Genomic DNA, 72,089 nt, shown 5'->3' on the forward strand with positions numbered 1-72,089 from the left:
AAATTAAAGATTATTTGCTTGCTAAGGAGGAAAAAAAAAAGAAAGAAAAGGAAAAGAAAAAAAAAAAAAGCAGCTTATGTAGCTGATGTTCCAGTAACTGAAGCCCACCATCCTTCCATTCTTTTATTAACAGCTAATCAGAAACACTGGGACTCCTTGACATCAATTACTACAGCTATAATCTAACTGACACAAATTTAAAATAACTTTCAGTGGGCCCTAAATTAATGCTTCTTGAGATGCTCCACAAAAAATATCTGTTTCATAATTCATATTTAACTCACGAGAAAGACATGTTTTAAATCCTTCTTCTACCTGATCTACAGAAGAGTGATAAGTAGTTTTGCTGAGAAGTCATTAGACTTGCTTAGTCCTGAATTTTCTAATTTAATTTCCAGTGTGTTGTCCGTGACTGCTGCTATCACTGAAAGGCATGATAAAACTTCATTTAGAGAGTCTTTATTTTGGGAGATTCTATTTTTGGGACGTAGTGGAGGTCTATAAAATTCTAAATGGCAGGAGAAGGGTGAATAGGAATAAGCAAAAATTAGTGAAAAATCTGTGGGGCATCAGTTGAAGCCATGAGGTCACAGGAGATTGTGCTTTACACACACATGGTGGGAATGCTAAACATCATGTGGGTGCAAGGGGAGTTCATGCACATCACTCTCTTTGACCCCTTCTCACTACATGCACACACACATTACTCCAGTGTACTGATTTTGGCTGTGATAGAGTTAATTTTCTTTATAGTAGCTGGTATTATGTCATTTTTGGGGTTTATGTTTAAAATAGTGCTGATAACTCAGGTGTTATGGTTTTAACTAAGATAGAACTAATTTTCTTTGTAGAGATTCAAACAATGCTCCATTTTGGACTTTGTATGAAAATAGTCATGATAACACACCGATGGTTTTAGTTCTTGCAGAGCAGAGCTTGCACAGAGCTAACGACATTTTTGTTCCTGAGGCTGCCCTGCCAGCAAGGAGCCCAGGGGTGCACGTGAAGCTGGGAGGGGACACAGCCAGGACAGCATACCCAAAGGGATATTGCCATGCCATATGAGGTCACGCTCAGCAATAAAGCTAGGGAAAAAGGAGAAAGAGGGGGGAAACACTTGGAATGATGGCATAACCTAAGTAACCATTATACATCATGAGTCCTGCTTTCCTGAAAATGTCTGAATATCTGTCTGCCAAATGGAAGTAATGAATGGATTCCTTATCTCGCTTTGCTTGAGCATGCAGCTTTTGCTTTACCTATTACACTGTCTTTATTTCAGCCCATGAGTTCCCTCACTTTTACCTTTCAGATTTTCTTCCCTACGTCACTGTCTAGGGAGTGAGTGAGCACTCACTCACTTTCCTTTCAATGTGATGGTTAGATGCCTACCAAAGTTAAACCACAATGTTCTTCCTTCTGGGAAATAGCTGCTACAATTTCAGACAGCTCTGTTTTGCATACTGCTATAAAATGAAGCGTGGAATCCATGTTTATGATAGAATAGTCTCACAGCATAAAAGTACTCATTGCAAAATACATGGATGAGCTCTGTTTCTAATAAAATCAGCCAAACTTCCAACAACAACTTTTTTACCTGCATTAAAAGGTTTCTTTGAAGTTTAGGGTTTCTTTTGGTGCATGTTAAAGTTGCACTAAGTGGAAATGAATAAGGAATAATACACTCTCAGTAGCTAAGGTTTGGTTTTGTATTTTATTGGGAAAATATTTAAAGTAATCTGCTGTGAATATCTTTTTATTATCCTTTATAAACTTACATCTCAGTTCTTCTCCTTCCAGGTGCCTCTCACGCTGCACACCCAAAAAAACTCATGAAGATGTAAAATCATTACTTCTTAGGAGGTCCATTATTAGCTTACAGGAGGGGTGAAAAGAAAGAACGTGTCTTGACAAACTGATTAAAAATGACCATATGACGGGCTCATTGCTCCTGTCCTCTGATGACTACCCAGCTGCCACTATCTTCGTCTCCAAAATAAAATCCAAACTACAGCAGCACCTTCATTTCTAATCAGCATGATAATTCAACATCCTCCACATATCCCCCAGGACCAATTAAGGAAAACATCAAAAAGTGCAGTGACTTTAATTAGGCAGTTATTCTGCACGTTTTCATCATTAGCCTACTTTGTAACCACCATCATCATCACAACTATACTGACAGAATAAATTAAGCTATAGATACTGACCATATTTAATAAGGAACACCAAGAAAACTGAATTTAACCAGAATCCAGTGAATCAATGGGTATGTCTGCAGATCACTACAGATTTAAGGCATTCCAAGCTTACCTTCTTTGAAACCATAGGTATGAATTTGAAACTCTCTCTGTGAATTAAAACACCATACTGAATTCTTAGGGAGTCATCAAAAAAAGTCAAGATTTATTTAATAAAATCTATTAGTAAAGGTAGAAATGCAAGATGAAAAAAAAGTGTTTTTGTTTGTTATTGTTTGTTTGTTATCTTTCAATGTATAGGATAGAATAGTTAATTTGGAAGGCTACTACAAAGATCAAGTCCAACTGCCTGACCAATTCAGGGCTAAACAAAAGATAAAGCATGTTATTGAGGGCATTATCCAAATGCCTCTTGAACACTGACAGGCATGGGGAATCAACCACCTCTCTAGGAAGCCTGCTCTAGAGTTTGACCCTCAACATAATGAAGAAATTTTTCCTAATATCCAGTCTGAACCCCCCCAACACAATATTTTGCAATTCTTTTGTGTCCTCTTATTAGTCATGAGGGAGAGGAGACCAGCACCGCATTCTCCATTTCCCTTCTTCAGTTACTGTTGACTCATATTGACCTTCCCTTCCCTTCCCTTCCCTTCCCTTCCCTTCCCTTCCCTTCCCTTCCCTTCCCTTCCCTTCCCTTCCCTTCCCTTCCCTTCCCTTCCCTTCCCTTCCCTTCCCTTCCCTTCCCTTCCCTTCCCTTCCCTTCCCTTCCCTTCCCTTCCCTTCCCTTCCCTTCCCTTCCCTTCCCTTCCCTTCCCTTCCCTTCCCTTCCCTTCCCTTCCCTTCCCTTCCCCTCCCCTCCCCTCCCCTCCCTTCCCCTCCTCCTCCTCCCTTCCCCTCCCTCCCCCTCCCCCTCCCCTTCCCCTTCCCCTTCCCCTTCCATTAGGCCTGCATTTTACTTTGTCTTATGTCCTGTATGTCACACTCAGAGGTGACTAAGCATAATAAATTTATTTCAGAACTAAACCAACATATTAACCTTTAGTGCCAAAACTAATGCTATCAGGCCGGAAGAAGAGTATTTGAACTCCTACATATACAACAAAGATGGTAGTTCAAGGCTGTTAAGGCTAGACTCGCTACAGGAATGCTCTGTCCAAATTTCAGTTTACAGTGGGGTACTAAGACTCATGGTTCTTCCAACCGTGGATTCTTCTCTTCAATGTCTTAAGCCATGACAAATGAATACAATGACCGCTGGATATGCACAGATGTTTACACCCAGCTCATGAGGTTCAGGATAGACCATTCCTCCAGTGCCCAGTTCATGCTAAGGAGTATTAACATTTGGGAATTTCAGGAGACATAGAGCTTTGAGCAGGATCTTACCAAATATTGTGTAATAACAGTGGAGTCCAAAGTGAGTGCTGAGACACCATAATCACTCCTACTCAAACTAATGAATTCTTTTTTCCTAAGTCATTTAAGGCCAAGGGAAGGGTTAATTTTCCCATTTTTTACTTTGCCAAGGTATAAAAAATCTAGATAAAGTATATCAGACATATTCAGTGCTATGTTATTTCAGAACAAGATTCCACTATACAGATCTGGATGGTAGACAGTAGAAGAAAAGTGAATGGGAAAAAAAAAATCTTCATAAAATACAATTTATATAGAAAAACCATTTATAAACGAAAACCACATTAAAAACCAGTAATGTGTATAGACACCTAGTAGTCCCACTGACACACATGGATATATAAAGAGGGTGGTGCAAGAGAAGTGCCATGATCTAAATGATTCCGTAATTAGAGACTCTGAAAAAGAAAGAAACTGGGAAATAGGGAAATGCTCCACATCCTGCATGCCAACTAATATGGAGTACCAACTGATTTAAAATGTTTTTCTCTCTGCTCCATTACTTTATTTGGACTTGAACCAGCAAAGAATGTGGATAAGTTACTTCTCCCTTTGTAATCCCTAAGTGTAAAGAAACTTCCATAATATCTAAGGATCAGTGAATATTTATCAGTAATGCTAATACTTTAGAGAAAGCTTTTCCTGTTTAGTTTGCTAGGACGGTATCTGCCTGCCCCAAATCTACTTCAATTTATTCATTACTTTTGGCAAAAATATGTTTGCATGTCAAAACTACAACCTGACATTTAAATGTGTGTTTCTCATGTTCAGACATACTAATAATAAAGTGTTACTTAATTAAGGTGATGCAGTAATGTGAACTACTAATTTAAGAAGATAATTTATGGGGTAAAAGTAAGCTTTTGCTTATTTCAGTAATTACAGTGAAGTCATCAGATTACCTCTAAAGTCAATTATATTTTCTTCAGTAAAAAATATTTTAATAGCATTATGAAACCTTATTACAGCACTTTCTGGTTGTTCTCAAGGCCAAAAAAAAATGGAAAGAAAAATAATATCTATCTACAACATATTTCATCCAGTTTACTCCAGGCCAAAGTCAGACACAAAACACATTGCTAGGAAGGACATTCAGATGTTCCTACTAGAATTTGCCGTTCAGAGTTACCCATTTTGTAAAACTGAAAATACATTGTTCATGTTATAAATACTGTTTTATTATTAGCAGGTGAGTACCTTGAAGTATGAAGTACCTTGAAGTATGAAGTATGGTACCTTGAAGATCCTACAGTCTTGAACATGTTGTTACAAAGATATTTTTCCCTTATGGAGTTCTGGCTCCTCTCATTCCATATGATCATCACTGATTTTGAACATGAATCTTCTATTAAAAAACACATACATATATATTTTTATATGCACAAATTGTACAGCTGATAAAAATCTGCCAGTAACAAATTACATGCAACTTGAAAAAAAAAAAAAATTTGAAAAAAAACATACCATGTAAAAAAAAAAAAGTTCTGCATTATGTTCTGATTCTGTACTAAAAATAAATAAATAAATAGTTGACTTTAATCCATGAATGAGAGAAAACTCACAGATAGAGTTAAAGACAGTTTAATAGGTGAAGTACAGCTGCATGAGTAAAGCAAAAAGAGAAATTATTTCACTACTTCCCAACAAAATACATTTCCCATTTCCTGGAAAGTTGGGCCTCGGAACACATAAAGGTTACTTAGGAAGCAAAGTGCCATAACTATGAATGTTTACCCACTTTTTTCTCCATTCCTTGAATTCTTATTTCTGAGCATGGCAACATGTAGTATGGAATGTCCGTTTGGTCAGCTGGGGTCAGCAGTCCTGGCTATGTCCCATCCCACCTTCTTGCCCACCACAGCCTGCTTGCTGCGGAGGTAGAGTGGGAAAAAGAAAAGAAAGGAAAAAAATGTAGAAAAAATAATCAGAACTGCGCAAGGAGAGAAATGAACAAAATACTGCTGTGTTTTCAATACTACTTTAGTCACAGATGCAAAGCACAGCACAGTGTGGGCTGCTATGAAGAAAATTAACTCCATCCCTGCCAGACTCAGAACATAAATATAATACTTATTAAAACAATATAGATGGATCATAAAGATTTATTTTATTTTTCTAAACAACCCATGCATTTGCATGGATCCTGGAAGAGGTTTTCTATAAGCAATGAGAAAACTTTATTTAAGTAATATGAAGTTATTTAATTAGTTTAATTGATATGGAAAGCTTTTAACAATCTACATTCATCTAACACGAATGTAAACTCTAAATTGTTAGTGAGGGCTTATTGGTTTATTATCATGGAGCTTTGAAAAAGAGTTTACAGTATATGATACAAATTTCATGTTTCCTTTCTGAAAAAAGATCTGTTAAAAATACTTTATTAAAAGTGTTTGAGTGGTGTAGTTTAGCAATCTCCCACAACCACTGTACATTATTCTTTCTATTCCCTATTGATTTAAAACAGCAATTAGAATTTGATGAGGAATGTCCGGGGGAAAAAAAAATTAAAGATCAATTAAGAATCCATGTTGCTAGGACTAAATATTTATTAAAATAACAGAACCTTTCAAATAATAGTTCAAACTTCATTACTCAAATACTTCCTTATACTTCTATTTTCTGCCTCACTTCATTGTAATTGGAAACTGCAATAGTGACAGTAAACGTTTCAGACTAAAGTACATAAAAATCATAAAGCTTTTACATTATAGTAACAGCGGTTGAGATTTTGTAAACAGATTTGAGCGGACTTTTTTTTTTATTATTATTTTCTTGTATATTTTGAAAGTTCTTTTCTGGTGTACAGTGACAAAAATCTTCCATTTAGCTAAATTAAACTGGAACATGTAGTAGCCATATCTAATTACAGAAACCCTTTAGACTACCCTTTACAGTCAGATGGACAAATGACCATAGTCGTGATGTTCCTTTTCAGTAGCAGAACTGGAGGAGAAGAGAAATTCAGAAGCTGGGCTTGAGCAGAGAAATCTTTTTGCAGCGAAACATGGCTTCCTTTAGGATTTTTATTTATTTATTTATTTATTTATTTGTTTGGGGGGGGGGGGGAGGAGGAGGATTTAACAAAAACCAAGAAGGGTTTCTGTAATTAGATATGGCTACTACATGTTAAAGTGAAAATGCCATATAATAAGAGCAGCAGCTATGGTTTCTGTCCATTCCTGTCTCAGTGTCTTTGAACTGTTGTCAAAGTAAAAATTTGGTATGCAAGAGGTGTACAACCCAGTGTTGCTCAAATGCATAATGCAAAGGCCTGCTCTGGCTCATTTAAAATGGTAACCTAAACCAAAACCTGATGGAATTAGTGGCCAACACATACAAACGTTGGCTTCACAAAAGGTAAAAATATAACTCATAGAATCACAGAATTGTTGAGGTTGGAAGAAACCTCTGGCAATCATCTGGTTCCACCACAAACACTAGGTTTAGGCTACTGATTGCATTGTAATTAGGCTGCCTAGTACTAAATAAAATAGTTAATTTGGTGGTGCAAAGTGGATAATCAGATTATATTCACTGAAAGAAGCCTTCAGCATGCACCCAGAGGAACATCTCAAACTCATGGCCCTAGAGCTGAAGTGAGGCACACTGGGACAGCAACAGTAAGCACATCTAGTTTGTGCTTGGCATGTTGACATGGATATACAAAATGGCATTTTTTTTCTTAACACTACACTCTACATATACATTGTGAAGAGATCATAGAATCATAGAATCATAGAATATACCGAGTTGGAAGGGACCCATAAGGATCATCAAGACCAACTCCTGGCACCACACAGGTCTGCCCAAAAGTTTAGACCATGTGACTAAGTGCACAGTCCAAATGCTTCTTAAATTCAGACAGGCTTGGTGCAGTGACTACTTCACTGGGGAGCCGTTCCAGTGTGCGACCACCTTCTCAGTGAAGAACCTCTTCCTGATGTCTAGCCTAAACTTCCCCTGCCTCAGCTTCACACCATTCCCATGGGTCCTGTCACCGGTGATAACAGAGAATAGGTCATCTGCCTCTCCTCTCCCTCTCACGAGGAAGTTGTAGACTGCGATGAGGTCTCCCCTCAGCCTCCTCTTCTCCAGGTTGAACAGGCCAAGTGACCTCAGCCGCTCCTCATACGTCTTCCACCCTAGGCCCTTCACCATCTTCGTCGCCCTCCTCTGGACACTCTCCCAACAGTTTAATGTCCTTTTTATACTGTGGTGCCCCAAACTGCACACAGTACTTGAGGTGAGGCTGCACCAGCGCAGAGTAGAGTGGGACAATCACTTCCCTTGACTGACTAGCAATGCCGTGCTTGATGCACCCCAGGATACGGTTGGCCCTCCTGGCTGCCAGGGCACACTGCTGACTCATATTCAACTTGCTGTCAACCACAACCCCCAGATCCCTCTCTGCAGGGCTGCTCTCCAGTGTCTCATCACCCAGTCTGTACGTATAGCCAGGGTTGCCCCGTCCCAGGTGCAGGACCCGGCACTTGCTTTTATTAAACTTCATGTGGTTGGTGATTGCCCAGCTCTCCAATCTGTCCAGATCTCTCTGCAAGGCCTTTCCAGCCTCATCTGAGTCCACAACTCCTCCAAGTTTAGTGTCGTCGGCAAATTTGCTCAGAACACCTTCTAGTCCTACATCCAAATCGTTTATAAAAACATTGCAGAGGACTGGTCCTAAAATGGAGCCTTGAGGGACCCCACTAGTGACCACCCGCCAGCCAGATGTGGCCCCATTTACCACAACCCTTTGAGCCCTGCCTGTCAGCCAATTGCTCACCCATCGTATGATGTTTTTGTTTAGCTGTATGCTGGACATTTTGTCCAGTAGGATCCTATGGGAAACCGTGTCAAAAGCTTTACTGAAATCCAAAAAGATCACATCAGCTGGTTTCCCTTGATCGACCAGATGGGTGATCTTATCATAAAAGGAAATCAAATTTGTTAGGCAGGACCTACCCCTCATGAACCCATGTTGGCTGGGACCAATGACTGCATTGTCCCCCAGGTGCGCTTCAGTAACTTCAGGGATCATCCTCTCCATAATTTTACCAGGCACTGACGTTAGACTGACAGGCCTGTAATTGTTAGGGTCTTCTTTCTTGCCCTTCTTGAAAATTGGCACAACATTTGCCAGCTTCCAGTCCAATGGGACCTCTCCAGACTCCCGGGATTGTTGAAAAATAATTGAGAGAGGTCCCATGATGACGTCTGCCAGCTCTTTAAGCACCCTGGGATGAATCCCATCCGGACCCATGGACTTGTACGGATCCAGGTGGAGCAGCAAATCCCGCACACGTTCAGGGTCGGTTGGGAGTTTGTCATTCCCACCGTCATGGTCCTCCAGCTCAGGGTACCCTGGGTCCCGAAGCCCATCATCAGCATTGAAGACAGAGGCAAAGAAGGCATTAAATGTCTCTGCTTTGCCCATGTCATTGTCTGTGAGGAGACCCCCCCCATCTAGTAGCGGACCTATGTTTTCTTTGCTTCTCCTTTTTTTGTTCACATATCTAAAAAAAACTTTTTTATTGTCTCCCACAGACTTGGCCAGCTTCAACTCTAGTTGGGCTTTGGCCACACGAATTTTCTCCCTACAAACACGAACAGCATCCCTATATTCCTTCATCGACGCCTGACCCTCCTTCCAGCAGCCGTACACTTTCTTTTTTCGCCTTAGCTCCAGTAGAAGATCCCTGGTCAGCCAGGCCGGCCTTCTGCCCCGCTTGCCTGACTTCTGATATTTTGGAATCGCCTGATCTTGAGCTTTTAGGAGGCAGTGCTTAAAGATGGATCAGCACTGATGGACACCAATGCCTTCAAAAGCAGTTTCCCAGGGGACCTTGCTGACTAATTCCCTGAGCAGCCTGAAGTCTGCTTTCCCCACATCCAGGGCTGAAGTTTTGGTGGCACTTTTCCTTCTGTCACCAAAAATTCTAAACTCAAACACTTCATGGTCACTATGACCGAGACGGCCGCCAATTGCCATGTCTCCCACAAGACCCTCTCTGTTCTCCAGCAACAGATCTAGGAGGGCACCTTTCCTAGTTGGCTCACTTAGCACCTGCACCAAGAAATTATCATCTAGGTGCTTTATGAACCTCCTGGACTTGCTCGTGTGAGCCGTGTGATGATCCCAGTTGACGTCTGGCAAGTTATAATCCCCCATTAGGACGAGGGAAGTCAATCTTGAGGCATCTCTTAGTTCTGCAAAGAATAATTCATCAGCATTGTCGTCCTGGCCAAGTGGTCTGTAATAGACTCCCACAATGACATCCCTTTTATTTGTTCGTCCCTTAATCCTTACCCAGAGGCTCTCAACTTTGCCATCGCCAACTTGAAGTTCCACACAGTCCAGCCCATTCTTCACATACATCGCCACCCCACCACCTCGCCTACCCTGCCTGTCCCTCCTGAAGAGCCTGTAACCATCTATTGCAACACACCAGCCACAGGACTCATCCCACCAGGTTTCGCTTATGCTGATGATGTCATAGCTGTGGGACTGGGCCAAGACTTCCAGCTCATCCATTTTATTCCTCATACTGCGTGCATTTGTGTAGAAGCACTTCAAATGCGCCTCCCTACACGCAGCACCTTGTGGAGCCGACCGAAGGGCCTCACTAGGACACAGTCCCTCTGATTCTAGCACACCATCCCTTAGCTCATCACCGGCGTGCCTGGTTCTATCCCCTTCCCCCTTTGACTCTAGTTTAAAGCCCTATCTATCAGCCCAGCCAACTCCTGAGCAAAAATCCTCACCCCTCTCTGAGAGAGGCGCATCCCATCTGGTGCCAGCAGGCCTGGGGTTGCATAGACCTTCCCGTGATCGAAAAACCCAAAATTCTGCCAGTTGCACCAGTCCCGAAGCCATGTGTTAATGTGACGAGTCTGCTTGTCAGCTTCGATCCCTCCTATCGGAAGGACAGAGGCAAACACAACCTGTGCCCCTGACCCTTTAAGTAGTCGCCCCAAAACCCTAAAGTCCCTTTTGATCGCTCTCGGACTTCTCGTCGCTACCTCGTCATTACCAGCCTGAAAGACCAGTAGCGGGTAGTAGTCAGTGGGCCGTACCAGGTGCTTGACTTTCCTAGTGAAGTCTCTCACCTGAGCCCCAGGGAGGCAACAGACTTCCCTGTGGGTAGGGTCCAGTCGGCATATTGGGCCCTCTGTCCCTTTCAAAAGGGAGTCCCCCATGACAAAACCCTTCTTTCTTTTTTGAGAGCTGATGTAGCAATGTGGGGGGTAGGGGACCTTGCCTTAGGCATCCTCACCAACTGGGACGGGCTTTCGCCTGCTTCGTTGTTCTGGTTGTCATGTTCTAGAGCTTCGTACCTGTTATATAAGGGTAGATGGGAAGGTGAGGTGGGCAGGGACAGGGCTCGCCTACCCCCCCGAACAGGAACCTGCCTCCATTCCCCCCCTTGGCTTAGGTCCCCTCCTGCTGCCTGGCGGGATGAGGGAACTTTTGTCTTTTGCGTAGCAGGAGACATTTGTGCTATGGCAGGCTCATGAGTCTGTCTCAGAGAGGGCAGACTACACCTCCACCAGTCAATTTCCCTCTCTGACTCCCTGATGCTTCTGAGCCTGCTCACTTCCTCCCAAAGTTCCGCTATCTGGCTGAGCAGCTCTTCAACCTGGGCACACCTCCCACAGGCATACCCCTCGCCGCTGCTGTCGGATACCGACAGAAGACTTGGGTACACCCTGCAGCCCAAGACCTGGACGGCTGTGTGTTTCCCCGAGCCCTCCGTCTGAGTAGCCACATCCATGACAGCGGCTGGAGAGGCTGCAAGAGATGCGGAGGCCATGGTTTTCTGCCTGGTTGATACCATGGCCAGGTTCCTCACAGGCAGGTTACAGGTACCGAAGGGAAAGACCGCTGCAAAAGACCGACGAGGGTCCCCCCTGCTCGCCCTGCCTGCGCGAACCTCCGCGCCGCGCCGCGCGACGCCCCGCCCCGGTCGCTCGCGCTCCCTAGGGGCTGCTTTTGAACGGCCGGGGAGGGGGCGCTGCTGGCTCCGCCTACGCCTCGTCAGCCTCCCTCACGAGGGCTGCCGGGTCCTGGCGGCTCCCTCGAGTGGCCTCGATACCGGAAAAAAGCCCTGCCTGTCCCCATCCCCCGCTCCGCTGCAGAACGCGTCTGCCCCGGAGCCGATCGCCTCGGCAAGATGTTATGATCGTGTTCATTGGCTGGTCAGGTTTGTGTCCCTGCATGTTCTTTTGAATAGCTTTCACTTTTTCTTATCACTTTTTTTTTTTACACTGAAAAAGGCCACTGGCCAGATATCCTTAAAGGAGCAGGCACTGTCCTTCCACATACCCTTACACCTGTACTTTCATGAACAGAGTCTATCAGTAGCTAGAATAGGTAATTGTGGAATAAGGACCAACTATTATATGACTGCTCTCAGCAAGGGTATAAATAGAAAAACAGATTCCACAAATTTAAGATGATGGTCTGCTAAGTGCTGAAATCTGCTTTGATGTTTGAATGTGCAAAGCTTATCCTCCAAAATTATAATAACCACTATCAATGACAGTGATATTATCTCCCATCAGAACAGAAAGTTCCATAATAATGCACTATAAACACCCTACATTTTGCTTTGGGTGCTGTCCTCTGGCTTTTACAGAAATGAAGAATTATAAAATTGACTAGTGAAATTAGTTCAAGTAGTAACACAGACACAAGGCAAGTGAGACCTAAATATTAGAAAAAAAAATCTTAAACTATAGAAATATGAAAAAGTTAGCCCCTTATTAAAGAGACACAGAAGATTTTATTCAAATATTAATTCTTCATTTTCCATGAAAGAAATTTGAAATTGAAAGAAGTAAGAAATAATTATACATTGAAAGAAGTAAGAAATAATTATAAATTATTTTAACATTTTAAATTAACATCTGTTCAAAACATTACCATTAATGTTTTTACAGCACTTCTCCGTAAGAGTTTCTTTAGAATTCTTAATGGAAACACCATCAGACCTAGCATCCACATAAGCCATGTAGCAGGGCCAGCCTGTGGTACTGTTTTTTTCCACAGCAGTTAATGACAGGAAAGAGACCTTCAGCTGATGCCCATATCTCAAAACCAAGCATAAATATGAATGAAAATGTTATAATTCCCAGGTTTTATGCATATCTCATGCACAGAATTATTGACTGTCTGCTCTGAAGCAGCTTTCTAGAGAATTTCTAATGGAAGATTTCATCCTGTTAAAATAAGCAGATTTTACACTGATAATTTGTCCTCAACTTTATATCAGTGATCCTATAAAGCCAGCTTGTCCTGCCAGATGCAGGGGACAGTGCTATTTTCAGAGTATTCAGCTTTTCTGGAATATATAGAAATTGAATGGAAATTCCTACTTTGTTCTTTGACCTAATAAGAATGTTTTCGTTTGTAAAGTACATTAGCAGAGGACGAAGACTCTTATTAATATATCAAGTGGTCGGTAATGTGCATAAACGTTTGCTCCTGTTGATTTTCATTCTTCCCAATATGTCCTTTATTCCTCAAAAAAAAAAAAAAAAGTATGCTGAATTTTAGTTTAGTAGCAAAATAATGTTCTAAAGCAACTAAATTAAGAAGCATTTGTGGGCAACTTCAGTTTGAGTCTTTTTTGACAAAAAAAATACATTCAGAAAACATGAAACTATTTATTTAAGCATAGAAATGTCTAATGGATTTTTCTGAAGCAAGTTTCATACTTCAAAGCCTTTTTCTTTTTACGCTCAAAGATTCTATCTCTAATTTTTAAAACCCACTGTATTTCTTCTGCTGCCTCTATACATTGAAGGGAAAACATGCTAATCATCCAGCTCTTTCTTTCTCATGTTCTGAACATATTTCACTCTAATGGTTCCATGCATGATTATAATTTGAGAATAAGAGAAACAATTTAAAACTTCAATTATGAAAGCATGTCTTTGTTAACTCACTCCCAGCTAAATGACTTCCTCTCACACTAGGAAGTTAAACATCTCACAGCATGACTGAGCTTCAGAAACTTCACTATTCATTCACAAAATCCTGCTTTCATAGCTACTTTTCACGGTCTTGTTGGAATTTATGCTCCCTCTTTTATTTATAGTGTCAAGGATTCACAAGATAGTCGACCTAGAGCTAATATTTGCATCTAGGTTAGACCTCTGATTCTTTGTTTTAGTTTACATTACAGTGTGTATTGGGTTTTTGTATATTGTTTAATATCTTCAACAATATAGACAGTAGGAGCAAGTGCACCCTCAGCAAATTTGCAGATGACACCAAGCTGAGTGGTGCGGCTGATACAAAAGAAGGAAGGGATGCCATCCAAAGGTATCTGGACAAGCTTGAGAAGTGGGCTCACGTGAATGTAATGAGGTTCAACAAATCTATAGGCAGGGTGCTGCACCTGGGCCAGGGAAATCCCAGAAGTGAGTACAGACTAGGAGAAGAACTCATTGAGACCTGCCCTGCAGAGAAGTACTTTGGTGTTCTGATGGATGAAAAGCTCGACATGAGTCGGCAGTGTGCGCTTGCATCCCGGAAGGCCAACTGCATCCTGGGCTGCTTTAAAAAAGCAGTGGCCAGCAGGTCGAGGGAGGTGATTGTCCCCCTCTACTCAGTCCTGATGAGGCCCCACTTGGAGCACTGCACACAGGTCTGGATCCCCCACCACAAGAAAGTTGTGGAGCTGTTAGAGTGGGTCCAGAGGAGGGCCACAAAGATGATCAAGGGGCTGGAGCACCTCTCCTATAAAGATTGGCTGAAAGAGCTGGGGCCGTTCAGCCTACAGAAGAGAAGGTGTGACCTCATCACAACCTTTCAGTACTTAAAGGAGTCATAAAAAGAATGGAGAAGGACTCTTTACTTGGGTAGGTAATGATAGGACAAGGGGGAATGGTTTTAACCTAAAAGAGGGGAGATTTAGATTGGACGTTAGAAGGAAGTTTTTCTCTCAGAGGGTAGTGCAGCACTGGGACAGGTTGCCCAGAAAGGTTGTGGATGCCCCATCCCTGGAGGTGTTCAAGACCAGGTTAGATGAAGCCCTGAGCAACCTGACATAGTGGGTGGCATTCCTGCCTATGGCAGGGGAGTTGGAACTAGATAATCCTCGAGGTCTCTTCCAAACCATGCCATTCTATGATTCTATGATAAGTGGCAAGGTTTTGTAGTGGGGGGCTGCGGGGGTGGCTTCTTTAAGGAGAATCCATAAGCTGCCCCATGTTAGCTTACAGCCTGTTTCAGCAGGCTCCAAAGGGACCTGCCACAGCCCAGAGCCAAGATGATAAGTGATGTTGTTGATGTCTCTTTGAGAGTTTATTTATGAAAGGGAAAAAAAAAAAAAAAAAAGACTGTTGAACAATGGTAGCTGGGAGAGCTAGGAGTGACAACCAGCCCTGCAGACCTCAAGGTCAGTGCAGAAGGAGGAGGGCAGGAGGTGCTCCAGGCACACAGCAGAAGTTCCCCTGCGGCCTGTGAAGAGGCCCCTGCTGGAGCAGGCTGTCCCCCTGCAGCCCATGGGTCCCACGGCAGAAGAGATCTCCACACTGCAGCCCGTGGAGGAGCCCCCAGTGGAGCAGGTGGATGTGGCCTGGAGGAGGCTGCAGCCCATGGAGAGCCCCTGCAGGAGCAGGCCCCAGGCCGGAGCTGCAGCCCATGGAGAGGAGCCCATGAAGGAGCAGGGGGTCTGGGGACAGGTGCTGCCTGTGGGGGACCCGTGCTGGTGTAGTTTGCTCCTCACAGATGGACGCCATGGTACAGACCCATGTTTGGAGCAGTTCTTGAAGAGCTGCTGCCTGTGGGAAGCCCACACAGGATCTCTTTGGGAAGGACGGCATCCCATGGGAGGGACCCCATGTTGAAGCAGGGGAAGAGTGACTGTGAAGGAGAGGCAGAGATGAAGCACCATGGACTGACCACAGCCCCCGTTACCCTGCACCGCTCGGGAGGGAGGATATAGAAGAGGGTTGGCGTGAAGGTATTTTTAGTGGGTTTTATTTTTTTTTGTTTGTTTGTTTGTTTCTCACTGCTCAAGCTTGCTAGTAACAGGCAATACATTTTATTAGACTCCCTGTGCTGAGTCTGTTTTGCCTGTGACGGTAATTGCTGAGTGATGTCCATGTCATTATCTCAACTCTTGAGCCCCTTTCATCATATTTTCTCCCCCTTTCCTCTTGAGGAGGGGGAGTGAGAGAGCAGCTGTAACGGGGCTGTGGGTGTAGTGTAGTAGCTGCCCAGATGAGTAAAACCACCACACAGTGCGTGATTTTATAATTCTGTGTATTTTGCTAATTGGGTAGGTGAAGAATATAAACCTTTTTGTGGGACATTCTTTTGGCCATCATCTAGGTGGTTCAGCTGGCAAGATGCATCAGAACAGTATAGGCCAACGCTACCAGAAGAATAAGTCAATAACAGTAGTATTTTGAGACAAAATATTGGCTATTTTGTCAATATAAAAACATTGCAATGAGAAACTCAGAAAGTAGAACATATGTAGGAATTAAACATTACATAATTGTTACCTATATGTAGGTAAAATTATGTGCTATGATTATAGTATGGTAGTACAAATACAGCAGAAAAAGTACAGGGTGTTGACTAGGTTTCAGGAGGAAGGACCATTTTTTTCTTCTTCTTCTAAGATTATGCCTAAACCAGTCATAAAAAAGAATAGAGAACACAACCCAAATGCAAGTATTAACACAATGGGAAATAAAAATGATCCTTATTTACCTACCCATCTTTATTTCACTGTTGTGAAGGGCCACTACTGTACAACTTGCAAAAACTGTAAAATGTATACACTATCTACTATGAATATGTAACTTTGATTTAAAGTAATTTGTTTAAAAGCCTAATGAGATTGACTTCTGAAGCAGATTTCTGCCATTTATGTTGTTTCTAGCTTCACTGAGATAAAATAAAATTGTGGCAGGTGACTCAGAAAATGAGTTGACCTATCAGGGAATAAAAGATACACTGAAATGTCCATGTAAAATGATGTGGGTTTTTTGAGCTTTATTGGATATGGTACCAGGTTTTTTAGCACAACCTGATTTGGGCTAAGGACAAGACAATCTGGAAGGACATGAAGTGAGGCCTCCGTGAAGAAAGGATAAGGCACAGGGAATGGAGAAGGGCCAGATCTGTCATGCAAGTGGCAGAGAGAAGACCAGCAGTGGAGAACTGGGCACAGCATAGCATACCTCTGAGAAGAGGACACAGTAGCAACCAAGAACACAATATGTTGTCAGAGATACATTATGCTTTCTGTAATGGCTGTGATACAGAATCACAGAATCACAGAATCATCTAGGTTGGAAGAGACCTCAAGATCACCTAGTCCAACCTCTGACCTAACACGAACAAGTCCTCCACTAAACCATATCACTAAGCTCTACATCTAAATGTCTTTTAAAGACCTCCAGGGATGGTGCCTGAACCACTTCCCTGGGCAGCCCATTCCAATGCCTAACAACCCTTTCAGTAAAGAAGTTCTTCCTAATATCCAACCTAAACCTCCCCTGGCGCAACTTTAGCCCATTCCCCCTCATCCTGTCACCAGGCACGTGGGAGAATAAACCAACCCCCGCCTCACTACAGCCTCCTTTAAGGTACCTATAGAGAGCAATAAGGTCGCTCCTGAGCCTCCTCTTCTCCAGGCTGAACAATCCCAGCTCCCTCAGCAGCTCCTCATAAGACTTGTTCTCCAGACCCCTCACCAGCTTCGTTGCCCTTCTCTGGACTCTCTCGAGCACTTCGATGTCCTTCTTGTAGTGAGGGGACCAAAACTGAACACAGTACTCGAGGTGCGGCCTCACCAGAGCCGTGTACAGGGGGACAATCACTTCCCTAGTCCTGCTGGCCACACTGTTTCTTATACAAGCCAGGATGCTGTTGGCCTTCTTGGCCACCTGAGCACACTGCTGGCTCATATTCAGCTGCCTATCAACCAGTACTCCCAGGTCCTTCTCGGCCAGGCAGCTTACTAACCACTCATCTCCCAGCCTGTAGCGCTGCTTGGGGTTGTTGTGCCTCAGGTGCAGGACCCAGCACTTGGCCTTGTTGAACTTCATACAGGTGGCCCATCGGCCCAGCCTATCCAGATCCTCCTGCAGAGCCTTCCTACCCTCAAGCAGATCGACACATGCACCTAACTTGGTGTCATCTGCAAACTTACTGAGGGTGCACTCGATCTCCTCATCCAGATCATCGAGAAAGATATTGAAGAGGACTGGCCCTAGTACTGAGCCCTGGGGAACTCCACTAGTGACTGGTCTCCAGCTGGATTTCACTCCATTCACCACGACTCTTTGGGCCCAGCTACCCGGCTAGTTTCTTACCCAACGAAGCGTAAGCCAGTCCAAGCCATGAGCAGACAGATTCTTGAGGAGACTGCTGTGGGAGATGGTGTCAAAAGCCTTACTGAAGTCAAGGTAGACCACATCCACAGCCTTTCCCTCATCCACCAAGGACGTCACTTTGTCATAGAAGGAGATCAGGTTCGTCAAGCAGGACCTGCCTTTCATAAACCCATGCTGACTGGGCCTGATCGCCTGGTTGCCCTGCAAGTGCCACATGATGACACACAAGGTAATCTGCTCCATGAGCTTCCCTGGCACTGAAGTCAAATGAACAGGCCTGTAGTTTCCCAGGTCTACCCTCCGGCCCTTCTTGTGGATGGGCATCACGTTTGCCCTTCTTGTAGATGGGTGTCATGTTTGCAAATGAATATGTTAACATTAAGAACCATCATATACAGTGTTATTTCTTATGTTGTTTTTTCTTTATTTGATTCATTACTATACACTTTAAAGGCAATGAGATCTGAGATAAGCAGGTCTTTTTCACGGAATCACAGAATCGTCTAGGTTGGAAGAGACCTCCAAGATCATCTAGTCCAACCTCCGTCCTAACACTAACAAGACCTCCACTAAACCATATCACTAAGGGCTACATCTAAATGTCTTTTAAAGACCTCCAGGGATGGCGACTCAACCACTTCCCTGGGCAGTCCATTCCAATGCCTAATAACCCTTTCAGTAAAGAAGTTCTTCCTAATATCCAACCTAAACCTCCCCTGGCGCAACTTTAGCCCATTCCCCCTTATCCTGTCACCAGGCACGTGGGAGAATAGACCAACCCCCACCTCTCTACAGCCTCCTTTAAGGTACCTATAGAGAGCGATGAGGTCTCCCCTGAGCCTCCTCTTCTCCAGGCTTTTGCTCATATCTGTCTCGTTTCATCTTAGAGTCTCAAAGGGTCACAACATAGGCCTTTGCTAGAAGACCTAAAGAGTTCATTTGGGCTCTTCTTATTTTTTGTCCCACAAATACCTTTAACCTTAATACCTTTATACCTTATAATACCTTATAATGACCTTTGCAAACAATGCCCTTCTCAAATCAGCACAAAGCAGAAATTCAAATAAAAATTGTTTTTCTCTATCTAAACATGTTGTGTTCCAGTTTAATCTGATTTTACCTTAAATTCATCTTCAGTCTATGTATACTGATGGGATTTATTTTTCTTATGAATAATGTCAGGGTCACCAGTCTGCACAAAATGACACTTTTAAAAAGGAGAGGATGAAAAAGCAAGTTCATTGTACAGCTCCAGAAACACTTTTTGCAGTGAAAAATAATATATATTAGAGAAAATCAACACTTAAAACACCTAACATTTAAATGTTTTTCTAACAGTATTAAAAGCAGAACACTTGACTGAGGCATGTTGGGAAGGTCTTAGTTATAAAACCTCCTTGATCCATCTCAAGAAGATAAGCATTAAGATAATGTATTACACAGATGTGTGCTGTATAAATAAATCTTTTTTCAAAGCAACAAGCTCAGAGCCACATTAAGTTTTCTCTACAGTTTGGCCCAGTCCTTAAATACCTGTATGATGACATATTGAGGTTAGAATTCCCAGTGAAGCAATGTTGTTTATCAGATGGCATTTATATTGATTTTATCACCAGATAGCTACAATGTGATAACTGATGGACTGTAGTGAACACACTTTGTTAATTCTCTATGCCTGTCTCTAGTAAGTAGCCTTTTTAATTCGTTCATTTTTTAACACCCCATTCAACATTTTCTCTCAAGAGCATGTGTGTCTGGTGTGTCCTTTACTAGTCTTTCTCGATGGGGGAAATCAATGATATTAATTCATTATGGAATAGGACCTAGATTAGGAGCTATAGATATACATATATGATTTAAAGTATTTTTGATCTAATGATATAGTATAGGAGTCTGCATTTTTTATGTTGTTAATTATTCTTCCACTTTATATAGCTCTTTAAAAATTGTATTACTTTCTTCATTATTTCAGTTTACCTGAAGAGAAGGAGAAAAAAAGAAAAGAAAACAACCCAAGGAAACACACACATATATATGTATGTATATCATGTGTGTGTATATATACATATATATGATTTACATTTAAGGATCTTGAAATCACATTCTGCATTTAAATGAATTTTGTCAGATCAGTTTTAAATAGACTTTAAAACAAAGCAATGAGTATCAGAGGTAACAATTTAATAATCCAATCAAATGGCAACATTATCATGTTTTGCCAGGCGTTGTCATCACACTGGAGAAAATGTCAAACTATAGGCACCTGGTAATGAAACAGACCTGTGCCATTTTCTGTTTCTGGTTTATATGTTTGTGGTATTTGAAACACATGCATTTAATTGCTTTGAACCGTGGGATCCAACATTGTTCTGATGACTACTGAACTGTTAAATTGATCAGAGCACTGAGAATATGTATATGTTTTTAAATCAGCCTACTGGCAAATTTCCTTTGCTGTAATGCATTCCCATTGCCCTTAATTAAATTTGTTTCTTATCCATTGCCTTCCAAATTATATCACTAAATCCTCTCTTTATCATCTTGGTAGTGCCTCCAAAGTTTACAAAAATTAATGGCTCCTCAAGCTTTTAAACACTTTGGGCAAAATGCACCACAGTTAATTTCACTGGGAATAGATGGAGCTGCACCAGGAATGAATTTGGGTGCTATGAATTACTGAGCAACCTGAGGACTAAACTATTTATGCATTCTTATTTTGCAGATCTGATTTCTCCATCAATGTCAAGAAAGATAAAGAAGTAAAAGCACAATACTAAAGACATTATGATCTGTGTGAGACACAGGCTACCCTGAATTCAGATGTTCAGAACTCAATGACTATGATGAGATGTCTGCCATGGATCAGGAATAGTCATAACCTTGTGTGTGATGATGGGCAGAAACATATATTTATCTAAATAAATTTAGAGCTGTTTCCCTATGGACATTTTTACTACGCTGTATGGCTATCAGAATTTAATTAGTACTGCCTTAGTTTAGCTTTACGTCTTTGTATTGATATTAAAAGCAACAGTTAAAGTAAAACTAGAGAAAAGTGATGTTGAATCTGGCCCAATTCATTTTTTGGTAATTGTGTATTTTAAAAAGTTGGAAATGATCTGAGTATGAAAGAATAAAACAAGTACCTTCCTTTAAAATATTTTCTTCCTTTAAAAATAAATAAATAAATAAATAATAAATAAATAAATAAATGTTAATTTTCTTTCTCCACAGTATGATGAAAAAGACTGTCTTGGAAACATTTTTAAAAATCTTATTAAAAACTCTATTTTGACAATAAAATATATGTATACAACAATTGCCGGAAAAGCAAAATGACAAAGAAACAATATATCATATTAACTTTGAAACATTTAAAGCAATCAATTGAAAGCCTTTTAAAGCAGCACCTTCTGATTGTAGAAACCCCTTTAAAACATCAAAATGGCCTGTAGATGTTTTGGCATTTTTGTTATTGTTTGTTTGCTTGTTTCAAACTGGAAAACCTGGAAAAGTTCTCAGTAAACTGCAGACAAATTGCTTTGAGATTCTGGAAATATGTTAGCTATAGTAAAGTATTCCATATTACACAGTCTGAGACAGGAGGAGGGAAAAAGTGTGACAGCTGGCTTTGTGGGTACATGAGCACATTTCCCTTCAGAAAGCTGTCAGGCAAAACCAACTTCCTTGTTATAATTAAATTACATTACATATATTGTTGAAAATTCATCTATATTGCTTCTAAAAATAATTAATTGATTCAATGGCCAAAATGCTGTCATTTTACAAAATTATGTTTTCCACTCTGTACTTCACTGTTATTTAATAAACAAACAAACAAATAAATAAATAATAATCATCGAAAGGATTCTAGATTCACTCTGTCACACACACGTAAAACTGTCATCTAAGCAAATAGCTTGCTAGGATTGATTTATAGATATTATATAATGACATAATGACATGTCACAAAATTTCATGTCCTTCTTGTAGTGAGGAACCCAAAACTGAACACAGTACTCCAGGTATGGCATCACCAGAGCTGAGTACAGAGAGACAGTCACTTCCCTAGCCCTAGTCCTTCTGGCCATACCATTTCTGATCCAAGCCAGAATGCTGTTGGCCTTCTTGGCCACCTGAGCACACCACCTGTTCATATTCAGCCAGCTATCAATCAATACCCCCAGGGCCCTTCCTGATGGGCAGCTTTCCAGACACTCTTCCCCCAGCCTGTAGCACTGCATGGGGTTGTTGTGCCCCAGCTGCAGGACCCAGCACTTGGCCTTGCTGAACTTCAGGCTGTTGGCCTCTGGCCATTGGCCCAGCCTATCCAGACCCCTCTGCAGAGCCGTCCTACCCCTGAGCAGATCAAAACTCATGCCTAATTTGGTGTCATCTGCAAACTTCCTGAGTGGGCACTTGATCTCTGTGTCCTTATTGATAAAGATACTGAAGAGACCTGGCCCCAGTTCTGAGCCCTGGGGGACACTACTAGTGTCTCTATTCACCACAACACTTTGGGCCTGACTTCATTAATTTAATGAAGCATACACCCATCCAGGCCTTGAGCAGCCAGTTTCTACAGGAGAATTCTGTGGGAAATGGTGTCAAAATCTTACAGGAAGGGAGGATAGAGAAGAGGAGGGGAGGAGAGGGGAGGGGAGGGGCAGAATGCATGTCATTCACATGCTTAAAATTGTTATTATCTAACTCCCAATTATAGAGGTCCACAGAATGAGGTTCAGAGAGGGTTGCTGGCACAAAGCAGCAGGGATGGGGGAAAGGAGGGTTTGCTAAGAGAAAAGGGATTCTGGAATAGATGTCCCCGTGAATTCCATCTCTTTCTTATAACCTATCCTGCTACTGACCTGCAGGTCTTTTTCACATAACGTACAGTTGTAAATGTGAAAGCAAGATAATAATGATTTCAGTCGGATGCTGAACAAACAAAATACAGGTTCTTAAAATACAAGGGACAGTGTGAATTATTCAAATTGATAAAGAGAAGTCAGGTGCAAAGAGATCCTGGTTGTTTCCATTACAAAATTAACATGAGGGAATATTAGAGTTGTAAAGAGAAATATTTAGTTGCAGGCTGAACCACCTAAAGATGCGTAACAATGACAGGGGCTCTACCTGCATGGATTTTATTCAAGATATTATAATTTAGAGTCTCTGCTATGTTTTAAACTAGATGTAAGAAATATATACTTACTGGAACTCAGTAGACTTTCATGATCGTAAAATTGGTTGCTACAGGCGGAAGCAGGCCCTGAAAAACTGTTAATGAATGTAACAAAGGTGACAAAAACTTTGAGATCAGGAAATAAGTTTCAGCTCTTGTCTTCTTCAACATTTCATTTTCCCTATAACTGCTTACAAAATAATCCAAACCTTACATTTCACTCTCACTACCATTTATCACACGATGAGATCAAGTCCCCATCTGTGTTAAAAGAGACGTCACTGAAAACACAGCAACACATTGCAGGGGGTAGTGAAAGCCAAGATATAATGTGAGGTCTGAAAGACAGCTTCAGCCATTGACAACTTTGTGCATTTTTTTTTCCTTCTTCTTCTTAAGAAAGTACTAACCTTTCTAAATGTGAAATATATGAGGACTTCATGCCCTTAACAAATGAATGAAAATGAGAGAGAGAAATGGAAACCAGGCCTGGGGGAAAAGTTTGGTCCCTGGTTCTTAACAGATACACAGAATGCAGTGCCAGTATAATCACACTGAGTCTGTTGGAGAAGAGAGATGTGTGGCACACCAATTACTGACAGCAGGGAAAATTGAAAGAAATTACATTCAGGGGAGTGTGAAATGTGAAAGTCAAGGAAATAAATTAGATGTTGTATGACCTCTAGTGTAATATGTGGAGAACTAATACATTTAACCTTGTTGTAATCATGTCATAGCTAGACTGCATTAGGAACTTTTTCATTTAAATTTTCCTCTCTGTGGCTCTCTGCGGCTCTCTGCTCAACTTTTCAAAATGGAAAATAACATAGCAACACAGGCAGCTGTGGAGTTGGTTCTGGAAAGAGTAGCTGCATGAAGTTTGCACTGCACAAAGAAGCTGAGCTCAGAATTTGTTAGTCAGGAACCATTCAATCTGACAACATTGAATATTAGCAATTATGGATGTTTCCTTGAAAGAGAAAAAAGATGAGATCTCTACTGCAAACTACTGTGTATTTTATTGACTGGTAAACTAGCTACAAACTGAAAACAATCTACGTGGAAATATCTTGCTAATATCAGAAAAAGGGAAGGAGTGGTTCAAATTTCTTGAAGATGTGATTGTAGAGCCTTGAGTATAATGAGACTTCTTTAAAGAAGGCATGGATTTGGCTGTCATCTGTCTCAAAGAAGGTACTAAAACTGGGAAAAGCTCTACTAGGGAGAAACAAGAGACCCTGGAATGCATCTGACGATATGATCATATTGAAGCTTTGAATGTCTCAAAGTCTGTCCGATACCTTATTTAAGTACCTCAGGACAGTTTATGTCCATCACGTTTTGTCCTTATGTCCCTTTGTCCATGTCCCATGGGCTTGGAAAACAATGCATTCCTTTTTGCAGCAGCCTTTTATTTCTTCTTGTCTTCAGGATAAACATGTGCCATTCTTTTAATTGTCACTTTGTGGTTTCTGCAAATCCTCCTCCTTGTGATCCAATTGATCTATATTCTTAATATGGTTAAGATGATGCAAGAATGGCTTTTGGTAGGTGTGAAATACAATCCTGAAATCCCATCATGTGGTCACTTCAAAGAGATTGCGGATAATCTGCCTGCCTGCCTGGAAAAAAAAAATGTAAGAACATTAATTGGTAAAGTTATGTATTAGAGGTCGTGTGTATATTAGTGGGTGGGCAGGAAAAAGTTAATAAAAATTCTCTCTTATGATGCTACGACAATGCACAAGAATAAGTCTTGTTCACAGAGATCTCCATCATAAACAGAAACATTGTTTTGCCTCTGCAGAACTGTTGTGAAGGTCACTGGGACAGCCCAATTGTCTGAGAGTTTTCTTGAATGTCACTAATTAGCTCAGTTAACAGGTTGGATACAAACACTTGAAAGACTTTATAATGTTAATGTTGGTTGTTAATTGTTATGGTTATGTCTGACTCAAAAATGAAATTTTGTGGACCTGTACCTTTCAGAAAGGTTGTTGCAGCTGATCATTATGCACCATAGTATTGATTAATTAAAGTTCCAACATTGCTAAACCAGAGATCACTAAAAGACTTTCTTGATGGTGATGAGTCTGAGCATTCTGGCTCTAGTGGCCTGTTGTATTTAACTAAACTTTGCTTGATCATGTTTAAAACAGTTTAAAAAAAAAATCAGTGTTTTAGGTTTCAGTAATTCTTGCATCAGAATGCTATCTTTTCTGACACAGGAAATACAATTTTATTAAGAATATTCTCCATAATTTTAAAAGACGTTGTATCTAAAATTGAAGCCCATACACAATATTCAAAGGAATTGTAATTACTCTTGTCTGAAAGTCTGCTTATATAATTTGACTGAATCATGACAATCAACTTAATACATATTTGCTAACTGTCTTTTTACAGATAGAAAAGTAACTTTTGTCTTGAATTTGCGAATGATGCAGATTGCCTCTCTCTGCCATTGATTAAATGCTCCCTGTTTCAGTGAAAAAGTTGGCTTTTCCAATTTAAAAGAGACCGGTCCTGTCAGCAATTATATCCACTATTACATCTCTTAAAGCCCAGTTTTCATACCAAACCATTCTCCTCTCAAAGGTCTCCTCACTAGGTTTGATGATCAGATGGTGCCTGCATGGTCTTTCCAACACCTAGCAGGATGTGTTATGTTGGTGCAGATTGCCATACCCTACCAACCCCAGGCATGTGGGATGGCTGACCTGTCACCCTGCTGCAGACCTGCTGTTAGATTCACAGACACATCAGCGTCCTACTCATCACCACAGATCCTTCTGTCTGTCTCAGGATGAGGCACAGGAATCTTGAATTCTGAAAATATGGGAAAATCCATATCACCTCTTGAACAGCTCTCACTGAAATTACAAGAAAAGGTCTAATATTTATTCTGAGATCTGTTTGCTTTTATACTGTTTATGTTGATCTCATATGGTGAGTGAACTTTGGTTTTTCTGTATAGCCATCTGTACAAACCTATCCTGTTTTGGAGAAAAAACACAATTTAACAACCTAAAAATCTAGAAATGAATGTATCTTTATATCTGTGTAACTTCTGACCTCATTTGAAGGAATTCAGCCTGTCTGTAATCTTGAATACTGATGTACCAACAGCTTCCACTCAGCTACTAAATGTTTTCAGCTTTCAAAAAACCTTTCAATAAAATCAAGAGCTTTTTCATGTGAAGAACATAATAACATTGTTTTCACTCAGGCAAAAGCAGTATTAGAGTAAAGTAAATTCACCACAGAAAATAAAAAGATGGGCATAAAGAAAAGAAAAAGAATGCAATGTAAAAGTACAGAATTACACTGAAAGAGGGCTGGAATATAAAATATGGCTGGGATAAGGGATACTATAATTTCACTGTGGCCTACAAATGGATGAAGCTATTGAGCTTTAGTAGCAAGGAGAAACCCTTAAAAAGAACATGGAAGGGAGCAGAAACACACTTAGCTCATGACAGAACTATGTACGTTTCAGGTTACTATCTGCAATAATTTAAATCAAATTCTGGTGACCACTATACTGTCAGAAAGGCAGTCTGAGAGCCTGAAATCAAGACTGTTTCCAGAACGTATGATTAAGCTGTCATTTGAGTCCAGTCTTATGTTGACAAGGCCTAGCATAAAACCTGGAATAGAGGATTTGGTTCCCACTTTTACAATTATTTAGAAGGCGAGATTTGAACCATTCTATGAGACCCAAGTTATTACTGGAAATAATCATATATTCAGAATTAAACTTGTTTATTAAGTTATTGACATTGTTATTGCATACCATAACATTGTACCAATGGCAGTTTCTAACTTTGGTCACATAACTGGGAAACTCTGCCTTTTACTTTGTTAAAGATTACTTCAATGTTGTTAATGAGTAACTGATTCCATTTTTCTGGCCATCAATTGAAACACTCAGAAAAATTGAATTTGTTTTTCATCCCATGTTTTTAAAAGAAAAAGAAAGTGGATGTTCCCTCTTCCATGATCCCTAAAACTGCTTCTTGGGAGATCCCCATGTTGCATGAGGCACATCATAGGGACTCTGGAAAGAGGCACTGGAAGAGAAATAGCTTTTTGAGGGAGTGGCAATTAATCTGACAGGTCACTTGGTATCCAGTGGTGAATGCAAACTTCACTAATTAATCAGTCTGACATCCAGAGGTTGTTTCCCAGCTATTCGTAGATCTTTACATCTCTGGACATGAAGGTGAGAAACCAGTGATGAAGTTGAATATCATGACTTCCTCCTTAGCGTTGACCTGCACTGAAACAAGCTGTTAAAAGACTGTCAGTTGCGACAGCAATTTGAACCAAAGAACAGAGAGTAGGTAGTGCTGCCTGTGTTGTCTCATTCCTCCCTATGCAGTCTATGTTCCACTGGAGAAAACTCTCAACAGATGACCATTTCAACAGAAAGCACAATCTTCTTCAGACAGTCATGGAGTTAAGTGTCTAAGCAATAGAAGTGAAATAGAAAGACCACAGAGAAAGTATCAACACCTGAGATACATCTACATTAAAATGTGGAAAAGTCATGGATACTGTGCTGCTCCTTTTTGGTTCTAGATTTGTCATGAGTCTCCCTGTAACATGGTGCTGGACTATGTGGATTTCTTTGTATCATCTAACCATAAATAATGAAGGCAGGAGTGGACCTCAGGAAGTCTCTGGTCCAACCTCCACAGGGGCAGCTCTGGGATCAGACAAGGTTGCTCAGGGTTTGACCTAGTTGACCCTGAAAAACCCCAAGGATGGAGATGGTATAACCTTGCAGTGCCCCAGAATGACCAAGCCTTGCTCCGGAAGCTTTTCCTCCCAGGGCAAATGCTCCAGCCCTGACAGCCCTGTAGCCTCATAGACCTCATTCCCTGTTTTTGAAACCTTATCTATACTTCAGGCCACGGATTTCTACGCAGTAATACAGTGATGGCCTAATGAGTGCCAGGTAAAAAGTAATAATAATTTACCTTTATCTGTGCTCTTGTGGGCACAGCCTGGCATGGTGCCAGACTTCATCACTTCTGTGGGGCATTGCTGGTTAATTTTTAATGAGGTGTTCACCAGGGCCTTTCTGCAGAGCTGCTCTGTCATCAGGCAAGAACAGCCTGCACCAGGGGACAGGTCCATCCCAGAGGTGGGTATTGTCCCTTTTCTTGTTGAATTCCATGAGGTCCCTCTCAGCACATTCCTCCAGACTGTCAAGGTATGTATAATAATTCAGCTAACTTTTTTTTTTTTTTTTTTGGCAGATTTGGTCTTAGAATCATAGAATCATGATGGTTGGAAAAGACCACCAAAATCATCAGGAATCATCAGGTCCAACCACCACCCTGTCACCAACATCATCCACTAAACCATGTCCCTAAGCACTACATCCAACCTTTCCTTGAACACCTCCAGGAATGGTGACTCCACCACATCTGTGGGCAACCCATTCCAAAGCCTGACTATTCTTTCTGAGAAGAAATGTCTCCTCATTTCCAACCTAAACTGCCCCTGACACAACTTGAGGCCATTCCCTCTAGTCCTATCACTAGTTACATGTGAGAAGAGGCCAACCCCCAGCTCCCCACGACTTCTTTTCAGGTAGTTGTAGAGAGCAATAATGTCTCCCCTGAGCCTCCTCTTCTCCAGACTAAACGACCCCAGTTCCCTTAGCTGCTCCTCATAGGACTTGTGCTCCAGGCCCTTCACCAGCTTCGTAGCCCTTCTCTGGACATGCTCCAGGGCCTCAATGTTCTTCTTGTAGTGAGGGGCCCAAAACTGAACACGGTACTCGAGATGCGGCTTCACCAGAGCTGAGTACAGGGGGACAATCACCTCCCTGGTCCTGCTGGCTACCCTATTCCTGATACAAACCAGGATGCCATTGGCGTTCTTGGCCACCTGGGCTCACTGCTGGCTCATGTTCAGGCAAGCATCAACCAGCACCCCCACATCCTTTTCCTCTGCACAGCTTTCCAGCCACTCTGCCCTAAGCCTGTAGCACTGCTGCATGGGGTTGTTGTGGTCAAAGTGCAGGACCCGGCTCTTAGCCATGTTCAACCTCATCCCATTGGCCTCTACCCATCGACCCATCCTGTCCAGGTCCCTCTGCAGAGCCTCTCTACCCTCCGGCAGATCAACACTTCCCCCCAACTTGGTGTTGTCAACCTAAGTCTGCGAACTTACTGAGGGTGCACTCAGTTCCCTCATACAAATCATCAGTAAAGATATTAAAAAGGATGGGCCTCAACACCAACCCCTGGGGAACACCACTGGTGACAGGTCACCAGCTGGATTTCACTCTGTTCACCACCACTCTCTGGGCTCAACTGTCCAGCTAGTTTTTAAACCAGCAAAGAGTATACCTGTCCAAGCCATGGGCTGCCAGCTTCTCCAGGAGAATACTGTGGGAGACTGTGTCAAAGGCCTTGCCAGAGTCTAGGTAGACTATATCCACAGACTTTCCTTCATCCCCAAAGCAGGTCACCTGGTCATAGAAAGAGATGAGGTTGGTCAGGCAAGACTTGCCTTTCATGAACCCATGCTGAATGAGCCTGATCCCCCCGTAGTCCTGCATACATTGATTGCATTCAAGATGACCTGTTCCATCACCTTCCCTGGCATCGAGGTCAGGCTGACAGGCCTTTAATTTCCTGGATCCTCCTTACGACCCTTCTTATAGATGGGCATCACATTAGGAAGTCTCCAGTCATCTGGGACTTCTCTGGGTGACCATGACCACTGATAGATGATGGAAAGTGGCCCAGCAATCACATCCAGCAACTCCCTTGACACCCCTGAGTGGATCTCATTTGGCCCTATGGACTTGTGACAGTTCAGGTGGAGCAGCAGGTCTCTAACTGTTTCCACCTAAACTGTGGGGGAGGTTCTTCTGCTCCCTGTCCCAGATTTCCAGGCTGGGAGGCTTAGTACCCCAAGGATAAGTGTTCTGGCTAGTAAAGACAGATGTAAAAAAGGCATGAAGAACCTCAGCCTTTTCTTATCCTCTGTAGTCATGTTCCCCCTCTGCGTCCAGGAAAGGATGGAGATTCTTCTTGGCCCTCCTCTTGCTGCTAATATATTTATAAAAATATTTTTTCGTTATCCTTAATCATAGTGGCCAGGTTGAGCTCGTTCTGGGCTTTGGCCTTCCTGATTTTTTCTCTGCATATGCTGGCAACTTCCTTGTACTCTCCCTGAGTTGCCTGTCCCTTCTTCCACCGGACATAAAGCCACACCACCTCCATTCCTGAGTTGCCTGTCCCTTCTGAAGAGCTTGTAGACATCCATTGCAGCACTCCAGTCATGGGAGTGGTCCCACCAAATTTCAGTGATGGTGACTAGGTCATAGTTCACCTGCTGCACAATGGCTTCCAGCTCCTCCTATTTGTTGCACATGCTGCATGCATTGGTGTAGATGCACTTCAGTTGCACTATTGTCCTCACCCCCAACCCTGGGACTGCTCCCCCAGGCCCATCTCTATTAAGCCTCATTTCCCCCGTCCCTCTTTGTACTTAGTTTAAAGCCCTCTCAATGAGCCCTGCCAGCTCCTGGGCCAGAATCCATTTTCCCCTTTGTGGCAGGTGGGACCCATTGGCAGCCATCAGGCCAGGTGCCAACTCCCCATGATCAAAAATCAACAAAATTCCTGTGACAGCACCAGCCTCTCAGCCATGTACTGATGAGCTGGGCCTTCCAGGTCTGCTCAGTATCCCTCCCCACCACTGAAGGGATAGAGGAAAACACCAACTGGACACCCACTCCATCTGGTAACTGCCCCAATCTCCTGAAGTCCCTTTTGATAGCCTTCAGGCTTCTCTCAGCAATTTCATCACTTCTAGACTGAATGATCACCAAGAAGTAATAATCAGAGGGGTGAACAAGGCCAGGAAGTTTCCTGGTAATGTCCCTGACCTGGGTCCCAGGGAGGCAGCAGACTCCCAGGCTCCAGGGAGGCAGAGACAGAGCAGGAGTTCCATCACTATTTGGTGTGTGTCGCCCTGGTGCCTTTCTCTCAGGCATGGCAGGGAGCTGCTCCAGCAGTCCAACTCCTGCTCACACTCCCTGACAGTCCTTCATCTCTCCACCCCCTCCTTGAGCTCTGCCACCAGGCTGACCAGATCGCACCTCATGCAGGCAGTATCTCTGCCACCCTCCTTTGACAGCAACAGGCTCAGGCACTCCCTGCATCCAGAGACCTGAACAGCCACATCTTTGGGAAGGCACTCGGTCTGGGTGGCCACGGTCTTTTTGTCGAGTGCTTTGGTGAGTGCATGCAGCCTGGCTGGATTTTCTGTCTGGAAGGCAGCCAGCAGGTGAGCCGGTCTCCTCAGTGGGGATGGATCCTCTGCCCTCCCCGGTTGCCCTGCATGAGCAAACTGCTCTGCCACGGCCTGACTGATGCGCCATGCCCTGTTTACCCACCCTGTTTGCCGCGCTCCTGGTCACTCTTGCTCCCTTATGGGCTGCCTTTTCACAGCAGGGAGGGGACTTTTGGCTCCGCCAAAGCCTCCTCAGCCTCCCTCATGAGGGCTGCTGGGGCCTGGTGGCTCCCTCGTCTGCCTCGAGAGGCCTCGATGCAGAAAAGCACCTGCCCACCTTGATTCCCTGCTCTGCTGCAGAACGCATCTGCCTCAGGTCTGATCACCTGGCAAGTGTTCTGAACTCTTTAGATAACATTGATCCAAAGATGTTTCTAATGAGCTGCAGACTAGAATTTTCCAAAACTTACTAGCATAGTAAATACAGGTTGTTGCTGTAAAAAAAGACACATGAATTTGGTCACAGAAATATGTGAAACAATTACAAATTTAGCTCTTTGAGACTATTATTATCACTGACTCTAGAGGGGGTGGTAACCTGTAGATGTTTATTGCTATATAAGAAGACAGCATTTTGGAAAGTGTACTTTTATGACTTTTATCTCTCTATCTGTAATATTATATATAATTACATATGTTATAATAAAATTATTTTATAATACATTATTATATTATAATCCTATATTATTATTATGTGTATTATAACATGCTTATATGTAATGTAATGATATATGTGTAATATGTAATAAACGACATATACATATTAAAAATAGTATCGCATAATAGAGCAGCACTATCTTTGGTGAAAGGGCTAGATGCCACGTGGCTTATAAGAACTAATCTTCATAGCTATATGTGAAGTTTCGTAGGGATATGAAAAAGCAACAAACACACTTCAGAACCATTACACTCTACCTTGTCCACAATAATGCTGACCAGATATAACCATACATGAAAGCCCTAAAAAAAGTTAGGAAAGACTATTTTTGTGAACAGTAGTAAGAATGGACATGAGAGTGATGAAACAAAGTGACATTAAGATTGCAAAGGACCCACACCAGCATATTCACGTTGCAGAAGTATGAAAAATATATACAAAAGTTTTTCATAGTCACTGTGCATGGATATTGGTACTTGTTTTTCTTAATTAAGGAACCTGCATTTGAAGTTAGAGGATGTAAAATATTCATTTAAAGACAGATACTGTTAATTAAATTAGATCCGAGAAGGACTTTGTATGGCCATATTCTCTTATCTTCAAAAGGACTAAAATTTTGAACTGATCTTCTTATCTGAGGGTCACTCATGTTCTTTGAAAGGGACTGGTATAATGAAAAAATGTAAACTATAGTGTTATAGATATTTATGTGAGTTTTGATGGTTATCTAAACCATGTGAAATGTAAAACGGTTTTTTAATTAGAGCTTTCTTGCTTTTTTGAAGTCTGGTAACAGGAAATAAGTATTGCTTGGAGAAGTGTAATTTCCTTTATATAAAGATGAAGGATGCTCAACAACTTAACTTTTAAGGGCATGTGGAAACAAAGATCACTTGACACAGGGATTAGAGGAGAGAGAGGACATGCTATGGGGAGCCCTAACTGTTTAAGGTATTTCAATTAAGATAGCAAACGAAAGATAATTTGAAGGAGTTTTGAAGAATTATACCTTCAAGAGAGAGAGCTCCAAAGCAAAGAATTGTTCTGCTTCACTGCAGAAGATTTACTGTAATGCAAAACAGCTATAGGGGAACTGATAAAATATTGTAGTAGGGGATTTGCACACCTTATTCCAAGCTTTTGCCAAGCTCAAATTTTTTCCATCGGAACATGGGCCATCTAGAAATCTTTATCTAACAACTTTTCTTTCCCCCAAGCAGAGTGAATAATGATGAGGAGTAATTGTTTGGGGTTTTTTATTTGTTTGTTTTTCATCATATGAGCAATAATAATAGTAACTGCCACATTAACAAAAGTGGTTTTGTCTGCCTATTACTCTGCTGATATATAGCTGCAATAAATCTAGTGTAATAATATAAATTTTGCTTCTATATGATAATATTAATTTTTATTCATCATTCTGAGATAACCACTCAGAACAAATTCTGGAAGGGATTTTTTTTTCCAGTTCGCTCCCTATTAAAATGCATATACGTTAGGGCTGAATGCAGATACAATTTCAGAGTGAACTGAATCTACACTATTAAATATATGCCAGACTTTCTGAAGTTATGGTATGTAGCCCATTTTCTGTAGACAAGATAAATATGTTTTCCAGTCTGTATAAAATAATTATGAACTTCATAGTCCACTTTACTTATGACTTCCTTCTGAATATTTCAGGAGATATAGTCTCATACTTATTTGTTGTGCTAGCCAACTAGTTCAACTTGTGTTAGGGTTTAAACTGAAGCATAAAACAAGAAATGAAACACAAGATATTCCACTTAAAAATAAAATTTCTTTACTGTGAGGGTGATCAAACACTGACACAGGTTGGACAGAGAGGTTGTGGAGTCTTCCACCATGGTGAAATTCAAAACCCAGCTGGATTCAGTCCTGGGCTTTTGCTGATCCTGCTGCAGCAGGACTGTTGGACTAGATGATCTTCAGACCTGCCTTCCCTTTTCACCTATTTTGTGGTATTGTCAGAAAAGTCAGATTTTAGAAGACATCAGTACAGGGTGTTTCTTACAAGACACACCAAAGGTCCACATTTTTCCAGCATAATTTCAGGCAGTTTAAATAAAAACACAGGTCCTTTTACAGTTAATACCAACCAATGGAGAGAGATGTAAGTCCAGATGAAAGTTCAAATATGCCTTAGTGTAAGCACTCCAAATGCAAGTACAACAAAAGCAGCAACATGATGTTACAATTTTGGAATACCTTTAAATATATATATATCTAAAAAAGTTACTTCCTGCAAGACAAGAATTTGAGGTTCTAATCTCATTTCCATGGTGTGAAACAAGACACATAAATCCCTTCTTTCTTCTATTTCCATGTGCTCTGAATGCTTTCTTGATAAGGTTCTGGAGCTGTGTTTTCAATGGGTACATGAATGCAAGCTATGTATCAAGGTAACATCATGAACATTGCATATCACAAATGCTTCTCTGCATTTGAAATTGCACCACTTAACTGACAATCCAAATCCACTTACCCCACAATCCAAAAGCCACTTAATTGACATGTAGGAAAGATTTTTTTTGTTCATATCAATATGCATCTTGACATAATTTTAAAATATCGCTTTTTTAAAATAATTTTTAAAATGTTCTTAAGGAAAGAGGTATGACTGACAGAATATGTATCCTTTTTTTTAGGCTGTTTTGTCACCATCAGATTTTATATAAGACAGGTGTGAAGGATAAAAATAATCATTTACTAGAAAATAATGAACAATGCAACGACAGCTTCCCTGTGTTATAGCCCACAGCTGCTGTTGCATATCATGAAAAATAACTGTCTCAATTATCAACTTGGCACAAAGAATAATGTTCATGAGTCATAGTTCACAGAATCACAGAATCATTTAGGTTGGAAGAAACCTCCAAGATCACCTAGTCCAACCTCTGACCTAACACGAACAAGTCCTCCACTAAACCATATCACTAAGGGCTACATCTAAACATCTTTTAAAGACCTCCAGGGATGGTGACTCAGCCATTTCCCTGGGCAGCTCATTCCAATGCCTAACAACCCTTTCAGTAAAGAAGTTCTTCCTAATATCCAACCTAAACCTCCCCTGGCGCAACTTTAGCCCATTCCCCCTTATCCTGTCACCAGGCACGTGGGAGAATAGACCAATCCCCACCTTACTACAGCCTTCTTTAAGGTACCTGTAGAGAGTGATAAGGTTGCCCCTGAGCCTCCTCTTCTTCAGGCCAAACAATCCCAGCTCCCTCAGCAGCTCCTCATAAGACTTGTTCTCCAGACCCCTCACCAGCTTCATTGCCCTTACGTTGCTAGGACCCGAAAGACGGTGAACTGTGCCTGGGCAGGGCAAAGCCAGAGGAGACTCTGGTGGAGGTCCGTAGCAGTCCTGACATGCAAATCAGTTGCCAACCCGGGTACAGGGGCGAAAGACTAATCGAATTAAAACAAGTTGTTTCAACTGATTTTGCTGTGCTTTCTGACCAGTAACCTGAAGGTGAACATGAAGTTCCACTTTTAGAACCTACTTCATAAATTAGACCAGATTAACATTTAACATACACTTCATGCTCCTTTGTGAATTTAGCAAAGACCTGGCCGTCTTGTTCTAACGAGGAAGAAAAATGCAGAGGAAAGGACCCATCAACTTCAAGGAGAATATCAAGGATAGCATGGAGATATTTTTAGAAGCCCCTCATTCTGTCATATTTATTCATGTTACATTTTTATGACATTAACAACTTTAAAAAGTCGCTTGCGCTGCTCTACTGTATTTGTTTAATTACCTGCTTTTCTGTAGTGTGTTAGTAATATAAGACATACTCCAAGCACTGGAATGGAGTCATTAATCAAATTGCAATTTAACTGTCACAGGGACCAACAAAAATTGGCAGGAATAGATTGTGGAAAATATGAAAGTGTTTTGGCAAAACTTGACTTGACTTGTGATGTTTTGCAAACAAGTCCCTACTTAATGTGATTGCTGTTCCCATCTCTTTTCTCTCAGGTATTTGGGTGGCTACCAATAGGAAAAGATTGAATCAGCTACCAGCGCTGCCCAGGCTTGCAAAGCTTATTCAGGACTAGTGGTGTTGCTTCTGCCACCCCATACAGGATTGATGGAAGCTTATGACTCCAATTAAAATTAAAACACAGCCCTCCCACCTCCAAAACAATTCACTTGTCTACAACTGACTGGAATAGCAGTAATGCTTTCCCAACTGGGAACCATAGCTTTATTTTTAACTTCTCTGACGCTGCACAAAGCTCTGCAAAAATGGATACAAATTCTTATTTCAGAAAAAGGCTTACAATGTCATTAACCTTGGGTAGACACGCACTTCTGCTTCTTTCAGGTATCTGAAGAGTCAGGACCCAAATGTAAGGATAGGTTAAAAAAAAAAAAATCTATGGCTTCCCATGGCATTGTGCAGATCATATGCTGTGTTGAGACTACAAAGCAGTATATTTTTATAAACTTTTCATTATTTGAAAACGTTTTTGGGTTGTTTGTCTTTCTGGCAAACATGAATGAAATTAGCTAGAAAAGTTAAGAGTTCTATGAGATCCAGACAAGCAAATATTTGTAAACATTCCATTTCCTTAGAAAACCAGGCTAAAAAATTACCAGTATATGTGGAACAACCACAAATATTACTAACGTTTAATGTGTTTCTCTTCCTTCTGAAACATTGCCACTCTTCCATCCGTATGTTGTCCGTCTTTTTTTGTTCCATCCTCCTTCTTCCATAATTAAAACATGTGAACTGCAAGTCTGCATAGAGTTTAGTTTTCTGGTGCCAAGTTTTCTTTCTTTAAGAAAGCAATATTTCCCATATAATACAAAGGAAATTGATACTTAATATTTAGTCACTTTCCAGTCTATTTTCAGATATTTTAGAAATCCACTCAAATAAAACATGCATTGTAGCTTAAAAGGAAATGTATTTCAAGGAGTTTTCATTTATACACACACTTCTCTCAGTTAATATAGTGCTCTGAAATCAATATATTGAATAATATATGCCTAATTCAGTACAACTGTGTTAATCCTTTAGGAATGGCCCATTAGCAGTCTTGTTTAGACTGAATACTCTTTGCATGAACATTATTCAGTCAAAGCATGTCATTCACAATTCATGTCAGATATCTGGTATCATCGATTAACGGGCATGAACTCACTTAAAACAAAAGAGCTGGGTATATGATGAATCATTTTTTGTCTCCTAAGGAAATGAAAATTGTATGATAATATGTCTGACTCTAATGAGTTTTAATCTAGTTTAGGCTTAACTGAATTCAACCAAATTTTCAGAACATAAAGGTCTAGCAGAGTTCTGGATTCAATCTGCTACAACTTGAAGGACAGGTTGGTTGTGGATCTAGGTTTTGCATTTTGTTTTACCAAAATATTTATTGCTGAAAATTTGGTGAATAGTGAGATATTCCTGGGGAAAAAAAAAAAAAAAAAAAAAGCCCTTGATCTCCAGCAAGACTGAATCATGGAGGGCTTGGTTTGCTGTTAGGAAGGTGGAGGAGAGAGAAAAGTGAAAGAGAAAGAAAGCTTGCAACTTGTGAAGGATCCTTTCAAAACATACACATTTGCTGTCCAAAAGATTGAATAGCAGGCTGGTCATCGTCAATCTCATGACATTGTTTTGGCATCAGTGTTTTGAAAGACTCAGGTTACATTGCCTGTCACTAGTCCTCAGTGTCTTTGATGCAGTCTTGCTTTAGAGTAAAATAAGAAGTAGCAGACAGGGACTCAAAGCCCTGTTGTCTATATAAAGACATGTTTTCAAGACGAAGCAACACTTAGAGATATCTAGGCCGATTCTGTCTTTGAACTGAGAAAAGCAGGAGTATGGTTTTGAAAAGATTTCAAATGCTTTTTTCCCCTCAACAGAAGGATAATTTTGGTGTTCAGAGTGCAACCTGAATCACGTTATTTGAATGAGGGGAAAAGAGGTGATATATAATTGAAAGATGGTGGAATGCAGAGCAGCACAGATATGAAGTAGCATCACACAGGCACCAGTGGTGACAAAATGAAAGTCGGTAAAACTGTTAAGATGACGGAAAAACTGAATCAGGATGAAGTGGCTAGTGTAATCTACAGCAGGTCTTATCTGCTTAGCAACATGTTGTAAGGTCCTGGTTATATTCCAGAGCTGGGATTCAGACTTGCATTTTACATTACTCTATAGTAATGCCACGTATGTTTGTGCAGGAGTTAGTAACATCCCTATGTGATTTAACAATGGTACAGGAGGGAGCTTCACAATAAGATCACGCTATGACAATAAACTTCATCTGTCCGACTTTTGCAGGATGCTGTCCTCATTGTATCATGCAAATGTTTATGGCTAGGAGTGTTTTAGTGGTTCTCCACTGCCTTAGTTGCTGGCTATGCAAAAGGAAAAGGGCATGTCTCTGTTCTCTGCTGGAAAGGAAGGTTGCAAGAGAATTATGATCTACATGCAGAGGTTAAGAACAGGACCACAAGGAAGGGATGAAGGCAAATGCACTGGACTTGCTAAGGGGCAAGTAAAGTGGGAAAGATGTACATGCAGTAACCAGTCTGAGACAAACTCTCCAAATTCAAATCCATTTAAGAATGATCCTTCTCCAGGATAGTTGGAAAATATTTGATCTAGAAGAACATCTTTAAAGGGGGGTATTGCTTTGTGCTATTTGATTACAGTGGTTATAATTCAACAGAAGGCATGCCCCCCCACCCCCTACCCCCCCCAGTTACATACAGGTATAAATAAAGAAATCTGATTATTTTTGAAAATTCAAAGGTGGAATTGATATCTTTGATTTCTCATTCAATAAATTAAGATCTTAATTTTTCCTTCTCCTCACATTCTTATTTTCTGGCCAAAAGTAACATATTTGCTCAATACCCAGACTACCTGAGCCAGTATACAGCACTGGCTATACTATTGATTATCCCTGTGCTGACCTGTGTCAATGTAATTTTACTACTGCCTAGAAGCAAGAAGGAGAAGTACAATTGCAAGATGTGTCTGCTTTGTGCTGAATGCACTCACACAGATTAATTATTATGGCTTGCTCTGGGATGTGTCTTAAACCTCATTCAAGGTCATTATGCTATAGTTGGAAATCATGTTAGATTTAGAATCTTTTTTTTTTTCTCAACTCCATCCCACACACACACCCCACACGCCCCAGATTTTCTAACTAAAGCCAAGCTGCCATATGTTCAATATCATACCTGTATAGAATAATGGAAATAGAAAACCATGGACTGTGTAAATAAAAGAAACAAAATGTCTCCCTTTACAGAAAATAGATGAACATTTATTTGAATTAAACATTTGAGTGTGGCTAATTAAGTCGCTAAACTTTACTTTAACAATTATATTTCACACTGTGCACTACACTGCTGCTCTGCCGTGCTTCATGGGATTCTTAATTAAATCTAAGTCCACTTGTCTTTCAAAAATTTGCCGTTAATTTAACCACATCCACAAACTGGAGGAAAGTGTTTCTCAAGAGTTTGTCTTTTAGTAGGCTTTGTTGTTAAGCTCATCCCCACAAGAACAGTGGTTCACCTTTAGTTATTCCATTAGAATTGCATAACTCTCTGGAATTTTATTAGGGAGTCTATTTAAAGAGTTTATGAAGGAAAAGGCGTAGGAAGACTTCTGTGACAGTGGTTAAGGTTTCCACTAGTGAAAGGTGTTTGCTTGTATTCTCCTCTGCCATCTCACAATGACTCTTCTGGGTCCTCTGCAGAGCTCTGTAGTGCTGAATTCCTATTAAAATTCCAGTCTTAGCTTCTAACTTCTGTGTATGCTTGCCTTTCCTTTTTAAATGAACTTCTAGATGAGGATCAGGATACTTTAATATTTTGAAATATTGCAGAGAAAACCTTTTTTGATTAAAAAAAAAATCAGTTGTAATTATTTGAGCTGCAAAATATCTGGTGCTGTATGTATTAAATTTGTCTCATGTTTTGGCCTCAGGTAATTACACAGTGCCACACACACAGTAAATACACAGTAAATAGTATAACTGCCCTTGCTAAACTAGTATAAATATCAGATAGCTCAAGTGTTATAGTGCAGCACTGATCAGAGTCTCCTCCTGTGGGACATGACCCCTGGGCAATATTTGCAGCACATTAAAGCACAAGGTTTTCTACAAGAATGTTAACCAAGTTTAGAATTCTAACATATTGCACTGTTCCTCAGATGCGAACATTGTCAGCTCTGTCTCAAGACACAAACCTACTTAAATCATTTTTTCCTGGAATCACAAAAAAAAGAAAAAGTTAATTATTGAAGTTCAAGATATATGATAGCCTTTTAAGTACAACTATTCAATGACAGAAAAAATTTAAGATGTTATTGCAAAAATGATGACATTAGATTTATGTCCTCTCATTTTTTTTCTCTTTTTCTTTTGACTTTCATCCAATTCATCAGGTGCAGTTTATTGCCAGACTATAAGTCTGTTTCATTAAAATAGCTTCTATGTCCCTGTTTATAATCCATTCTTTTTCTGTGCGTAGGGTTTCAAGATCTGTTATTTGTTGATCTTATCTAAATATGATATCATAGAGTCATAGAATATCCCAAGTTGGAAGGGACCCACAAGGATCATCAAGTCCAGCTCCTGGCTCCACACAGCTCTACCCAAAAATTCAGACCATATGACTGAGAGCATAGTCCAAAAGCTGCTTAAACTCTGACAGGCTTGGTGGCATGACTACATCCCTGGGGAGCTTGTTCCAGTGTGCAACAACCATCTCGGTGAAGAACCTCTTCTTGATATCCGACCTGAACCTCCCCTGTCGCAGCTTGACACCATTCTCTTGGGTCCTATCGCTGGTTACTAAAGAGAGTAGATCGGCGCCTGCTCCTCCACTCCCCCTCCTGAGGAAGCTGTAGACCACAATGAGGTCTCCCCTCAGTCTCCTTTTTTCCAGGCTGAACAGGCCTATTGACCTCAGCTGCTCCCCTCACCCTCCTCTTTTCCAGGCAGAACAGGCAAAGTGACCTCAGCTGCTCCTCATACGTCTTACCCTCTAGGCCCTTCACCATCTTTGTAGCCCTCCTCTGGAAACTCTCCAACAGTTTAACGTCCTTTTTGTACTGTGGTGCCCAGAACTGCACACGGTACTCAAGGTGAGGCTGCACCAGCGCAGAGTAGAGCGGGACAATCACTTCCCTCGACCTACTAGCAATGCCGTGCTTGATGCACCCCAGGGTACAGCTGGCCCTCCTGGCTGCCAGGGCACACTGCTGGCTCATATTCAGCTTTCTATCAACCAAAACACCCAGATCCCTCTCTGTGGGGCTGCTGTCCAGTGTCTCGTTGCCCAGTCTGTACAACCCAGCCAGGGTTGCCCCGTCCCAGGTGCAGGACCTGGCACTTGCTCTTGTTAAACTTCATGCGGCTGGTGATTGCCCAGCTCACCAATGTGTCCAGATGTCTCTTCAAGGGCTTTCCACCCTCAACAGAGTCAACAACTCCTCCCAGTTTAGTATCATCAGCAAATTTACTCAAAACACCTTCTAGTCCTACATCTAAATCGTTCATATAAACATTGAAGAGAACCAGCCCTAAAATGGAGCCTTGGGGGACCTCACTGGTGACTGGCCACCAGCCTGATGTGGCCCCATTTACCTTTTGAGTCCTTTGAGCCCTGCCTATCAGCCAATTGTTCACCCATTGTATGATGTTTTTTTCTAGCTGTATGCTGGATATTTTGTCCAGTAGGATCCTATCGGAAACTGTGTTGAAAGCTTTACTGAAATCCAAAAAGATTACATCAGCTGGTTTCCCTCGATCAACTAGTTGGGTGATCTTATCTTAAAAGGAAATCAAGTCAGTCAAACAGGTGATGTGGGACACTGAATCATAAAACATCAAAAGCATCCTGCTTCCACCATGTAATCATCCTTCCACTTCTTGTAATTAACCAGTGATACTTCTTCTGGTATATGAAGCTTCACATCCTTTGAAAGTGTGTGAAAAACAGTGTCTGAATTTGGAAAAGAGAGAGGAGTGTTGACACTTGTGCCTCATATTTCATCAATTCTGTGGGGGGGGGAAAAATAAATAAAGGATATTTAGAACTATTCTGTTTCGAGATTCTAAACCAGAATCCCAGAATTGCACATAGAGAGAATATAACTTTTTGAACCTGTCAGTGTTGAAATAAAATAGCACATTCATAGAAAAGCATCGACATGGACTCAGTTTAATATTTTATATGAAAAATGATAAGCATCTTTAATGGCATGTTCAGACATTGGCTTGGACCACATGCCCAAGGAAAAATTATCCCCTAGGAGTGCTACTGACTATTCAGAAATGCTAAACACCAGCCCTTGTTTCCTAGAACAAAGCTATTGATGTTCCCTTGACCTAGCTTGACCTACATTCGCATAGTCATCATACAGAAATACTGAAAAGCAAAGTTTGTGATGATAGGACAGCTTAAACCAATGTTTTCAAAGGATCCTCAGGTTTCTGAGAAAAGACCTTTACTGTCATACATTGCAATGGTCTTGCATTGTTTGAATTTTACATCAAGCTACTGACAACCCAAGGTATAAATGAAATTTCACTTATGTGCTTTTTTCACTAATAGAGGCCCTTCACAAATTTTTCTTCTCTGTGTGACATCCGGAAGAGCATAGTGAAATAAATGATAAGACACAGTTACAGTCTTACTTTGCTAAGCTTCCAGATGTGACCAGCTTTCAGTTTTGCTAATCAACGTATTCCCATTTTTCCCTGCCTCATCTTTCCAACATTTATAACAGAAACCTGTTGTCCATCTTATGTTGTTACTAAAGAGTTACTGAGTAATATATCATATCTTTGTGACAGACTAATGAACTAATGCCAAGTAGAAACACTTATGTTTATTCATACAGTGTTGCCCCTTTTAACAGTCTCATTCAGTTTGTGTAACATTGATGAATGTATTCTGTGTATAACTGTATAACTCTGTTGCCAGAAGGTTCTTTTTATTAGTACATTTTTTTCTATTTTCCAGGAGCTAGAGAAGATTGTCTGGCTTTCTCTCTCTCTCTCTCTCTCTCTCTTTTTTTTTTTTTTTTTTCATCCTGGTTTCATTTAGACATTGAACACAAGCACTGAAACAGTAATAAGGAGACAGTTGCATTTTAGGAGTCCTAGACAGATTGACCTCTCTCTTTTGTAGAAACAAAGAACTTTAATTTGCTTTGAAGTTGCAATAAACTATTTTCAGGAAAAAGCACATAGAAACTGACTTTGAGAACCTGCAGCAACCTGACCTCACACTGATCATTATCCCAAAAGAAAAAGAAAACTTTCCTGTACATGACCCCAGACATCCTAATCTTCCTGATGAATCATACCATACCTTTTTCTTGGCTGAGATCTAATGACAAAAATTCTTAACATTAACCCAAGCTTCACGATGACTGTGGTATTTCATAACCTGATCAACAGTTTATGAAGCTGCAGATCACAGAATCACAGAATCACAGAATCATCTAGGTTGGAAGAGACCTCCAAGATCACCTAGTCCAACCTCTGACCGCTGAACACAAACAAGTCCTCCACTAAACCATACCACTAAGCTCTACATCTAAACATCTCTTAAAGACCTCCAGGGATGGTGCCTGAACCACTTCCCTGGGCAGCCCATTCCAATGCCTAACAACCCTTTCAGTAAAGAAGTTCTTCCTAATATCCAACCTAAACCTCCCCTGGCGCAACTTTAGCCCATTCCCCCTCATCCTGTCACCAGGCACGTGGGAGAATAAACCAACCCCCGCCTCACTACAGCCTCCTTTAAGGTACCTATAGAGAGCAATAAGGTCGCTCCTGAGCCTCCTCTTCTCCAGGCTGAACAATCCCAGCTCCCTCAGCAGCTCCTCATAAGACTTGTTCTCCAGACCCCTCACCAGCTTCGTTGCCCTTCTCTGGACTCTCTCGAGCACTTCGATGTCCTTCTTGTAGTGAGGGGACCAAAACTGAACACAGTACTCGAGGTGCGGCCTCACCAGAGCCGTGTACAGGGGGACAATCACTTCCCTAGTCCTGCTGGCCACACTGTTTCTTATACAAGCCAGGATGCTGTTGGCCTTCTTGGCCACCTGAGCACACTGCTGGCTCATATTCAGACGACTATCAACCAGTACTCCCAGGTCCTTCTCGGCCAGGCAGCTTACTAACCACTCATCTCCCAGCCTGTAGCGCTGCTTGGGGTTGTTGTGCCTCAGGTGCAGGACCCAGCACTTGGCCTTGTTGAACTTCATACAGGTGGCCCATCGGCCCAGCCTATCCAGATCCTCCTGCAGAGCCTTCCTACCCTCAAGCAGATCGACACATGCACCTAACTTGGTGTCATCTGCAAACTTACTGAGGGTGCACTCGATCTCCTCATCCAGATCATCGAGAAAGATATTGAAGAGGACTGGCCCTAGTACTGAGCCCTGGGGAACTCCACTAGTGACTGGTCTCCAGCTGGATTTCACTCCATTCACCACGACTCTTTGGGCCCAGCTACCCGGCTAGTTTCTTACCCAACGAAGCGTAAGCCAGTCCAAGCCATGAGCAGACAGATTCTTGAGGAGACTGCTGTGGGAGATGGTGTCAAAAGCCTTACTGAAGTCAAGGTAGACCACATCCACAGCCTTTCCCTCATCCACCAAGGACGTCACTTTGTCATAGAAGGAGATCAGGTTCGTCAAGCAGGACCTGCCTTTCATAAACCCATGCTGACTGGGCCTGATCGCCTGGTTGCCCTGCAAGTGCCATGTGATGACACTCAAGATAATTTGCTCCATGAGCTTTCCTGGCACTGCAGTCAATCTAACAGGCCTATAGTTTCCCAGGTCTACCCTCCGGCCCTTCTTGTAGATGGGCGTCACATTTGCTAGCCGCCAGTCGACTGGGACCTCCCCTGATAGCCAGGACTGCTGATAAATGATGGAAATTGGCTTGGCCAGTTCTTCTGCCTGCTTTCTCAGTACCCTAAGGTGGATCCCATCCAGCCCCATCAACTTGCGTACATCTAAGATCTGGAAGGTCAGGAAAAAAGAATACTGTTACTGGAAAAAAAATAAAATAAAATACTATTACTGGAAAAAAAAAATGTATATTTTAAGCATTGTAAATATTTCTAGCTATTGAATGTATCTAAATGCACCTAACCTTCTTCTGCTGGTATTTGGATCTGAATTCCAAATGCAATCAAATGTCACAGGATAAGCACCACCGCTTTGTCTTCTACTTCAGGGCAGATGTGCAAGGTAGCAATAACAATAGTTGTAAAACTCAAGGAGTTCTTCATTCACTATAGACAAGGACAGTTTTCTCTCTACTAGGTACTAGATACTAGAAATAACTTTGTTCCTGGGTAGTTTAACTATTTAAGAAATTCTCTTTACCAACTATTTGGCTCATGGGCAGATGACTTGTTGCTAAGCAAATGAATGGCAATGTTTTGTCTAATCAGATTATTTTGTTTTTAATTAGAGAAAGGACAAACAAACAAAAAAAAAAGACAGATTAAATTAAAGTGACTAAAACTATTTCTCTGAATTCAAAGTCAGGCTGTTTTTATGTTTCAAACAAAGAAATACAATAACTTTTAGTTTTCTTTGGTCTTTCTGTTTAATGAAAAGCCACTGTTCATTATACAAAGAAGAAAATAGCAATGTTATGCCTAGAAATAATGGTTCTCAAAAGTTCAGTACCATTACAAATTGTTTTCTTTTGGGGAAAGGATAGGATGTAAGGACTCAAGAGTAAAAAGAAATGTGAATCTTGTATCTGTATCAAGTAATCTAGCAACTGGATCTTTTGGAGTAAGTTCCTCAAATCTTCTGATTTTTATAGCCCTTCATTTAGTTTAGCTTGTTCAAGCATCATTAGCTAGGTGTGAAGAAACTTTGCAAATAGGACAGGCAAATTCAAGGAATAAAATTGTCTATTGCCTCACACACAAATAATAGCTGGGACTTAGGGAACTATTAGGCTGGGCATGTGCATGCTCACTGCTCAGGACAAAGCCCCAGAGACTTTTGCTGGTCAGACAGGCATGAGTCAGGAGGGGATGAATTGTGCCCTATATCTCCCTAGCAAGTCCACAGTGCTACTGAGCTGTAGCACTGCAGCACTCATTCCATGAGTTCCATCAGCATGGCCAGCATCAAGGATTTCAGCTGAAACCTAGACAACTCCTAGTCTCCAACTAGCCTACCTGTTTTTCCCATGAGCATTTTATGCCCTTCTGCATTGGTGATTTCTCTCTTGAATCTTGAACTGCTAGCATTGCTCGCTTCAACAGTCCATACTGGCCCTGTAGTTTTTCCTTACTCATTTTTTTACAGACTCAGCAATCTGAGACAAGGTTATTTAGTTGTGGCATATCAGAGCCAGGACTAAACAGGGAGCTAAAACTGAAATAAACTTATGTGTGTGTATATATATATATATATATATATATATAAGTTTATTTCAGTATATATATACTTTATTTATTTTTATTATTTATTTTTATTTATTTTATTTATTATTATTTATTATTATTTATTATTTCATTTACTTATATATATATATATATATACTATATTATTCAGTATATATATACTTCTATATCTCAGGGTTACAGATAAAGATCACAGAATCACAGAATAGACGAGGTTGGAAGGGACCTTTGAAGATCATCTAGTCCAACCCCCTGCCAGGAAGAATCACATAGAGCACTTACTGCAGGATGGTATCCAGACAGGTTTTGAATATCTCCAGAGAAGGAGACTCCACAACCTCTCTGGGCAACCTGTTCCAGTGCTCTGTCACCTTCACAGTAAAGTGCCCTCTCATATCCAGCTGGAACTCCCTGTGCTTCAGTTTGTGCCGATTGCCTCTCATCCTATTGCTGGGCACAACTGAATAGAGACTGGTTTCATCCTCTCGAGACCCTCCCTTCAGATATTTCAGGATTTGGGTTGCTTATATAATCCTGGGTTTGCTCCCACCTTTTTCCAGGCTAACATTATTCTTTCTTTTTATTCTTGTCCACACGTTTTCCATTTCAAATTCAATAGAACAGCAAGTAATTTTCCTTTATTTCTTCCCACGTCTGATACAGTAGTTTTCCTCCTGAGACCATCCATAGAAAATTTCCTGATCGTCAGACAAACATGGGCTATTACGCCAAAAGGAAGAAGGAAAACTGAATTGAAGCAAAGGAAACAACATATGTAGTACAGCTAAATCTGACCTAAACCTGTGCTTAGTGAATATTTTTTCCCCTTTTTGAGATTCTGTCTGGCAAGTGCACATGAAAACTTCAGTCTGTACTCCCAAGGCAGGTGCTGTTCCCCTCCATTGTCTGCTTTCAGTCCCTTCCTTTCATTCCAGGTTACTGTCATCTGCTTCTTTTCTTTCTTCTCCCTTAGAGAAAAATAGCACACAGCTATGCTCATTAAAAATGTGAATTCTCTCAAGAAACAGTCTTCCTTTCCTTTCCTTTTCTTTTCTTTTCTTTTCTTTTCTTTTCTTTTCTTTTCTTTTCTTTTCTTTTCTTTTCTTTTCTTTTCTTTTCTTTTTTCTTTTTCCTTTCCTTTCCTTTCCTTTCCTTTCCTTTCCTTTCCTTTCCTTTCCTTTCCTTTCCTTTCCTTTCCTTTCCTTTCCTTTCCTTTCCTTTCCTTTCCTTTCCTTTCCTTTCCTTTCCTTTCCTTTCCTTTCCTTTCCTTTCCTTTCTTCTTTTCCTTTTGCTCCCTAGTTCTAGTTTAATATCTGTGCTGTACCAGGCCAAGATAACTGGAGCTATCAATCTGAATCTCACTTACTGTCTTTAGAAGGCAAGACCCCTTTTTTCTTATAACTCCTTCCAGACTCCACATCTGCTTTATATCAGATCTGATGTAATAGACTTTCTAAAGCTAGCCTGTCATTGTTCCTTCCCTGAACATGAAGAAGTATGTGTTACTAGTCACATACTTTAGAAAGCCCTTTGTTGTCCCAGAAATCTCTTAATAAATAATCTGCTCAAATACTTGATCTTTTTGGATATTATAAAGCCACAGTGTAAAGTTTGTTTGCTCTTTTCTGCTTGACTTCTTATTGGGGTAAGAATGGTGTGTTACATAGGCACCATGCAGTACAGAGGGAATTCAGAATTATGTTGGCCTCTTGCAGAATCCATCATTTATTAATCACTGTGCCTCATGATGTACCAGCCAGAATCCTTCCATCTGCCAAATATCCTCAGCCACAGACTCACATAGCCTCTTCAGAAGAAGATTTTATTTTTATTTATTTATTTTTTTTATATCCTACAGCAGGAGTGAAGTCAATCAGCTTCAATCAATGCTGACACTATGAAACACAAAATCACTACATCAAAATAAGAACATTTGAGGGCAAAGTTGTTTTATGAATACACAAATAATAAACTCCAGCTGTGTCCTGCCAGTGGCTACATCAGCTACACAAGCTGTTTTATTGGTTTGTTTGTTAGTTTGGGGCCTTTTTCGTGTCTGTGTGTATCTGGATTCAGTGTTACATAGCTCAAAGAGTTCGCCTGTAGACATATCTGGTTCTTTGAGAAGGAAGAACTCAGAAGATCCATAAACATATATGAGTTTCTTTCAATATTTAAGTGAGCAGCAAATGTCTATTAGGGACAAGCTTCACAAACAACCCTCTACAAACCTCCTTTGAGAAATACAAAGACTTTTCAAAAGATATAATGATCTGTTTCTTTTGGACATTAACTGGTTTGGATAGCAATAAGCTTCTTCCTTTATAGCAGGTTCTACAGAATATAGCTAAGTAGTATTTTACAGACTGTCATATTGTGTACCAATGATGTGAAGTTGGCCAGCAGATCAAATTCCCTTTGTAGCAATGTTCATATGATATTCCAAATGTCCACTGTCTGAAAGGTGGATGAATGATGGTGTGTGCCAGTCTCCTGATGACCCCTGAAGATGTTAGATTTGAGACATAATACAAATAGTAGCCACTGAAATACTCAGGATAAGGAAAACAGGATTTATTCCATAGGTAAAAAATTGCTTGCTCGGATTAAAGATAGAATATTCACATATTATAATATAAATAATAGAAGAGACTAAGCAGAAAAGGAAAAAATCTCAATACAAACAAAACAACCATCCATCTTTATTTTGACCCAAAAATCCCACATCTCTATCAAGAGCTATTTTCATAGTTTGAAAGTTTATAAGGTTTGGAAAGATTAGAATTACTTTTCTTTTCTTTTCTTTTCTTTTCTTTTCTTTTCTTTTCTTTTCTTTTATTTTATTTTCTTCTTTCTTCTCTTCTCTCTTCTCTTCTCTTCTCTTCTCTTCTCTTCTCTTCTCTTCTCTTCTCTTCTCTTCTCTTCTCTTCTCTTCTCTTCCCCCTTTATCTGGATATCTTAAAGGTATTTCAGGAAAATATCTGATTGTGAATTATTTCCAATAGCCTTGCTTCATTTAACCTGTGAAAATATGTCTCTGATATGATTTCCATATTATCAAGTTTACCCATATTTCAGTCTTTCTCACTACAGTATTGTTATCGATTGATTTTATGTGGATGCAGAAGTGGAATGTATCCTTATCAATTTTGCTGATGATACTAAACGATACTAAAAGATGTTTACTGTCTGTAGGGATGAGAGGTCCTTGCAGAGGGATCTACATACACCGGAGCATTGAACAATCACCAATGACTTGAAGTTCAGCAAAGTATGAACTTCATGTGGTGGCTTCATGGGTGAGCTTCATGGCACCTGGAATGGAGTAATGCTGGATGCAGGTACAGACTGGGAGACAAGAAGCTGGAGAACAGCTCAGCAGAAAGGGATCTAAGGGTGCTGGTGAATGGTAGGTTCAACATGGGTCAGCAGTGTGCCATGGCAGCCAAGAAGGCAAACTACATTTTGGGGTGCATTAAACGCAGCATAGCCAGCCAGTCAGAAGTGATGATTCTGTCATTATATTTAGCATTGGTATGGCCTCACTTTGAATATTATGTGTAGTTCTGGGCTCCACAAAATAAAACGGATGTTAGGATACTTGAAAAGCATCCGGAGGAGGGCAACAAAGTTGGTAAAAGGGCTGGAAGCCATGTCCTATGAGGCAAGGAGTCTGTGGACACTGGGTTTGTCTAGTTTGGAGAAGAAGAGGCAAAGAGGTGACCTCACTGCTCTCTACAAAATAATGAAGAGATGAAGCAGAGAGGGAGGTGCCAATCTCTTCTCCCTGGTAACTAGTGACAGGACCTAAAAGAATGGCACAAAGCTGCAACAAGGAAGGTTCAGACTGGGTGTTAGGAAAGGTTTCTTTACTATGAGGGTGGTCAAACACTGCAACATGCTTCCTAGAGAAGTGGTTGATGTCCCATGCCTGTCAGTGTGTAAGACACATTTGGATAATACTCTAAATAGCCTGCTTTATCTTTTGTTTAGGCCTGGAGTGGTCAGTATGCTGGATTTGATGATCTTTGTAGGTCCCTTCCAAATAAACTTAACTAAACTATTCCTATTCCTATTCCTATTCCTATTCCTATTCCTATTCCTATTCCTATTCCTATTCCTATTCCTATTCCTATTCCTATTCCTATTCTATTCTAAATACACCTAATACACCTTACTGCTGAATAGTTTAAACTGAAAGTTTGTTGAGGATGTTCATACCTTTTACCATATTGTTGGATTACTAGGATACCAGTCTTCAATATTTCACAAATCTTTGGGGTCACATGTTTAAGGAATGGCAATTAAAACAGCTTCCTTTAATTTGGAACCTGGATTTGATCAGTATGACTGAAAGCAGAGTAAAAAAAAAAAAAAAAAAACTCTATTAAGTACCTTTTACAAGATCAAATATGTTATTAGATATAGTTATCTTTTACATATCAATGGAAATGCAAAGGATCATTACCGTCAATGATGTGAGTTTGTTCTCACTACTACATTTACCTTAACTATTGTAAACTTGCTTTTTAATATTATATTTGACCTACTGCTCATGGAAAGCATTTGTCTGCCAATGAGCAAAATGGCATGAAATATATTTTCTCCAGATTCACTATGATTCTGGTGGAAGATATTGCCTTGCACTAAATTAGAAGAACAAAATTATTTTGGCAAAATATATCTGTGTAAAATATGTTTAGTTTTTTATAATTTCTTTATTAGCTACTAGTGGTGATTTTATAAGACATATTCATGTGATACCTAAGGGACATATCTAAGGTCTGATAATGTCTTATTTTATTTCTCCTAGAATAGATGGGTCAATTTGTTTTGCATCATGAGACATCTGGAGTCTTGCATAGGAAAGGTTGATGTATATTCACATGTAAAGTTCTCATTTTCATTGTGAGAAAACTTGATCCAGAACTCAAGATGTTGAGTCTTTTACTTGAGAATATACATCTGTAGAAGTGAAAACTAATGGACAAGATGCTCAGCCTAGGCCCTCCATTTCGAATCTGGGATCTCCTGTATTTTCAGAAATACAAGCAGGTTTTCTGCTGATTTTCTGATTTTTATCTTGACTTTCCCTTTCAAACTGGCCAAGCATGAAAAGCACAGCTCCACCTGTTCTACAGATTATTCACCATGGTTTGGATGCTGTAAATTCATCAGCTTACTCTCTCATCTTCTTCTCAAACCTAATGAATATCGTCTAGGAATCCTAGAGTGGATCAATACTAGACTTTGAAATTACACAATAGTCTGTGAGCGTACAACCTTTACAAATGCTGTGTGGGTAAGGACCACAGCTCAGGTGGAGTCTTATGATGATGACGTTATCCAAGGAGAAAGAGATCTGAGTCCAAGCTCCCTCTGGAAGTGGACCTAAACACAGTTGGTACTATTACCACACCTCCATGCGTCTCCTCTCTGTGGCAGCATTGCATGATTGATACCTCAAGGTTTAGACATGAATTTCCTCCAGCTGGTGATTTGAATTCATAGTCATTGTCATGGATTTAACCCTATCTACAAACATATCCCTGATATCTAAGGATATCTCATTGTTCTCTACAATTACCTTAAAGGAGGGTATAGCAAGGTGGGAATCAGTCTCTTCCACCAAGCACGAAGTGCTAAGACAAGAGAAACTGGCCAGAAGTTGCACCGGAGGAGGTTTAGGTTGGATATTCTGAAAAAATTCTTCACTGAAAGGGTTGTGAAGTATTAGAACAGGCTGCCCAGGGAAGTAGCTGAGTCACCATGCCTGGAGTCTTCAAAAATGTGTAAATGTAGAGCTTAGTGACATTGTTTAATGGTGGACTTGGCAGTGCTAGGTGAAGGGTTGGACTAGATGATCTTAGAGTTTTTTCCAAACTAAATGATTACATGATTCTATGATTATACTGTTGTTTTCACACATTGGGATGTTTTTTTTATAATTTTTTTTATCAGTACGTCATCATACATTTATATGTTATGAAAATTATCTAATCAGGGTCACTAGGAAACTTTGCCTGAGACAAGAATGTGCACTGAAGAAATTGTCATGCTTCTCAGACACAAGTCCTAATTGCTGATGATTTCCTTCTTGCATGTCGTATCAGCTATGAAATATTCACTGTGATATTCACTGCGATTGTCAGTCATGACAGATCTTTCCTATTTTAACATGAAATAGGGACTTTGTTAAATAGAAATTATAAAAGAGATTGAGTGAAAATGAAGAAAAAACTTTAAATAAGAGCAGAGGTTCATTGAAATTAATTTTTTATCAGTTTCCTCTCCATAAAATCTCTAAAATAGTTATTCATACATTTCTGTAAAATTCAACTTTACTACCCAAAAAAAAAAAAAAAAAAAAAGTATCATTTGCAGAAAATGCAGTCAGCTGGCTAAGACTTTGTAGTCATTCTGAATAGCTGAACTCCAGAGTTTCAAAGTACAGGAACAAGGTTAAAACATCTCAGCAAGTTAGATTAGATATGAATTTATGGTAAATTTAGAATATTGTATTCAAACATGACATTTAGAAATGGGGTTATGCAAATGTGTATATGCAGGGCCTTGTAAGAATACATGGTAGGGAAAATTGTTGAATTAAACCTGATGCCTTTCATTTGAACTATCTCAATACTAACTTTTCATACCTCTTGAACATAATTATGCAAGAAAATCAATCTTACACATACTGGTCTCGGACAGCAGACCTGTATGCATTAAGTAATAGACAGTGCAATGCTCTGGGATCCTGTGCTGAAAGGGATGACTTAAAATTAAAGTACTTTTAACTTTACCTGTATGGCTATTCTTTGGCACAAACAATATATTTCCAAATACAAGCTGCATGATATGATTTATTAAGTGAGACGTTCTTTTACTGAGAATAATATTAATAATTAAGTCATTAAAAAAACAATGTCTCTACTAAATTAAAGAACTACATTATTGTGATTATGAGGTGTGCAAAGACTTCACGGTTCAGATGTTCTGGTTAGTAAGATTTCAGATTGTATCTTGATCCACAGAGATAAGGTGAGAATTGATATTCAGGAAGACATTTAGGAACCTGAATTAAAGCCCAGGAAATTTACATGTTTGGAGGCTTTGCTACTGCTGACCTAAATTAAATGACCTTTGTTGGCTTTGGGAAAAAGAAATACAATACTAAAACAAACCATCATGGGATTTCAGTTTCAAACCTAAATTCTGAGTTTATTTTTTCATCTTTACTCATGATAATAGGTTTTCAGATATTACTATGGAACAGAAAATTGGATTTCCAACCAGCCACAGTGAATAAATAATACACTCTTCTAATTTTTTTAAAAAACCTTTTTGGGAAAAGAAAGAAAAAAAAGGAGAGAAAAGAGAAAAGAAAAAAGAAAAATGAAAAAAAAAAAAAGACCAAAAAAAAGAAAAGAAGAAAAAAAAGAAAAAAAAAAGAAAAAGAAAAAAGGAAAAAAAGAAAAAAAAAAGAAAAGAAAAAAAAGAAAAAAAAAGAAAAAAGAAAATAGAAAAATGAATTGTCCTTATGAAGGCTGAAAGTAGAAGCCTGGGAGAGGTGGACACACTGCAACGTGCTTCTACAAAGCATCTGGATGGCAGCATATTTTATGATCTTCACAATAAATTATAGTATTCTTTCCCCATCTTTTTATTACAAAATAAATGATTAAAAACATCAACTGGGTGGGATGGTATGGATCACATAGATCAGTGATCAGTGCACTGTGAGGTTTGATTCTTAGGGTGCCATTGTGACAATGAAGGAGGCAAAGGTACAACCAGATCAATGTCTAACACATAGCTTTGCTTGCTACTCAGGAGTACCTAGTATAAATTGTAGCACTTTTGACAGAACTACACTTTTGCCACAGCCTTACGAAGCTCTCAAGCACTTACTCAGTCCACAGTAGGTTTAAACACAGTGATGATACTCAGACCATTAGAGAGGTAGATTAGGTAGACTTGATGAAGACGGATATTCATTAATTATCATAAACAAATTCTGGGATCATGATTGTGCGACCTATAATAAAATATGTATTACTGCTTGGCATAATAGAAGTATTTTGGTGAATTACTGTTTTATAACATGAATATTCATTGAATAAAATACTTTTTTATATGTAGAAACCACTCCAGTAATCCAACTCCAGTGTACACACTAACATTGTGAGCAATAACATTACATAAAATATAATTGATTTCAAACACTAGCAACTATATAATTGTAGCGATAGTATTTTAAAGTCTACTACAGATACTCGTCTGCAGGCAGTGAAAAAAGCCTAATTAAGATGAACTGCAATGGTGTTCGACCAGCATGTGATGTGACATATTATAAATTTATTCATGTATTAATTGAGAATACTCTTTTTTGTGTGTTTTCAGGATTAATAATGAGAAAGGGGGAAAAAGATATGAAGGTAACGTATTTGTTCTTTTTACAGTACTGACATTTTTCACACTAATGACCACTTAAAATGTAAATTATGCAATCAGCTTAAAAAATAGAACAAAAGATGTTTGAGGCTTTTTCTTATTTTTCACATCAAAAATTAGCTGCAGTTATGATTAAAAATGTCCATTGTTCCAAAACAGGTTTGGTCCAAAGTGCTGGGCATAATGACATATCCAAAAACATTGAGGGTTCTAGCTGATATTTTCCTCGATTTACAGCTGAAAGTTATGAACAAGTTTTTGACATTAGCTGAAGAAAAACAGAAGGTTCTGAAGATAGAAACCTAAATCAAGAATACATTTTAAGTATTTCCTTTAATGCTTTTTATTTGTTTGTTTGCTTTTGTTTCCTTGTTTGTTTGTTTTCCTTCCTTCCAAATAGCAATGTTTTTTTGAACGTAGTCCTGGCGTCTCCTACTATGGTCTTGATGAACAGAACTATCCTCAGGGAAGCCGCTTAACCTCCCCACGTACAACCTAACTTCTTTTATTGACATCCAGCATGTAATTGCTTCATGGTTTATTATAAAGTGCTTTGAGGTATTGAATTGAAAGATGCTTTAGGAATGAAGTGGTGTTGATAGTTATCATTGCGCACTTATTTCGTAGATCTCAGAAAGGAAAGATTTGTTTACAACTTCAGCATTTTTTACTGATCTGTAGTTAAAATTAGACCTCAGAGCTCCATCCGGTGGCAATTTCTCCTGACTTCTAATTTGCGTTCCAGTATCTGGTTTATAAAGAGAAAAAGATGCCACCAAAGAAAATATGTTAAAAGTATGCATTCCAGTAGAAACACTTTAATGATTCCCTGATGTCCTGGTCAGCTACATCCAAAGAAGGCAGACCAGAATCTGTTAATTTTGCCTATATTGTACATTCACTTCCCCAATAATATGAAGTCTAATGAAGTAGATTTGCTTTGGAAGATATGAGTCTCTTGAAATTAAGCTAATACATTAAGAAAGAAAAAAAAAAAAAAAAAAGTAACTTGAAACACATTGAAAATTTTTCCAGGGTACTCTTTGTCAAATAACACACAAGCAAAGGGACAGTCCTGGAAAGTCTTCCTAATCTTGTGATCAAAGCTAATCAAGGATACTTTACTATTCTGAGTCTATTTCTTAGCTCTCCCACAGATATTCCCTACAATTTTGATAAATGACACTTCTTCTCCATGGGCAGTTGGTTCCTACTCGTGAAATTCATGTAATAAAATTCCCTTTCACCATTTATCTTGTGTGTTTAGCTGTTATTATATAGTTATAAGCTTAACTGATCCCCTCCAGCAGCTAAATCATAAATCAAATGGTAAATAACAGCAAGCATAACCATATTGATATGACTAATAAAAATGGTTGCTGTAAGAAAACTGCAGAATTTTCAAGCCTGTTAGATTGTACCAACAATTTTTTTTTTCTACTTTTTCCGTGTTAGGCATGATCCATTTCATCTAACACATCCCCATCATTAATGGCACAGTATTTCTAGTGCACTCTATCAAGAAAATAAATCACTGATTTAAATGTGCCTAAAAATGTATTTCAGGGTATATTCAAGGTATATCTTCAGTATTGCTCTGATATTCTCCTTTCCTAAATTTCACTGGAGATGCGTTAAGTAACGGGGGAACTCATTGAATGAGGGTATTAAAAATTGATTATAAAGAAAAGAAAATCTATTATTTCTTATAAATCTTAAAATTATTTACATTTTCAGATCTTTTACTTTAACCCCCATTTTCATATAAACATATTCATATTGTTTAATTGCTGTTTCATACTAAACATTTATTGAAATAATTTAAATCAGAATTTCATTAGGTTTTATAACACAGTTTTATTTCCAAATTAACTTTTTGAGAAAATGTGTATTTGCACAGTTTCCTGGATGAGGATAGTGTTAATATATTTCATTTATCAAGTCATATTTATATTTTAGCAAACTTAAAAATAAATATAGTTGTTATTCTGCGAGTATATATATGTTAAGTGTGTGTGTTTGTGCATGTCTGTATCTGTGTGTCTGTGTGTGTCTGGTGGTGGTGGTGGTAGTGGTACATCTCCTGCCTTACCTCAGGCTTGACATTGTTACAAGTGCAGTGAGTTGGAATGGTTAGGCAGTGCAGCAGAAACTCCTGTATACCAGAACTGGGCAATCTGGAAGGTACTGGAACCATAGGGTTGTTGGGCAAGACAAGAAGTACCCAACCTGAATTCTGGCCAGAGTGGAAAGATATGGACTAAATCCAATCATCTTGCAGTCCTGTAAATATTGGTCCTAAGCAAAGAGTCCCTTTGAGCTCTCCAGGACCATAGCAGGCTGTGACCTGGGATTTCTCCCTGAGGTGGGATGCCTCTCAGGGCAAGATTCCTCAGGGTTCAAAGATTGTCCACTGAATACACCACTGTAAAGGAGAGTGAGTAATTCACTGAAGGCCTGACTTCTTGAGGTTCCATGATCATCCGCTGAATATGTTGTCACAGAGAAGGGTGATTAATTCACCAACAGAGGAGAAGTTCTTGAGCACACAACCGAGTTTATAAATCCTCAATACCTTGCTGTATAGAAACCGCTAATACCTTATCGTAAGTCTTGTAAACCTTGCCATTTACAAATCTTTAAAGTCACTGACTTGATTGTAGCAACCACTACTGAATTATTGTGTTAAGTAGGTTAATGATTAACTGATGATTAAGTGCTGCTAAAAAAAAAAAAAAAAATCACCCCTGTGATTTACCATAAATGAATTAATATATTTTAAACTGCTGATACATCAGACCTGTGTAAAAATTTCATCTGTGATAATGTGTGTATATATATATAAATATATTAATAATCCTGCTTCAAACTAAGTTATTTGTATAACACAAAGTGCTGCTCAATCAAGTCATATTATAGAGGAGAAATGCTGTAGAAAGTTTCGGACATTTCTCTCACTCTACATCTCATGCCTTTCCTCTCTCATTCTGTAGCAATGTTTTTTTAGTTGCAGCCATTTTAGGTATTATTATTATTTGCTAATTAGCAAACAGCTAATTAGCACTTTCCGGAGCATCCACAGCACAGGGATTAGCTAGTTATCCATCAACATGGTGACACTGACTGTGTTGGGTCATGTATTTTATTCCTAGACTATTGCAAGCAAAGACTTGAAGGGAAAATCATGTTCTGTTTTCATAGCAACTTTTATTAAATGTAACAAAATTTTATTGCTATTTTTTTTTCACTTTTGTTTTAGGACATTAATGCAATACCATTTTTTAAAATTGTGTGTCCAAACATATTAGTGCATAAATACACACATAACTTACATGCTTACATATATAAATATATAGACAGACAGTCCTTTAGCCTTCTGTTTCCAAAAACCTCAGAGGCTGTTTAGAACCTTACAAGGTGACTGTCACTAGTATATATAGAATTGCTATAGAAAAAGCATTTCCTTTCTGCAAAATTCAGGAATGCCTACAGGAAGTATTTGTAGAGAGGAGAAAATGGATAGAAAATCTCAGGCCATGATCAATGTGCTAATTTCCAGCATGAATGAACTCTCCAGATTTCTTGAAATCGGTGCATATTTATCTTCTGACTAAAGCAATATTTGTGTTACAGAAAACTATTGATAGTCTCAGGATTTTTTATAATACAATTGTACAGCTTTCAATTACTGTCTTTTTTGTTGATTTCAAGCTGAAAACATAATCACTTTTTCATTGATGAATTAAGCTATAAAAATCTCACACAATAAAAATGTTTTGTATGAGTCCCAGTAAATTTTGCAATGCTTTGCTAAATACCAGTAGCTAGGACTTCCATGTTAATACATTTCACACAACACCCTACCGTTGCTTATGAAGATTTTTCATTATCACTTTTGTGCCTTTAACTGTTCTGAGGTATTGATGAAACCTGGGAGTTGAAACGTGGTGCTTATTTTCTGACATATTGATATGCTTGGACATTTAATTCATGGGTGGCTAACTCTGCTGCTGCTATTTGGTCAGTACACAAGTGCTGATCAAATTTCTCTCATGCTGTCTTCTCAGGTTGACTAGCAAGAAATAACAAAACTTAAAGTTTGATCCACTTCCTCTTAGTAGGCTTTACCTATAAAGTATGTCATAACCTTATGTTTTAAAATATCATAAATCAAAATAACTTCAGTTGCAGCATAAAACATCTTGAATTGCAGAATATAAAATGAAGTAAAATGTATTGATTGCGGGTTGATACTAAACTTTCTTAATCTTCACACAAAAATATGTCTCTTTTCAGGCTCTTAGTACTACATGTACAGGAGGAATTGTTTGCATTTAAATTCATCTCATTTGTGTTCAGATTGTGTCATAAACTAGCAAAGGCAAAGTCTTTGGAAGTGAGGACTGATAAATGATCTACTGTGGGTGATACTGTCTTGGAATTCACATCTGCACTGAGCAACAAAATCACTAACAGCTGTGACCCGAGCCACAACATTCTCAAATCCCCTTGACTCAACACCCATGACTGAAGTTTCTGATATTTCTTCTGCTTTTATTACTACTTAGACACCTCTACAACATTCTAATCCAAGGAGATACTGCTTTGGCATTTCAAATTGCTTTTGCCATTGTCTAGTCCCTGTCATCAAGACAATATAAAATAGTGGTTATTTATTTGTCAGCAAAATTGCTGGTACTATTGCTGTTCATATCTCCACTGGTTGCAAAGTCACAGCTGCATCATTTCCAGACTTTCATATAAGCATACATATAGTCATGCATATACATAGAGTTGATTCATTTTCAATAGAATATGTCAGAGTTTAAGTTTTCTGTAAGACTCCATCAGTTTGATTATATATATATACTTTTAAATGTGTATATATATGTATATATGTACATATAATTCACATATATATTATTTATATATATAATATATATAATATAATTAACATATATAGTGCTTGAATAGGTAATCAATCTAATCTGTGCAGGCATCTTTTTTTCTTTCTTTGTATAACCTCAGGGGACTAATGGAACAAATTAGATGACTAAAGATCATGCAGGTAACATGAAAAATCATCAATATGGTTCCCTCTTTGCTGTGAAACACCATTAAATAATTTTATACATTTAATGTAAAGGTGCATTGTAGTAGCCCTTCTGTTAAAAATGTCTATTTGTAACAGAAATATTAAGGTTCATATGAATGAAAAATGAAGTGTCTGGGTGCAGAAGCACTAGAAAGACCAGCCTAAAATGAGAGACTGGTTAAGCTTCAAATTAAAGCTAAGAACAGATCATAGTCACTCTGAGGCTCTAGACTGTACAAAAAGGGACATCCAAAAAACAGCACATAGTTACATAGTCTCCAGTGCAAGGAGAAGGTAGGAGATGGAATGGTGATGATTCTGTATTTGGCGTCACTTTTCCTCTGTACACCTGCAATTAACACTGACCAAAACACTTAGCCCCACACTTTATGGTTCTTGTGAGTATTGTAGCATGACACTGAATAAGTGAGTGAAATAAGTTCTGTTTTAAAATGAAATCACCTTACTTTGCTCAGTCCCACACAGAGCCCTGTAACCTGACTTTTACAATGCTGCAATGTTATTTGCTGCAAAGTGTAGTCTCGGGGGGGTGGGGGAAGTTTCTTCTTAGTAGTTTCTTCTTAGTCTACCACATAATTATGCCAGGATATTATGGATCATGTGGTCCCTGCAATTTAAATTTTCGAGCCTTTCAAGTTTGTGAGCAGTTATGGTTTCTCTGAGAAAAAAGCTACAGATCCCTATAAACACCAGAGAGTCATATTCAATTGATATCATTTTAAAAGTCTGTTCTAAGTGAGAAATAAATTGAGTTCAAAATGTTTTCTTGTCAGGACACTGCTTCAGAAATAACCTAATCTTGCAATCTTAGCTCTGCTCCAGCTCTAAAGCTTGTTATATCAATGGAGTTCACATAGTTCCGTCATTTAAACATTAGCATTGTGGTGTGCTAGATGAGAAAATGTCTTAGCTTTTTGTTCGTTTGTTTGTTTATTTAAACTCCATCCAGATCAGAATATTTTTCACTTCACCTCATTTCTCATTACACTTGAAAGGTTTTTGTATATAATTATTGGCTACTGAAGATAAGTTGGAAATTGTATTTATTTATTTTTGATCTTCTGAATTTTTTTACACTGTTTATCTCTAAAAGGAAGCCAAGGATAAAAATTTTAATGAACTGTGAATATATCATCTACGGGTTTCATTTCCTGATAAAGTAGGTTTTCTTTATGTACTATTTATCTAACATATACCTCTTTGACAAATCCAAAGTATCAAAAAACTAAATAGAAGCCTTCATCAAAGTTTTCTCAGATATACTTAACAGCAGGGCTTGCAAGATATGTGCAAAGGTTTGTTATTAAGAAAGGGAGAACAAATTCATATTTCTTTTAGCTTCAGATCAGCATCTGTCCCTTGAAGGAAAAGAAATAAAGAAAATGTGCAGTTTGGCAACGAATACCTTTTCTAATTATCAGAATTAAACTTTTTTGATTTTTTTTACTTTTTAGCTAAAAAGCTAAGTATCATTACCATGGACTAATTACTAAAAGAGTATTGTGTTGCATTTAAGGTTTGATGTAATATAATATAAAAAAGCTGTTCATTAAGTGAAAAAAAAATCAGTTACTAGTTTGGTAATATTGTCTCAGATTAAACCACTTTCTTTAAATGGCAAAAAATCTCGTAAGTTCAAAACGAGAATTTCTTATGAGAGACCACTCTTTCCTGAAGTAGATGGAGACAGGTGGCAGTGCTCTCTAGCAATGAATTTATTTGTTCAGGGAACAATACTTTTTCATGATATCTCTCCACCTAGGAAATTCATCCTCCAGGGAGGACACGACAGTATGTTTCATTTGGATTGCAACTCTTCTCCACTCAGCCCTCACTCCTCCTAAGAAAAATACCAATGTTCCCTTTAACTGAGGATAAGCGTTTCACTTCTCTAGCACCTACTTATCCTCCTTAGTATGAGTTTTTCATTACAGCCTGCGATTCAATTGCTTGCAAGGTTTGGGGGTTTTGAGGGAGAGTGTTTGGTTTGGATTTTTTTTTTTCCATCAGTTAGGTTCATGCTGATTGAAACTGAAAAAACAGCAGCATTATTTAAAACAAAGAATAAAGGAGGGAATAGTAAGATGTGGACAAGAAAGAGTCATAAGGCTAGTGGAAACAAAAAAATTACCAGAATTTGTTCAGTTTTCTGGACAATTGATGATGACCAGCTCATAGTTGTGCCCTCCAAATTTCTTCCGTATTGTCTGAGTAACTCTGTTTTCAGGAGTATTCAGAAATATCCCCAAACACTTACCAGAAATTTTATACAGCAAGGTGTTCTACCTACTACCTACTACAACACACATACAAGAAGCTCTCCATCCACAAGTGAAACTGAGGCTGTCTCAAAAATGCCAAATTTACAATAACCAAAAAATAAACTTTCTCACAGCAAATGTTATGTTAAGAAAATAAAAATGTTGCATGTATGCAGACCTCCCATAAATATACTTAAAATAAGGAACAGGGCTCAAGGAATTTATAGGTATGAGATTAAGTGATATTGCTGTGGTTTTTCAGATTTTTTTCCTCATGAATGGGTGTTTCCACACCATCAGTGTACATGGTCTATAACTGGTAGGATATAATAATGAGCTCAAGCAATTACGTGAGTGTTTTGTCAAGTTATGTGAGTGAAGTACAAAGAGAATGGAAGGACAGTTTTTTCAGGGTTACTGGATCATGATTCTACATAGCTCATTTCTTAGATTCAAGACTGTCTTCCACAATGAGTGAGACTGAACTGGCATCGGTGTAAAAATTCAGAAATTTCTCTTTTAATTAGGCAGCTTAAATCTTTAGAAAGTCTTAGATTCAGAAAGTTGTGACCTTTAGCTCCTTCTTGAAACATAGTCTCAAGATAAATGGGAGTCTTCTTATAGAAGATGTATCTGAAACTAGCTTATGTGAAAGATATGTAAGCTGCCAGGTAATATGTTGAACTATTTAATGACACCCAAACAACTCCATGCATACACTGATATTTTCATATCCACCCTAGAACAGCACCAGAATATGAGGTTCAAAGAAGTGCCCGATGGCATTGCAACGCACTGCTGATCATGGCTTGATGTTGCTATTGGTGATGGATGGTTGCCTCTGTGAGGATTAAGTCTGTGTTTTTTCAGTAGAAAATTCCACTAACCTTGCATATTGCATATTTGATAACCTGGCTATCAAAAGGGACTTCAGGGGATTGGGGCACTTACTGGATAGAGTGGGTGCGCAGGTGGTGTTTTCCTCCTGCAAGAGGAGGAGGAGGAGGAGGAGGAGGAAATAAGACTCGATAGAGATGAGCCTGGGAAAGCAGTCTGAGGGTTGAGGGTGATGGTGCTACTTGAGTGCATCTACACCAGTGCACGCAGCATGTGCAACAAATAGGAGGAGCTGGAAGCCATTGTGTGGCAGGCAAACTATGACCTAGTCACCATCACTGAAATGTCGTGGGACCACTCCCATGACTGGAGTGCTGCAATGGATGTCTACAAGCTCTTCAGAAGGGACAGGAAGCTAAGGAGGGGCAGTGGCATGGCTGTCTATATTAGAGAGTGTTTTGATGATGTTGAAATCAGGGTTGGGAATGAAAAGGTAAAGTCCTTTTGGATAAGGATCAGGGGGATGGCTAACAAGGAGGACATTCAGGTGGAGGTCTGTTATGGACCATCAAACCACAATGAATAGAGGAATGAGGCATTCTATAACCAGCTGGTGGAATTTGCATAATCACCAGCGCTTGTTCTCATGGGGGACTTAAACTTCCCAGATATATGTTGGAATTACAATACAGCCCTGAGGAAACAGTCCAGGTAGTTTTTGGAGTGTGTGGATGACAGCTGCCTGACTCAGCTGGTAAGTGAGCCTACCAGAGAGGGTGCCCTGCTAGACCTGCTGTTAATGAACAGAGAAGAACTGGTGGGAGATGTGGTAGTAGGGAGTTGTCTTGGGCAGAGTGACCATGACAAGGTAGGGTTCTCTGTTCTTGATGAAGTCAGGAATGGGGACAGTAAAACATTTACCTTGTACTTCTGTAGGGCAGACTTTGAATTGGTCAGGACACTGGTAGGGAGGGTCCCTTGGGAGCCAGTCCTGAAGGGCAGAGGGGTCCAGGAAAGCTGGATGCTCCTCGAGAAGGAAGTCTTAATGGCACAGGAGCAGGCTCTCCCTGTGTGCCATAAGATGAGGTGGCAGGGAAGAAGACCCGTGTGGCTGAACAGGGAACTTTTGCTGTATATTCAGCAGAAAAAGAGAGTTTGCATCCAGTGGAAGAAGGAACAGGAAACTCGGGAAGAGTAAAAGGAAGTTGCCAGCATATGCAGATAAAAAATCAGGAAGGCCAAAGCCCAGTACGAGCTCAACCTGGCCATTATGGTCAAGGATAACAAAAAATGTTTTTATAAATATATTAGCAGCAAGAGGAGGGCCAAGGACAATCTCCATCCTTTCCTGGACACAGAGGGGAACATAACTACTAAGGATAAGGAAAAGGCTGAGGTTCTTAACACATTCTTTGCATCTGTCTTTACTAGCCAGACTACTTACTCTCACAGTACTCAGCCTCCTGATCTGGAAGTCTGGAACAGGGAACAGAAGAACCCCACACACACAGTTCAGGTGGAAACAGTTAGAGACCTGCTGCTCCACCTGAACTGTCACAAGTCCATGGAACCAGATGGGATCCACTCGAGGGTGCCAAGGGAGTTGGTCGATGTGATTGCTGAGCCACTTTCCATCATCTGTTAGTGGTCATGGTCGTCCGGAGAGGTCCTGGATGACTGGAGACTTCCTAATGTGATGCCCATCTATAAGAAGGGCCGTAAGGAGGACTCGGGGAACTACAGGCCTGTCAGCCTGACCTCAGTGCCAGGAAAGGTGATGGAAAAGGTCATCTTGAATGCAATCACACAATGTATGCAGGACTACGGGGGGATCAGGCCCATTCAGCATGGGTTCATGAAAGGCAAGTCCTGCCTGAATAACCTCATCTCCTTCTATGACCAGGTGAACCACCTGGTGGATGAGGGAAAGGCTGTTGACATAGTCTACCTGGACTTCAGCAAGGCCTTTAACACGGTCTGCCACAATATTCTCCTGGAGAAGCTGGCAGCCCATGGCTTGGACAGGTATACTCTTTCCTGGGTTAAAAACTGGTTGAATGGCCGGGCCCAGACAGAGTGAAATCCAGCTGGTGACCTGTCATCAGTGGTGTTCCCCGCGGGTAAGTGTTGAGGCCCATCCTTTTTAATACCTGTATTGATGACTTGGATGAGGGAGTTGAGTGCACCCTCAGTAAGTTTGCAGACAACACCAAGTTGGGGGGAAGTATCGATCTGCCGGAGGGTAGAGAGGCTCTGCAGAGTGACCTGGACAGGATGGGTTGATGGGTAGAGGCCAGTGGGATGAGGTTGAACATGGCTAAGAGCCGGGTCCTGCACTTTGACCACAACAACCCCATGCAGCAGTGCTACAGGCTTAGGGCAGAGTGGCTGGAAAGCTGTGCAGAGGAACAGGAACTGTGGGTGTTAATCAATGCTCACCTGAACATGAGCCAGCAGTGAGCCCAGGTGGCCAAGAAAGCCAACAACATCTTGGTTTGTATCAGGAATAGTGTAGCCAGCAAGACCAAGGAGGTGATTGTCCCCCTCAACTCTGCTCTGGTGAAGCTGCATCTCAAATACCGTGCTCAGTTTTGGGCCCCTCACCACAAGAAGGACATTGAGGCCTTGGAACATGTCCAGAGAAGGGCTGTGAAGCTGGTGAAGGGCATGGAACACAAGTCCTATGAAGAGCGGCTGTGGAAACTGGAGTTGTTTAGTCTGTAGAAGAGGAGGCTCAGGGGAGACCTTATTGCTCTCTCCAACTACCTATAAAGAAGTTGTGGCAAGTGGTTAGGAGTAGAGGGAATGGCTACTAGTTGTTTCAGGGAAGATTTAGGATGGAAATGAAGAGGCATTTCTTCTCAGAAAGAGTGGTCAGGCATCGGAATGGGTTGCCCAGGGTGGTGGTGGCATCACCATCCCTGGGAATGTTCAAGGAAAGGTTGGACCTGGCACACAGGGACATGGTTTAGTGGGTGGCGTGGGTAATAGGGTAATGGTTGGATGACATGATCTTGAAGGTTTTTTCCAAACTTAATTATTCTATGATTCTATGATACTGGGAAGTGATTGCGCAGGCATAACAGTGGGGGGTATGTTAAGCAGATAAGGGAAGAGTGGAAGGTCCCACTATCCCCAAATTAGGAGCATGTCTAAGAAAACCAAGACAAGCAGTAGTTGCAGAATCAGCAAAAACAAAAATTCATGGGCCCCTTCAGTCACTAGAGGAGAACAAAAAAAATAATAAATTTTGGTCAAATAAAATTATACATATATGGTATAGTAACAAGCTTCGAGTAAATTGTGAACCTGTAGTAGTCAGCCAATGAGCGAACAGCGAAGGAATCAAGCATTGGGTGAGAGGGGATATAAGGTTATGATTTGTTTTGGCTGTGCACTCCTGCTTGCAGAATGCCCACCATCACAATCATGAATAAAATGTTACTTCACTGAGATCTTCACCTGAGCCTGTATTATTGGCCTCAGATTTTTTCTCACACCTCCCCAAGAATTCAGCAACTGTTGTAGGTAATCCAGAAAGCTAAGACAGCCTCTCTAAAATCTTGTAATCAAGATACATTTTTCTGAGAATTAAAATCTGGTTCTCAGACACTCAAATTGCTGTCTTCATGGTCATTACCTTGGCACATCGGGAGCAATAGGTTGTTTCACATCTGTTGAAACACTTACCTCAGAAACAGCAGTTTAACATCAGCATGTCATGGGTAAAGAACAAGCAGAGATTTCAAGGAAGATGCTGATGTATTTCTAAATCTTTCCTGTCCTACGTTATGCAAAGAAAGGGCTGGAACTTCCAGAAGGTCAGAGAAACATTCCCAACTACAAAGAACAAGAAAATAAGCTTGCGGGCAAAGGGGATGGAGGAAACTCTGATAAGGACATTATCCAAATGGAAAGGAACAATGCTGGGAAATACATACGTATATATATTCTAATGTCTGAAGATTTTCTTAATTATTATTATTATTATTTTACCATTGCTATAAATTTCCATATGACTCGGGATTTTATCAGGTCTTCAGAGAGCACACCAAATAAACCTCCTTGAAATTTTTGTATTTCTGAAATGGCTGCTTATACCTACTATTTCCCATGAGTGATCTGTCATTGTCTTAGCTGAGTCTTAACTTAAAAGAGCCTCAAATAATCATTCTGTGTACTGAAAGTCTTTCAAGTTTGGGAGCTTAAAAAATCCTATGATGCATCCCTCATTAATGCCTCTTTATTCCAATATGTTTCAACTTAATTCCTTCCAAACAATTCTCCAGCTGGGTCTTGAATTGCTTTCAACACTATATTTTTTGAGAAGATGAATGAATTCATTCTATTGGTGAATTTATCCTCAAGTCAAATTTGATGTAATTATCTTGTAAGTTATATATAAACAGAAAATGTTTTTATACATGTTATCCAGAAGATATCATTTATTCCATCAGAGAAGACTTAATTTTCTGCCAAGTTGTATTACAGCTTTTTTTTAAACATTCTTTCCACTTTCATTCTAACTAAAGTAAGTCATATTCATAATGAAGAAAAAAAAAATCATGAACAGGAAGAAGGACATTTTTCTGGACTTTTCCTGAAGTTTGTCTACAAGGATTTGCAGCTGCTGGAATAAACATAAATTTCAAATGCCTGTCAAAAGGTCAAAGTCACCATTCACAAGTCAAAATTAGTTAAGATGTGTTTATCAATTGCAGAAGAATGCATTTTATAGGAAGGCATCAGCTGTAGTTTTAAATATACATCAATACTAAGAACATTATTGAAAATACTGCTGGGCATGCGTGGTATTGAGTAAGACTGAAAATTCTTCATGCTCAAGTTTTGGAGCATGTTTACATGCATTTTTTGTTAGCGGGAAATTGTAAAGATTTGCTTTTATTGTTTCTTGCAATGTAGCAATTAGCTTCAATGTACCAATAACACAAAACAACAAGAGCAAAACAACTGCTATCTCTGGGCTCCCTAAATCCAAGCAAAATACCTTCTAAACTAGTCAACAGTTGAGAAATCTAAAGGGGATATTTGATGTCTCGGAAAATGGGATCCAGATTTTCAAGAAAGTTCAGCTCCCTTTTATGGTACTAGCATGCAGTTAATTTCTTTAAAAATAAAAATAAATAAAAATAAATAAAACAATAAGATATTTTTTTTTGCATTAACTGAGATTTCCGTAAATTGTTTTGAAACTGACTGTAGAGGTTCCACACCTATGTGTTTTCATTGATGTGTGGGAGATGGGAGATTGCTTGAATACCAACTGAAGGAATGTGCAGGTAGGGGGAAAAAGAAAAAAAAAAAAAAAGAGTGGAATTTGTTCCCTTAAGTAGCTAAATGATGTCAGCTGAAAAAAAAAAAAATTGTCAGAAGTTTTTAGGTCTAGGGAATTTAATTGTTTTTATGAGACACTGTTCATTTCCAACATATTTCTTTAAAAAAAAAAAAAAAAGCCATATTAGGAAAATTTCAAGACAAATTTCACATTGGACTTTTCCCTTTTTTTTTTTTTTTTTTTTTTCATGGCAAGACATACACCACCACACTGCAACCACCAGAACAACTCAAATACTTCCTGATGATCTGAAAATGGCCTACATGTAGTTGTAGCCAAATACTAAAAACTTAGATGGATGTAGCCAAATCTTAAACAAGTAGATTTGGATAATGTAACATCAAGTTTTGTGCATCAGATGGATATGTGAAATCATTTTTAACTTCTAGAAGACAGAGGTACATAAGAAAAGCAAATGGAAATTTGCTGTAACTGATAAAAAAATTCAATCGTCAAATCAAATGCTTTTGGTCCCCTGAGAGTATAAAAACAAGAGGAGCCTGAATTTTTAAGCATCTTTCTATTAAAATAGACTGAAGATCAAAATCTAACAAGAATAGAGGTTTTCCAAACTATTAAGGTTATGAAGTAGATTCTTCAAAGTCTAAAATACACAAGGGAATATATTGCAAAACTAAAATTTTCAAAAGAGAGATTTCAACGTGCATAAAAACTTGTGCTTAAAGATAGCTTTTTAAAACAAATTATTTTTTTCTTCAAACATGGTCACTTGTAAAAGTATGTATCAGATCATGTCGAGTTTAGTAAAAGAAAAGATTACAGGAACTAAGTGTTTCAAAACAAAACAATATGTAAATTTCAGGTTTTAGTCAATGGATGTTCTAACTAAATGTTTTCTCATTTTAATATTTTTTCTGTCTGTTTGTTTTGATTTTATTGCAGTTCTTTCTGTAAAAATATGGGGTTTTGTTTGGATTGGCTCTGTTAGTGTTTCTTGTTTCTTTTGCCTTTTTTTTTTTTTAAGACGGGAAATGCAGTAGTGCATTTAGGTACTTTGTAATCAGATAATTTCATGAGATTGGAGAAATATTAAAGTTATCTTTTCTGACTTTTTATATGTAATAAGAATAAATTGTACTTCAACAAGTAACTCATTTTTTTAGAGCACGCATTGTTAGAGATATGTCAACATTATTGTTTTCATCAGTAAAATTAAATTTACTCTATAATGGAACTGCTGAAATTCAAATCCTACATTCTTAACTTTACTCAGATTTGTTTTCATTTTACTGAAATAGTTGTTTCCTATTTGAGTTGAGATGAGATTGTTTCACTCATCTCTCAGTTTCTCTCTTCACTCAGAAAACATTTGGAAGAAAAAAGAGGGAAGAGGGCAGCTGGGGGTAACCCAGGAATTAATCATCTTTAAAGCAAGCTAACAGACTTTGAGTTGAAGGTCTGTCTGTAGAGTGATATTCTATTCAGTGTGGTCAGCTACAGTATATAAGCATTCTTAATATTGTGATAGTGTAGGCCAACAAAACATATACCTATCAGTACTGACTCCATGGCATCAGCTTCACAGTATCACATACTTTACAACTGTAAATGTGGAGGACTAACATATTTTTATATGTAGTGATAAGTAGTAGCAATGCTCCACAAAGTGTGTTGTTAATGAATGTTTAAGAGAGTTTTATATTCAGTTGCAGCAATTCCACGTAAATTTTCTTCAAACACAAACACTAAATCACATTAAATGCACACTAGGGCTCATTTATGCCATTCTGAGAGAACTTGTGTGTGTGTTTGTGTGTCCTATATAGTGAATAAAAGGAGGATTTAAATGAAAATATGAAATATTTAGTCTTGTCACTCACTTTAAAAATATTTTTAAGTTCACTTCACATTGAGGAAAAAACTAATACTCTTAATTGAGTTTTTATCCTTTTTTAACTATCTTTTAAAGGCTTTAATGTTGCATTCTTTTACATTTACAAAGTCAATTAATTGGCTTTAATAACTCAGTCAAGTGACATATTAAATGTCATACTATCTTTTTTTATAGCTTAGCCAGATTGTATTACAAAAGAGAGAGCAAATTACACCTGTCAATTTTCCACACTTGTCAAAATGATTTTTTGCTTAGAACTTGAGGACCTCATTGGAAGTTGTTGGGGCTCCTGAGGACACAGAGGTGATTGTTGCCAGCAGAAAAGAACTAGGCAAAGACAATTACAGGAGGTCTTAACTCCTCCTGGAGAAACTCTGGCTAGGTGTGGTTGCTGTTAACGAGCTCTCTTGGTAGTCCCCTGGTCAGAAGGAGGTGGGGCCACTGATCCAGGTGGCCTTTAGATTGGGTGGGTCAAGCACCCTATGAGTAAGTGCTAGGAGGAGGCCTGTATAAAAGTCATGCCTAGCCCACAGCTTCTAGAACATGGAGAACAGAAGTAGCAGTTTGTGCAGGAGAATGCAAGAGGGTGCCTTTGTTTCCAATCCCAGTAGTGAATGCTTCCTCAGATATGGTCATGATGTGCTGCAGAGCTTATTCCCCAGTAGGTGTTGGAGTTACTGCATCAATTATGTAGGAGGTCTTGACCCAGACAGACCCTCTAACAGCAGATGCAGCTCTTCAGATCTTGGGCTGCAGGGAGTGCTTGGGGCCTCTTTGGGAGACCTGGTCTGACAGTCTTCTCTTCTGTAGAAGGTGTGCTGTTGTTCATGAGCTGCGTTGTCAGGTAAGAGAGGTCAACAAGAGCAGTTCATCAGATTGTGAAGCATCCAAGATGAGTAAGGGATAGGCAGGGTGTTCATGGAGAAAGTACAGTAGTAGAGTTTTCAGAAGGCTCTGCACTGCATCATAGCACTGTAGAAGAGTGCTGGAAGCTAGTCACTTCTCACAGGAAGAGACTCTTATTCCTCCTGAAGCCAGGAGGAATATGGGTGGACCATTCAGTGTATAAGAAATTGTCTTGAAGGCTGCATCTAGACAGTGGTGGTTGTTAATCTATGTCCAGGTGGAGGCCGGTGATGAGTGGTGTCCCTCAGGGGTCTGTCCTGGGACTGGTACTGTTTGATATCTTCATCGGTGACGTAGACAATGGGATCATGTGCACCATCAGCAAGTTTGTTGATGACACAAAACTGGGAGGAGTGGCTAATACCTCAGAGGGCTGTACTGCCTTTCAGAGGGACCTGGACAGGCTGGAGAGTTGGGTGGTGAGAAACTTCATGAAGTTCAGCAAAGGTAATTGCAGGATCGCTCACATAGGGAGGAATAACTCCATGTACCAGTACAGGTTGGGGGCTGACCTGCTGGATAGCAGCTCTGTGGAGAAGGTTAACCTGGTGTACAAAAGGTTAACCTTGAACCGGCATTGTGCCATTGTGACAAAGAAGGACAACTGTGTCCTGGGGTGCATCAATAGAGGAGTGGCCAGCAGGTTGAGGGAGGTTATTGTCCCCTTCTGCTCTGCCCTTGT

The 72,089-nt window shown here is 39.8% G+C and overlaps 1 long non-coding RNA gene across 2 annotated transcripts; it reads left to right on the forward strand.

Moving 5' to 3' along the window:
- Positions 1 to 11,646: 11,646 nt before the first annotated feature.
- Positions 11,647 to 21,778, forward strand: LOC118243339 (uncharacterized). 2 transcript variants are annotated; one of them, XR_007708620.1, is made up of 4 exons: positions 11,647 to 11,824; positions 17,829 to 18,213; positions 19,957 to 20,020; positions 20,707 to 21,778. It is a non-coding gene; the product is annotated as an uncharacterized LOC118243339 (long non-coding RNA). The 2 variants fall into 2 exon arrangements; XR_004777260.2 differs by lacking the exon at positions 17,829 to 18,213.
- The last annotated feature ends 50,311 nt before the right edge of the window (positions 21,779 to 72,089 follow it).

Source organism: Cygnus atratus, chromosome 8 (assembly GCF_013377495.2).
Source record: "Cygnus atratus isolate AKBS03 ecotype Queensland, Australia chromosome 8, CAtr_DNAZoo_HiC_assembly, whole genome shotgun sequence".
In the NCBI taxonomy this organism is placed as follows: Eukaryota; Metazoa; Chordata; class Aves; order Anseriformes; family Anatidae; genus Cygnus; species Cygnus atratus.